Here is a 71,404-nt window from a genome sequence, read left to right on the forward strand (position 1 = left end):
GGTCAAGAGGAAGCACGACAAGCACCCAGGGGCTGAGGCCCAAGGGCCCTGGTGGTAGGGGAGGGCAGAGGCTCCAAGAAACAAAGGGAACCACTGCTCCATGGAAAAATACCTGTGGGGTAAGTGTAGTTCACTTTTAAGGGCAGGCAGGCCTCACAGGAAGGATGGAGCCATATGTTTATTGCTTGTTAGTCTTCTCTTTGTGGCTAGAATGTGCTCTTGCTGCTCCATTTCCTTGCAAAGAGACAACACATCAACTTGCATTTCCCCCAAGAAACTCAGGGCCCATCCAGCCTCTCTTCCTTCTGCTTGGGGTGGACCTTTGGGGGATTTGAATGGAAGCAGTTTTAGTATCAGAAAGCTTTATTAGAAAATTCTCACCCTGAACTGGGTAGCATAGCATGTGATGTGGTACTGTCATTCATTAAAACTGGAGGAAAAAAAAAAAAGAAAGGAAGAAAGAAAGAAAGAAAAAGAAAACATATTAGATATACAAAACACAGGCCAACCATTTCACACTTGGATATTACCACAAGGTGGAATCGTTATAAAAGTTTCTAAATGCTTACTCTCAGTTTCTGGCCGAATCTCATTTTGCACAGGTAACAAGCAGTTCATGACTCACTTCTAGCTGCATGCTTTAGTAGCATTGGTCTAAGGCAGCCGTGGGCAAACTACGGCCCGCGGGCCAGATCCGGCTGTTCTATCTGGTTCTCTTGCTCTCCCCTCTGCTCCTTTAATTTGAATTTATATTAGTTCACACAAACACTCCATCCATGCTTTTGTTCCGGCCCTCCGGTCCAGTTTAAGAACCCATTGTGGCCCTCGAGTCATAAAGTTTGCCCACCCCTGGAAGGCAATTCCCCTCATTCTGAAGTCTGGCTGTAGAGGTCAGACACATGGCTAACTCTGTCCAACCAGGAGCTCCTGAAGGGCCCTGCCAGCCACTCCTCCAGTGATGGGGCCCTGCAGAAGTGGCCAGTGGGAAGCCCTTCTCAGTAGTAAGGAGATGGGAAGTGGGCATCCTTCCTCCCAGGAGAGTGAGGGTTGAAGAGGCAGAAGAAAGAGGAGCATCCAGATGATCAGAAGAGGAAAATCCTCGTCCAACCACAGCAGCCACCTTAGATCTGAGGGCAGGATCTTAGGTGGGTTTCCCATCTAAGCCACCTAGCTCGCCAAGACTGCAGACTGTAGCTTGCAAAGAGGCAACACATAGTAGATGAGGAAGGTGATCACGGAGATCACCCTACAGCAATTTCTTTCCAGGGGATTTTCTATTCCTCTGCAAGTAGGAATAGTTTGAATCCAGTGGGCAAAGAGCCCAGCTCCTATTGTCTGATCAGCAGTCTGTTGAGACAGTGACTTGGGGAAATTGATGACAGTTCATAGTGGCTACAGTGAGGACTGGGCCTGATCGGGGCCTGGTGGAAGCATTGGGGAGTCGCACTGGAGGCTCAGTGAATGTTGAGACCATGAATTTGAAGAAACTTGAATCCACAGGAATGAGTGAAATCCTCCAGGTGCTTCCAGGCCCTGAAGGTGGAAAAGAGGAAAGAGGTGGCTGGATGAATCAACAAGAGATTGACTGAAGCCATGTCCCATCGGTTTGTCTCAGTGGATAGAGCATCAGATGGCAGACTGAAGGGTCCTGGGTTTGATTCTGGTCAAGGGCACATACCTCGGTTGCAGTCTTGATCCCAGGTCGGGGCACGTGCAGGAGGCGACCAATTGATGTGTCTCTCTCACATTGATATTTCTCTCTCTATGTCTCTCCCTCTCCCTTCCTCTCTCTAAAAATCAATGGAAAAATATCCTTGGGTGAGGATTAACAAACAAAAACCAAAACCAAAAACAAAAACAACAAAACCAAAAAACAAAAAAAAAAGAAGGAAGGCTGTGCCCTGGGACTGATCTCGTAGAGTGGAGGTTCCTAGAGCCAATCATGTTTGGGCAGCAAGGCCTGGGGAATGGACAGGGGAGTGAGTTGGGGAGGAGGGTGTAGACAAAGGGTCTTAAGAGAATCTGAGGCCAGGTTGTGGTCTGGGTGCCACACATAGTTGATGTTAGCTTCTCTCATATTTCTTTGCATTTTTAATAGTGGCTAAGGAGGCACTGGAATATAGTAGGTATATTAAAAACATTGAGTTGTGAATCTCTTATTGATTGATACGAAGGCCTCTGTGGGTCAGGCACAAAAGCTCTAGTTACCCTTTTAGAGCTCTGAGTAATTTAAATAGGTTTTCTGGAGGACAAAGTCTACTTGACCACACAACTCATTCAATCATAGACATTTACACATGGTCCTTCTCAAGGGTAGGGTAGTCCCAGGTCCAGATTGCATGGGACAGTCTCGGTTTACTCCTATTGTCACTTCCTAAAATATCTTGGTTTGGCTGATGAAATAAACTGTCTCTCCACTTAGAGGTCACTGGGTTCACTCATTCCATTTCACAAATGTGGGCATCAAACAGATTTATTTTTCCCTTTACTTGCAATGGTTTCCATGTTGAATATCCGGAAAATAAAATAGCTAGTGAAAGACTTGAGTGTCCTTATGTGCTTACTCATAGGTTCAGATGAAGTGGCATTTATTAAACACCAATGAACGCTGTACCCTTTGCAGGTGCACATGATGGGAACCAACACATACCGTCTGAAATTTCTTTGTGTTGCCCGTATTCTGCACTTTGCATGAATAATCTGGATTTCAGCCATGACTATTGTGTTTGACAATGTTTGTTCTAACTTATTAAAATTACTTGGGCAAGCCCAGTGTGATGGTTAATTTTATGTGTCACTTTGGGCTAAGGATGCCTAGATAGCTGGTGAAACATTATTTACAGTGTGACTGTAAAGGTTTTTCTGAAAGAGACGAGCATTCAAATTGGTAGACTGAGGGGCACTCTCCCTCCCACGAACACACCTTCACCTTTCCCTTTTCTTCTCCCACAGGTGTGCATCTCCTAAACTCTAAGGGACCCCAGGAGACTTGCAACCAGGGGAGCAATGGGCAGCAGCAGCTTCTCCCAGGCTAAACCTCTGAATTTGTCTCCAAGGCCCCCTTTTCTCTGACTCTCCAGTGAGCTAACAGGAACCCCACCTAGATTCACTTCTTTGCTATATGTTTCTAGAGAGGCAACACAGCCCCACCTGGGCTCTCTCCTGTTGCTTATTCTAGCTGAGCCACTTCTTTTTTTTTAAAAATATATTTTATTGATATTTCACAGAGAGGAAGGGAGAGGGATAGAGAGCCAGAAACATTGATGAGAGAGAAACACCGATCAGCTGCCTCCTGCACACTCCCTACTGGGGATGTGCCCGCAACCAAGGTACATGCCCTTGACCGGAACCGAACCCGGGACCCTTCAGTCCGCAGGCCGACGCTCTATCCACTGAGCCAAACCGGTTTCGGCTGATCCACTTCTTTATTTTACTGTCCCCAGCTTTTGACTGTTAGCAGTGGATCACTCAGCTTGTGTTTCAATGAAGAATGCAGCTAGCTGCGAGATTTAATGTGCATTGCGGGACACATTGATCATCGACACTTTGAACACACTTGCAGCCCTGAGGGTCGCTAAAAAAATTTTTTTTTTTTTAATTGACAGTCTGAGTAAAGCAGATCTCTCTCCAATATGGGTGGGCATCATCCAATCTGTTGAGGACCCCAGTAGAACACAAAGGCAGAGGAAAGGTGAATTTGCTCTCTCTGTTTGAGCTGAGACCTTCACCTTCTCCTGCCCTTGGACATAAACACTTCTGGTTCTCAGGCTTTTGGACTCAGACCATAACTTACATCATCAGCCTCACCGATTCTCAGGACTTGGGGCTGGGCCTTGAACTACACCCTGGCTTCTCCTGGGCCTTCTCTTGCGGATGGCAGATTGTGGGACTTCTCAGCCTCCATACTCAGCAAGAACTAATCCCTCATAATCAATTTCTCTCTATATACCTGTATATATATATCCTATTGGTTCTGTTTCTTTGGAGAACCCTGACTAACACAGCCAGTTTTCACACACGAGTGAGTGCCGCACTGTAGCTCATATCCATGCACATCTGATCATTTGGACCGAATGTCTGTGACTGACAGCCAGCTGCAAGCCTTGAGTGATTTTGTTGGCAGAATGGATCAGTCATATTGATGTGGATCGTACATTGGCTCAGTTTTTACCTCTTGATGACAATGCAGTCTCAGTCCCAATTGTGTCCACAGGTGGCTCTTTAACCTAATTAATTCCCAGGGAGGAAACCACCCGCTTCAGTTCACATAGTTCATCCCTGCCCCCAGGCAACCCTGCACATAAACAAGGATATTATAAGAAAGAATCGTTTTCTGCCCTCAGAGAGAGTGGACTCGATCATCCCAGGCTTCAATAGTTCCCCCAAAGTGCTGCCAACATAAAGCCCAATGATTAATTTAGTCTAAAGTCAGGAAGGAGGGTCCTGTGAGGAGGAACCGGCTCTTTGGCGTTGGTGGAGAAAACAGCTGACTGACGGGTTTCCTGGTCAGATGGTTTTCTCAGGCCTCCATATACCTAATTCCTGTCTCATGGGACGCTATTGTGTTTTGTTTTCTGCTTTATTTGGGGAGATAGCTACCAGTGAGCCACCATTTTCCCTCTGTCCCCAACGCAGGACTCAAGTTTCTGTGGGACACTCCCTGTGGAACTACACTCCCGTGGGCACAGACTCCCTGTGGTGCACCCAGGTGGCAGGAACTGGGTGGGAGTTCCAGGGCTGGGAGGGCTCTCTGCAAACCCATGGGACTGTGTTTAACAGTCTTGAAGGAAAGAGTGTACCCTTGGGCAGAGGGCCAGGAACAATCTGTGTAACCCACTAGGCTAATTATTCTCTCTGCAGATGGTGTCCCCCACTAATCCTCTTTGGGTTTGTAATAATCCAGCCCTGTTCTGGGAGCACTACAGCGTGGCTGGCCTCAGTGCAAATGGGCTGTCTGCTTGGGCTGAGGAGGCAGGGCGGGCTGGGGTTCTGGGCTCTTGAGCCGAGGAGAGTGGCTGTGAGGACTGTCCGGAGGAGAACCACCAGCCCTGAGGTTTCTGGAGGTCGAACCAGCTATGGGGAGAGAGGTGACATTCAGAGTGGCCTGACTTTCCCCTGGGCCTCACGGGGCTCAGGGAGCCGAGCATGTCCTTGTTCTCCCCGGAGGATGGTGAGTTGGGGTCTTGTGGGTCACCCACCTAGGGCAGAGTGTCTTGGCGCTGGGAAGTCACCACCAATGAGGAGGCGTTTCAGGCTGAGACTCTGGGAGGGACGTCTGAGCAGGTTGCTTGTGGTGATGCAAGATTGGGGCTCTTCCCTCAGCCTGCCGGGCTCTTTGGTGTTGTCATGTTTCAACACGGCACGGCTGAGATTCAGGCTCCTGCTCGTTGGTTTATGGGATGTTAATAGTATAGTCTGTCTGGTTCTCCCACCTGGATGTGGGGAGTGAACAGTGCAGTCACTGGAGCCAGAGAGGGAGGAGTCCCTCCCAAAGACCCTTCTCCGGTTGTTGGTGTGGTGGGGATAGTGGTGGGGGGGGGGACTTAATTCATGCAGGGTAAGACGAGCTGTATGAAGGGTTTGGGGGGAACACATTTGCTTCTGAGATCAAGACTTCAAGAGAAAGCTATGAAGGGCAAAGGAGAATATAGACTTTGGAATGGGGCTGGGGGTCCCTAGGAATGACCTCACTGAATTTTCTCTACTGGCCTGAAGGTTGGCATCACTAGGCCCATCTCTCCAAAAGAAGAAAGTGAGGCACCCAGAGATGAAGTTGTGGATGGTCCACAAAGTGAAACTTGGGTCTGCCTCAGACCTCTTTCTTCCTCAATGCTCTTTTTATGGTCATTCCTGGACAAGGCAAGCGTCATTCTCCTGTTCAGGAGGATGGGGGTAGGTGACTTTCAGAGGGCACAGAGCCAGTGAGGGCAGGCCCTCAGCCAAGTCAGGTGTGATTGCCACGCACTGTCCCCATGCCTCACAAGGTTCTATACCTTCCGTAGCCCACTGCTGACTCCCCTCACACTGAAGGCTCCCTCCACAGAACAGAAAATTCACCAAAGATGAAGAAGGGAGCAAAAGCTACTGCCTCCCAGATGTGTAAGGTGGAGGTGGCCCTGGGAGGGCTTTTGGTCCCCTCCCACAGCCCAGAGTGCACCTCAGATAGGGAGAACATCCCCTGCTCGGGGCAACCTCCAGAGAAGTATAGCCCATATCCTTCTGTATTTACCCTCTTAGATATATAGACACCATCCAGAAATCCTCTTATCAACTGTGGTGACCTCAGATGGACCTGCTCTTCTAGTCTAACCTTGGTGAGAGAGAAGAGCAGGGCTCCATTTTCAGCAGCTTAGTGTTAAATGTATGTTTGTGTGTGTGTGTGTGCGCGCGCGCACGTGCGCATGTCTGCAGGTGCGTGTAGGTGCGTGGGTGCTTGTATGTGTGTGTGTGTGTTTATGCACATGCTGGCTGGAAAGACCTGGTGCTGTAGAGAGACCACTGGACCAGCCGTCACAAAGCAGAGCCCTGCTCTGTTTGTGCTCTTGGCCTTGGTTTCCCAGGTTGGATGCAAGCAGGTTGGACTAAACAAGCCATAGCTTCTTTCCAGCGCCATAGTCTATGCAACTTTCTCTGCTCCACGTTAAATAACCCCAGTCCCTGGAACCTTCCCCTGTAAAGCACATTTTCCAACCCTTTGATCACCTTGGTTATTTTCCTCTGAACTCCCTCCAAGATGCCTATGTCATTGGGTAAGTATGTCTTATAAATTAGTCAGTAAATCAATCTGTCAGCAATCTCTCTTGAGCAACCACCCTGTGCCTTGCAGGAGGTGCTGGGCTGATATAGTCTAACCCCACAGGAACAAAAAGAGTTTTCACTCTGGCTCAGACCAAGGGTTCATTTGTCCAGCAGTGGTCCGAGGCACTGGGGTCATGCTGGGAGAACATGGTTCCTTTTAATGCCATCATCCCCCAAAGATCAGGGCTCTTCCCCAACATCAGTGTCTGAATTGTCTTAAGCAAACATCTACGGGTACCTGCTCCATTCGGAGCCCTGTGCTAGGCTCCTCGAGGGTTAAAAAAATGAGTGCCATGCAGACCCTGGCCCTCAGGAGGAGAGGCAGGGACATGAGGTGGAAAGTGGAGGTACAGAGGCAAAGAGGATCCTAAGTGGGGAACTAGCCAATCTCAAGGCTGCAGAGGGCTTTTGGTGTTAGATGTGGGTTGCTTTGAAAGGTTTTCTTCCAGATGCAACATGATCAATAATAAAGTGAAGTAGCCAAAAGAATTCAGAATTTGGAGAAAACTATTTCTTTATTTGAATAGTGGTTTCACCACTCATTATTCAAGCTTTCTGAACCCCAGATTCTTTAAGGACAACGTGATAGGATTACACCCTTACCGGGAAGGATTGCTCGAGCTTTGATGACGTCGTATTTGTAAGTGTCTGGTGCATAGTAAGTGATCCATATGTATAATCCCTCTTCTCAAAAAAAATCATGGTCAGTTTCAGAAGAGTCTTCAGCTCTTCTGGATGGATATGTGGTGTTGGCCATCCACTAGTTGGGTGTTAGGCGACTCTGTGTTGTATACAACAGTATATATTGTCTCTGCTTATTGATCCCAACGTAAGTTTTTTCAAGGTTGAAGGACAATCTTTTATTTATAGTATAGCATATGCTTCACCCTTTTATAGTCTTAGATCAACAGCTATGATCTTGTCTCTTGACTTTTATCTTTATGGTTGGGGAGGCTCGGCCCATATTCATTTTTTTTTTTTTTTTTAGTTTAGCTTCTGATTTTTGTATTAGAGAGAGCACTTAGCCCTTGATGAACACCTCTGGCTAACCTGGCAGGGTAACTTGGACAAATAACTGAGGAGCCACCTTGGTGCAAAGCAATCACTTCTCAAACATGTGTGTGGGTCAGAATCATCTAGAAGTCTCAGTGAAGTACAGACTACTGGGATCCGCCCCAGAGTTTCTGATTCAGTGAGTCTGGGTGGAGGCTGATAATTTACATTTCTAAGAAGCTCCCAGGGATGCTGAGGCTGTGGGTCCAGGGCCTGTATCGTGAGAACAGCTGGTGTAGGAAGAACAGCCCTGGAGCTTGGCCAAGTGAATAGACCCTTCTGAGCCTGCTTCTTCATTTATAAACTTCTACCTTACAGGTCAGAGTTAAAGGTTATAATTAAACAAATTATGATGTGGAAAGCACTTTATATACTATAAAACACAGTATACCTATTAATAGCTTAATATTCTCCATCAATTTTAACTTACCTATAAAATGGGGATAATGATAGTAATTTTTATAAAGATTAAGTGAGATGATCTATGTAAAAGCAATTTGTGAAATATAAAGAACTATAGATTCTTGCTCTTATAACTTCCCTAAGCCTCAATTTCCTCATCCAAAATATGACAGCATGGCCAATGGGTTCATCTTGGGTGCCAGTCTTAGTCATGTGGCAGGTCATGATTGCAAATGTGAATGCAAGTTAGTGTTCAATACACTGCTGATGTTGCTCTGTGTCCTGTTGGCCCCTTTGGTCAAAGCTGCCTGTTGGGCCACTGTTCTGTTCAATTGCTTCTGGCTGAAAGAAACAGAATTCCAAGCTAAAAGTCGCTTTAAGATATGGGTTTTGTTGTCTCGTCTAACAAGTGCAGAGGCAGGGTGGTTTCAGGGTTGTTTAACTCACTGGCTTGACCACATTAAGACTCTGGAGTTCTCTTAGCTCTCCACTCATGGTCACAAGGTGTCTGCAGCAGTGCCAAATGTCCCATCCACACGCAACAACAATCAAAAGCAGAAAGAGATGAATCCCTAACTTGAATTCCTTTTAAAGGATACAAATACTTCCTTAGAAGCCATATATTGGCCAGCGTTGTATCACATGCCCTATGACAAGGGAAATGGAATTACATGACTGAATTAGACGAGTCAGTATTCAACCTCTATGGCCTCTATGGGAAGAGGCCCAAGAAACACATGGTTACCCAATCATGCCTCTGCCAGCTAGTGAGAAAGTGGTGTGGGAATGGCTGAGGGAGGAGACCAACAGTGTCTGCTGCACTCCAGTGTCTCTTTCCAGTTGGAATCAGATCCTTAAGGGCTTTACTAACACATCTACTAACAACATGGTGAGATCTTCCCATAGCTGGGAGCACAGCTAGAAGGGGCCCCCAGCAGAATCTTGAAAGGCTGTTTAAGTTGGTATTTGTGAACCTTTGCAAGGGAGCTCTCTAGAACAATCCAGCCCCCTGTCCTGGCGAGGCAGGGTCTAGAAAGACAGGGGAGACCACAGCCTCTGGATTCAGAGGCCACATGGTTTTTCCCAGGCAAAGTGCCTGACCTGAGGACTCATAATTCAACACCACAGCATTACTCTGGTGTGTGGTGTATACTCCTGAATCTAGCATAAGGCCAGTGCCACAGGTGCCTGACCAATACCTACGTTTTTCTTAAGAAGGAAGCTCTAACTGCCATTACTTAAGTTGTTTGGTCAGCAAGTGTGGATGGGGAGAGAAGGAGAAGAAGAAGAAGAAGAAGAAGAAGAAGAAGAAGAAGAAGAAGAAGGAGGAGGAGGAGGAGGAGGAGGAGGAGGAGGAGGAGGAGGAGGAGGAGGAGGAGGAGGAGGAGGAGGAGGAGGGAGCTTTTGTAGTGGAATAGGTTATGGGGCATTCTAAGAAAGTCATGACTGTCTGTGGGTTGTTCCAATCTCATTCTTCTTTCTCTGTAAGAGCTTTGGTGAGTCCCTTAGAGTGGCAGATCCAAGGGATTTCTAAGGGAAGGGAAGACTCCCACCAGGTTTTGTTTGTTTATTCTAAGGAGCAGGCTTTTGTCTGGTCTCAGGGATGGCCACCAGCTCTGAAAGGAAGCAGGGCCAGGAGGAGAGGGAATGGCTGCAGCCTCTCATGCTGCGAGTGGATGTCCTTGGCCCTGAAGACTCATCCTTGCTCGTGTTAAGTGTTGTGGGAAAGCTGTGAGGTTGATACCCTGGCAGGTGTCCCTACGGAAGGTACCTGCGGGATTGGGAAGGATAAACACTGAGAAAGTGGAAGATTGTGACCAATCCCCTGTGTGTGTGTCCATGCTCAGTAAAAGTGATTTCCTTACATGAGTTCCCCATTGAGTCTCTTATCCAGCACAAGCGTCAGAGAACAGCAAGGCCAAAGGGACCTTTCTGCTCTTTTGGTTCAAAGCTCTTGTTTTATTGGCAAAGACGTGGAGGCCACTTGGAAACGGAGAACCCAGGGCTTTGGGCGTCATTGGATGCCATTCCTTGTGATGATCATTTTAAGAGCTTGGAAATACAGATCAGATCCGTGCAGGAGAGAGATGCTGTAACTACAGGATTTCAGAGCTGAGGTTCTCAAAACAATTTCTGTGTCAAACTTGCCTGGGACTCATAAGAAGCACAGCACCTCTAGGAGGGAACTGGGGACCTACATTGAAAAACAACAGGAGCCATGAAGTCGGCCACTATTAAAAGAACATGGGTTAGTGAAAATGTGGAGAAATTGAGACCCTTGTGTACTGTTGGTGGAAATGCAAAATGGTGCAGCCACTATGGAAAACAGTATGGAAATTCCTCAAAAAATTAAACATAGGATCTGGCAACTTCACTTCTGGGTATTGTACACGAAAGAATTGAAAGCAGGATCTCAAACAGACATTTGAACCCATATTCATAGCAGCTTTATTCCCAATAGTCAAAGGTGGAAGCAACTCAAGTGTCTACTGATGGGTGGATTGATGAACAAAATGTAATATATAGCCCCACCGGTGTGGCTCAGTGGTTGAGCGTTGACCTATGAACCAGGAGGTCAAAGTTCAATTCCTGATCAGAACACATGCCTGGGTTGTGGGCTTGATCCCCAGTGGGGGGTGGGCAGGAGGCAGCCAATCAATGATTCTCTCTCATCATTGATATTTCTATCTCTCTCTCCCTTTCCCTTCCTCTCTAAAATAAAAATATATAAGTAAATATAAATATCTTTAAAAATGTGATATCTATCTATCTATCTATCTATCTATCTTAAGGCTGTTATGCTAAGTGAAAAAAGCTAGTAATAAAAAAAGACAAATACTGTGTGATTCCACTTAGGTGAGGTTTCTAGAGGAGTCAAATTCATAGAGACAGAAAGTGGAAGGGTGGCTGCTGGGGCCTGGGAGGAAGGGGGCATGGAGAGTCAGTGTTTAAGGGGGACATAATTTCCGTTTTGCAAGATGAAACATTCTGGATAGTGATGGCTGCACAACAGTGTGAGTGTACTCAATGCCACTGAACTGTACACTAAAAATAATTAAGACGGTAAATTTTATGTTATGTGGACTTCCCCGCAATTAAAAAACACATACAATAGCAACAGCAATAAAAGCTCACTGTCAGCTGTCACAGATTTGATTCCCTAGAAAGCAGACTAGGCAAGGGAGGTTAGCGTACCAATGTTTATTAGGGGGTGCCCTTGGGACCAATCCCTGTGGAGGGAAGAGAGAGAAGCAGGCCCAGCAGAAGGAGAAGCCAGGCCACTATGTCATCTCAGTGGGAACTCAGCCATTTTCACAGGGAGCTCTGACGGTAGGACAGCTCTTTTTTTTTTAATTTCTTTATTGATTAAGGTATCACATATTTGTCCTCATCCCCCCATTCCCATCCCAAACCCCTCCCCACGCATGCCCCCACACCCCTGTTGTGTGTGACCACTGGTTAGGCTTATATGCATGCATACAAGTCCTTTGGTTGATCTCTCTCCCTTACCCCCACCCTCCCTTACCTTCCCTCTGAGGCTTGACAGTCTGATCGATGCTTCCCTGTCTCCGGGACTGTTTCTGTTCATCAGTTTATGTTGTTCATTATTTCCCCTAGATGAGTGAGATCATGTGATACTAGAAATACACTTATAAGAACCGAAAATGAGACAAGCAATATTGGTTATGCTGAGAGACAAATGAATCAGTCTGTAGTGAGTTTCTTTCTGGGCCAACAGCTCTTTTGAGTCCCAATTTCAATGTCAAACAGTTCCTTATGTGTACATGTCAACAATGATATTTCAGTTCTGGATGGTGGACAAATGGTGGTAATGCAGGTCCGACCCTCTCTGGTTTTGTCCTGGGCAACCTGCAGCAACGCACAGCTGCTGACTGTTAGTATGGCAAGGCGTCGTCAGTGTCTTCCATCTCTGGACTGTTTCTCTTCTGTCTTCATGGCTGGAGCAGTCCTGTCAATTCCTCTCTGTTGCAGGAATCCACATGGTCTTGGAGTTGTTTTCTGAAAATATACAAACATATTCTCAACCAAAAGTTAATGAAGGAATCTTTTCTATAAATTTGACTTGGGATCCTTTTTTCATTTTTTGCCCAAACGATTTTCCTTTGGCTTGTTTTGATACCATGTGTGTTTTTCATGGGTGTCTTGCTGTTAGCATTACAAATGAAAGTTAATTTTCTAAAGTAAAAATTTTCTAGATGTAATTTACTTACAGGATACTTTTCCTTACATGATATTCTTCTACTATCCCCCCTTTTTTGATTTAAATATTAGGAGGCTTTTGGAAATTTTATAATGTAGTCTTGATAGCTTTTAAATTTTATTTTATTTTTTTACTAAAATATGACTATTTTAGGTTCATTACATGTTACCCAATTTTACCATGAGATGAACTACCAATAAAAATTTTAGTTAACACTTTAGGAACAGCTTTTTGTCCAGTACCATTATTTTTTCTAGAATATTCGCTTATTTCAATTAGCCGATTTAAATTAGTTTGAGAACTTGACTACTATTTTACTGTCAAATTTAATACTCTAACAACAATCTTATTTTACCCTGTAAATATTAGTGGAAAGGATTATTTGCCTTCTTGAGTAGGCCCTGAGCATTCCTGGTGCTAGGCTGGATTTAGATATCAAAAACCCACTTCCCCATACCATGGGTACAAGACAACTCAAACAAGTCTTGTTGCAGTGAGAGGGCAGCTGCTGTCGGCCAAGTCTCTGTCTGTTACCTGGGTCCCGATTTGAGCTGGGCATGGGAAGCGAAGCAGCCATAGGGGCAGGAGACCTCCTTCAGAAGGGGTGAGGGTTCAGGCCCCTGCAAATGATTCTCTCTCATCATTGATATTTCTATCTCTCTCTCCCTTTCCCTTCCTCTCTAAAATAAAAATATATAAGTAAATATAAATATCTTTAAAAATGTGATATCTATCTATCTATCTATCTATCTATCTATCTATCTATCTTAAGGCTGTTATGCTAAGTGAAAATTTTATTTAAAAAATACAAAAAATCTCCAAACCTCCACTTCCTCCATCATGAAGTGGAGATGATGATGGTGGGTCCTGTGTATGTGTGTGGCGGGGGGAAATGGGGGGGTCAGGCTGCCAGGGAGAGTGACCCCTAAACAATGCTGCTGTTATGAGATCCTCATCACCGCAGCCTCTCAGCAATATCCCTGGCTCTGATGATGCAATGCTGTCTGCATGGCACCTTCTGCTTTTCCTCACACAGTTTGGTCCTCACCTGTCTCCCAGACCAGACTCTCACCTGTCTCTAAGCTCTGAGCTGCAGGGGTGGCTCTATCATGTTCTCAAGAATGAAGACGGGGCAGGGCAGGCACAGGGCTTTGAAGGAATCAGGCTTCCTGAGCAAGACAAAGGGCACGCAGGTTGGGAGGAAAAAGCCAACGTCAAATAATGTGTCCTCCACCTGACCTGGCTGTAACAGAGGGACTGCACTCCCTGGCCTGATGGGAAATAGCCTTTGGGGTATGTCTCCAAGGATCACCACAACCCATCATTTACAGGTGTCCCATTTCACAGTTGGGAGCATGGAGGCCCAGGAAGTGGAAGCCGAAGGCTCAAGGCCACACGACTTCCCTTCCCAGACGCCTTCCTTTTGGGCAGGTTGTGCCCATCTGGGTTAAGTTAGCTGTGATTCTCCAACCTGGCTGGGTGTCAGAATCACCTGGAGCCATAGCTCCTCCCCATTCCCCACCCGCAGAGGTTTGGATTCAGTCCTATGGTGTTTGGAAAATCTGTGACTTCAACCAAAATCTCATGGTTGGCGTTGAAGACTGATGTTAGGGAACCACTGGTTTGGAGGATATCTTTACAGAAATGAATGGAAGATCTCTTATTTATGTATTTATTTTCTCATTCCCACAAGAACCTGACTCATTATAAAAATCCAAGAGAACACTGTATGGGCTCACTCAGTGGAATGCCAAACATTAAAATAAATGGTCATTAGTACAAAAATCACTCAAACCAGTTGTTAGTGTTTATAAACCAGATAATTGGCTGAATTTTTTATCTTTAGCGCAATAACAGCAGAGTGCCAATCCAGTAGGGCTCTGGGTGGGTCCTACCAGGCAGCTGCGTTTCAGAATTGCTCTCCCTAGTCACCAGCGTCATGGCATCCTTAGGGCAAGCTAGTGGATAGGCAGGGATTTTGGTTTTTATTTTATTGATGAAAAACGGTGAAAAGGCTGAGGCCCAGAGAGGTGAACAGACCAGCCAAAAGCTAGGGAGGGAAGGGCTGCTTCCGTGTCTCTGTTCAAGATGCTGTAGCCTGCTCTGGACCCAGTCCACGCTCAGTTGTCACCGAGCTGCGTATAGTTGAGAAGAGGGCTGAACCAGGCCATGTGGTCTCTGTGCACCTTCCAAGGGCAGGGGTGCGGCAGGGGTGGGAGGCAGTGAGGCAGGTGGCCCCACTCTAAAGCTGCAATTCGGAAGTCACTGGCTTCCTACAGAAACACAGACCTGCAAGGTGGGCAGACTCTTTAGGGGCCACCACGTCTGGCTTCTTCCATTTTTGGAGAAGAAATCAGAGTCCAGAGAAGTCCCTGAGTCCTCCCTGCCCCATTGAGGCAGCATCCCATCACCTGGCCCCAGTCCCGAGCACTCCCTGTGATGCCGGTTGTCTGGCCCTTGAATGGAGCCTGGGACCTCCTGGAGAAGAGGGCCAGGGAGCTACAAGCTTTCCCAGAGGCAGAACTGCGCTGGCTGCTCTCAGGACACGCAGGGCCTCCTCACATCCCAAACCTGGCAACATACCTCCTTGCTGACAGATGCTGGAAGGCTCTGCTGTCCTCCTTCACCACCACCCATTCCCTTTCTGCCCACCCCTGGCCATGTTTGCCAGGATGACACAGACTGCACCCAGTTTTATTGCTCTGGTCTTGTAAATCAGTTCCTTGTAACATTCAGTTGCTTCCATTCTCTGAATTGCATAGATCTATCCGCATGTTTCTGGAACTGGATGCTTTGCCGCACACCACCACCTGCCCAGGTGAGAGGTAGCTGGCAAGCCCCCAGGGGAAGAAGGAGTGTTTTTCCAGCTCCCACATTAGGTTGTTGGCAGAACCGGGATCTCCTCTTTCCTGGTGCTGGGACCGGCTTTCCTCTCCCAGGCAGGAAACACCACATTCCAGCTCTTTCCAGGCTCTTTGTCATCTGGAAAAAAGAGACAGATGGGAAGACATTGTTGATGTTTTTCTAGGGCATTAATATACATGCTCTCTTCTCCTTTCTGAGAAGCTAAGAATGTGTCTCCCATCACTGACCCCCAGTCTTGCAGTGACCTCCCAGTGGATTGGTCATCCTCTGGAAGAAGTCAGATTCGGAGCCATCAGAAAGGAAAGATCGAACATGAGCACCTGCTGTGTGCCAAGTGTTTTCAAACACATGCTCTCGTGTAAAACTTGGGGTCATTTTAATTTTCTTTTTCAGACGAGCAAACGGAGGCTTAGGAGCCTAGTTAATTCCCGAATTATGTAATAGTAAGGGGGGAGAAAACCCAAAATTTGACTTCACCTGGGTAGCTCTCAGCTTCATTGTGCCTTGATTAAAGCTCTGCATTAAAAAAAGAAAGAAAAAGAACCTCCCCGACTTTCCTCTTTAAAACTATTTTTTTTTTTTTTAGAAATTGGTCAGTTTTGCTAGAGCATATGTCCTCTGGCTTATGCTGCCCAAAATCACTCTGCTTGCTTTTTAGCTTTCCCTTCAGCTAGCTGGCTCAGGAGGCCCAGGTGCAGACAATTCTGAGTGACCCAAATGCACCGGCGCTGCCTGGCGGTACTTCTCAGCCTGCTGTCAGAATAAAAAACACACCATTCTGACATTAAAAGAATTGATTGAGTGATTGGTTTTAGAGAGAAAAAGGAAGGGGGAGAGAGAGAAACTTCTATTCTTTGTTCTATCCACCCATGCATTCATTTTGAGTTAATTTTTGTGTAAGATTGTATAAGTTGAGGTTGAGGTTAATTTTTTTTTTTTTTTTTTTACTATGGAGCTCTGATTGTTTCAGCACCATTTGTTGAGAAAGCTAGCCTTTCTCATTTTGCATCTTTGTCAAAAATCAGTTGAACATATTTCTGTGGGTCTATTTTTGGGTTTTCTATTCTATTTCATTCATCTATGGGTCTATGCCTGCAACAATAACTTTTGGGGCTTTTAAAAGAAAATTATTTTTACCACTTAAAGTAATATTACATGATAGAATATTGAATATACACCCAAAAGTTGTTTTTTTTTTAATTATCTCATAGGTGTCATCATCTAAAAACAGAAATATAAACATTTTGGAGTGTTTTTTCCATGCATGTTTTAAAAAATGTGTATTTTTATTGTGTTGTTCTCATGTTTATAATATGTATTAGTGTGGATAGGCTAGGTAATGCTGCAGAGACAATCTCAGTGGCTTAACTCAACAGAAACCTATTTCTCTATTACATAGGATCATTGTCAATCCAGGCATCTCTCTGGGGCTATTGTCCTATACGTGGTGACTCAGGGACCCAAACTGCTTTAATTGGCTCTGCTGTCCCAACTCGAGGTCTCCACATTCACTGCCTCAGCATAGTAATGGCACGTGTCATGTCTGTTCACATTTCATTGGCAAAAGCTGGCCACCAGGGTGCCCTGTCTGCAGGGGACAGGAAGTGTGCTCATACACTGGGAATGAGGAATATAATAACACAGGATTTGGCGAGCCAGGGCATTGCATATTGAATGTAAAAGATTGTATTTTATTTTATAGGTTAATGTTATAACAATCTCTTTCCTACTTACAAAACATGTTTAGAATGATTTATGGCCTAGAAAAAAAAATCTTGGTATTTGATGAAATATATCCTTTATTACCTGGGAAGCTGACTTATGTTAATGGCTCATTCTCCAACTATCTGAGCTATATGAGGCCTCACTGGTACCTTGACACACTGGTACTCTTGAGTATAGTTCATCCGAGCCTTCCTTGGGGTCATGAAACAGAAATGCTCATGATAAGATGCTCAAATAGCAAAGCTTATTAAATAAATTGAAAATATCAGTGGGAAGCAAAGGGAAAGAGGTGGGACAGGTTAACAGGGTTGGGCAAACTTTTTGACTCGAGGGCCACAATGAGTTCTTAAACTGGACCGGAGGGCCGGAACAAAAGCATGGATGGAGTGTTTGTGTGAACTAATATAAATTCAAAGTAAAGGAGCGGAGGGGAGAGCAAGAGAACTGGATAGAACAGCCGGATCCTGCCCGCGGGCCGTAGTTTGCCTAAGGCTGGGTTAACACAATGCATTACCTGAATCTTAGGTTACACAATGTCCATGTTCTCTCTCTCTCTCTCCCTCCCTTCCTCTCTCTCTCCTTCCCTCCCGCCCCTTCCCTCCCTCTTCCTTGTATTATCTTTCCTGCTGATGATGGGGTTGCAAAGACTAGAGCTGAGGGTGAGCAAATATAACACTCAGCAGACATAATGTGTGCTTTCTCTGTGAGCACAGGTGAGAACAGCTGGCCCCAGCTGCCCAGCTGTAGCTCCTCCCATTAATCCATTGAGCAGCTGATGGATTTATCTGTGTCCTTCTATCTGATGAGCCCCCTTATTTGTTTTTAGCTCTGGTCCCAATAATTCCAACCCTCAATCTGAGTAGGAATTTTAATCTAATTTTGTAAGAAAAAAATTCAAAGGAATGGATTATTGCAATTCTTTCTTTAACTTTTTTTCCTGTTTGATTCACTCAAATTTCTGTTTATGTCTACAACATCCATGGAAAGTTCCTACTTCATCCTTCCCAAGTGCCTGTGGATAAATGAAAGTGTGTTTGCATGTGTGTTTAATTTGCATAGGCAAGGTTATCCCATACTTTTGTGTTCACATATTAAACACACATAAGCCATACCTGAAACTAACAAAATATTACAAAGCAGATGTTCGCCAATTGTTTTTTCCTGTCATGGATTTAGGACATGTTCCCTGGGTCTGTGTTTGTACCTCTTAAGCTGCTCTGGCCTCGCAGGCCATCAGCTCCAGGAGTGGGTGCCATTGCCACTCTGCAGAGGGCACCGGCATGGGGCTGCAGACAAGAGGGTGGGGCCATCCCAAGAACTACTTCCTTATCAGGAGGATACAGAGTCTTGAAAATCCCCCCACCCCCGGAGCTTGTGTTTCCTTTTGGATCTCTGAGCATCTTTTGATCTTGAAACTAATCCATTTTTCCTCTCTCTCTTCCTATTTCCCCCCTCTTTTTCCCCTCCTGTCTCAACAAATTTAGGGAAATAGAGCCTATGTGGGAGATAAGTTCCCACAAGTTCCAGCCACATTAACTCTTTCCTGCAGGAAATCTCAGCGGAGAGGTGATTAACCAGAGCATCTAGCATGTATCAAGTAGGTTGCCTAACTACAGAGGACTGTCTTTTGACTCTACTTTTTATTGATATGTTTATTCCTCTATATATTGCCAAAAAAAAAAAAAAAACAAAAAAACCTAGAAGAGTCTTCTGGTCCTCACATAACACCTCACACTATAAATGCTCATTAAATTTATCATTTAATTGCCTTGATGATTAATTGTATTAGATAAATAGTGTTTTAGATAAATAGCCCTACTCGGGGGGCAAGAGGACCTGTCACTCAGCAGGTTCTGTGACAAGCTGGAGGGCTGGGGAATATGAATCTGATGCCTCTGAGTGTGCAAGTCTTGAGTTTGGGTCTAGATACCTGACCCAGAAGGTTCTACTCTGTGGGCCCTAAACTGGCCTTTCTCCTCTCTGGTCTCATGATCTTGTGCACTAAAATGCTCTACCTGTCTGTCTCCTTTACAAGGTTGCTGTGGGATCAGCTGAGTGGGTGCAAAGAGCTTCCCCAAACAGGGCCTTTGTCATGGCCTCAGGTCCTGCGGCTGGGCCAGCTGGGGAGCTGTCTCAGGCTGACAGGCTGACCTTTGCCCTATTCGCTCTCATTCTTCTGGGCACCTGGCAGCTTCCCAAGGGGCATTTGTGCCCAGCCAGCCTCAGTGACAGCAAGGATGGGTTGGTTCCGACAGGCTATGGCATCAGGCCCCCCTCTGAATTACCTAATCCCAGCTAAGAGCATTTCTGATTGCTTGACCGCTGACCTCCCGCAGCTGGATTATCAGATGTGGCTTTGGGGAATAGGCTTGTTTATAATGCCAGAGACAAAGGGAGGAAACCAGAGCAGTTAAAGCAACAGTCCTTCCTGTTGCCCTAGCGCCTTTCATCCAAGGAGGTCATTATGAAGCAGACTCCAGGGGCTGGCGGGGCCCTGAGATGCCTCAAGGGGGAAGGGGAAGAGGAAGGCACTGATGGCAGGAAGGCGCAGGTAATACCACCACAACTCTGCAGGGCAGGTGGTGATGTCTCTACTCTGTGCAGGAGTGGTGACTGGGCTTAGACAGGGACATTCATGACTTCAATTCATTGAAGCTGCTAAAGAGTAGCACTGGGGCTTTGAGGGAGACTGGCTTGAATTCTCTTTGCCTCATGTTGCCATCTTCATGCTGGGCGAAGCAAGGGTTAACCCACCCCATATGCCCCCAGTACCTCTCTCCAATGCCTAGATATGAGGGTCCCTGGAGTCTTTGTTACCGACTCAGAAAGGATGAACATTGGAAGGACTCATAAGCATCACTGAGTTAAATAACTCACTTTACAGATGAGGAAATTGAGGCCCAGAGAGGTAAAGCAACTCATCCACACTCACACAGCACTCCACACCTCACCGGGCAGAGGCAGGTCATCCACAGAGAGCTGCTGAATAAACAATGGGGTTAGTGGCAGAGCTGGACGTAAGCCCAGGTCACTATCTCCCAGTCTAGTCTTTCGGCGTGTGTCAGCCTCTTCGGTAGGGATGGTTTTGTCCACAGGTCAATGGGGACTCTTCTGGTGCCTGCTGCCTTTAAGCATTCCACCTACTGTCCTCTAGCAAATCTTGAGTCCCCACTATTCATGTTTTTTAAAGTAACTAACATTTATTTTTAAGTACAGTAGTTGCAAACCTACTGAAAAGTTGTAAGAACAGGGCAAAGAAGGTCCACCCCCTCCATCATTTCTGCACACCCCTCCCCCCTCATCACCCTCAGCACTGCTTCCTTGACCAGCAGCTCTGTGCAACGAGGGGAAGGGGAGGGAAGTGGAGGGGATAGGCTGCCATAGAGTTGTTTAAATCAAAGGGTTTTCCCTTTCTCTGTTTCATAGTTGCCAGGAGAATAAAACATTAGAGAACTCTGTCCTGAGTAGGTATTCAGTAGGTAATTGTGGCCTCATACAATAACACAAGTTTATTAGTTATGGTTCCTTAAGATGCCTAAGAGGGAACAGAAGGTATAAGAAGCATTGGGTCTCTAGGGCTGGGTTGGGATGGCAAGGCACAGGAGGGTGAAAAAGCCCAGAGGTTAACTTGGGAGGTGGCTGGATATGTAGAAGATAATCCTCTTGGAGGAGGTGATGGGATCATAGGCACTGAAGCTCAAAGGTTACTTGGAAAGCACCTGGGCCTTCATCTCCTCCCCCAGCTTCCCCAGTGAGATGAATTGACTTCCTCATGGCAGAATCAGGATGAAGAGCTAGTCTTCTGACTCCCAAGCTTTTGCTTGTCCTCCCTCACCCCTAGTTCAAGCGTTCTGTGCATTTATTATTATTGGCCAGGTAAATGTAGCAAAGAGGAGACAAAAGTTCACAAACAGTGCACATTTCACCTAAGTATGACAAGAAAAAAGTGGTCAAGAAGGTTTAACACTACCTAGGGCCTGGGTAGATGCATTCCTGAGGGAGGTGGGCCCCTAATTCCAGGTGAGGAGGGTCCCAAGGAGACTGGAGAGGCCATGCTTATTGGTGTCTCTTGGGGAGGGGAAATCCAAGTTGGGGTTAGTGGGCTCATTCCAAGTGGAAGAACCATAATGCCTAGAGGTGGGTTTGCTCTGCCCACAGATGGGGGTGGGGCTGCAGTAATGCTGGAGCAACTATGCCTATAGGTCCGTTCCTGTTGGATATCCACCAAACCCTTGGATGGCCTCCTAATCCAGCAAGAGCCCAGGGACTTGGTACTATTCTGCCAACTGCCCTGCCAAACCTAGGGCTTCCTTCAGCTCCAGCAAGTGGTATTTGAGCAATGCCAGTAACTTTGGGGTGGCCCTGGACAGTCATGGAAACCAAGAAACAACACCATACCCACACCCACTTTCTATACTCTGACAGTCTTGCTTTCTTTGATTTGATCATCTTCAACTGGTCACTATCACAGAGAATCAGTTCATATGCTTGTAAGAGCCTCAAAGATGCCAGGCTGTCCTGTAGGATGCATCTTGTCCTGTGGACCATATGGTGAGCATCTTGCTGCTCTTGCCCACAGCCATGGATCCTGGGAGAGCATCTATTCTGAACTGTTTGCAGAGGAGAGGGGGTAGACATGTGGTTGGGGTTAGGTAGGAGGTAAGTGAATGGGCTTGTGTCAGAGAGGAGCCAAGGGTACCCACCTTCTCCCCTTAGCAGGTGCCTTCATCACTTTTTTTTTTTTGCTCAGACATCTGTGGTGTGGTCCAGCTTGACCCTCTGAGCTCTGTCTGCTCTGCTTTAGGAGCCCCAAGCCTGTATTTGGGAAGCAGGGTGAATTTAGGAGCCTGGTGAGGCCTTCAGCCACCCTTCTCAGCCACAGGCAAAGAGAAAGGGTAGGGTTTTCAGTCATGATACTTGGGTTATTCTCAGCCCTGTTAATCAGTTTTTTTCACCTGAAAAAATGTAGAGGGGGTGGAGAGGAATATTAGTTATTATATCTCTCATGGGACTATGTTGGGATTCCATAAAATAATATGAAAATGTCTCATAGCAATGACCCACCATGAATTACTGGTTACTACATGACTTGACATAGGTCTGGAGAATTTTGGGGGCAACTTGGGTCACAGACTGCAGGTTTGGGGCCCCACCTTGTGTTCTGGGGTTGCCATCAGATTCAAGAAGGATAAAAAATAATTTGTACTTCTCTTCCAGGACTGTGGGCAATGCTGGTTAGGCTTTTGACTCTCAATGCCTCCTCAGGGCCTGGCACACAGTAGGGTCATGGAGAGTGTTTATGGAGCTGGCATGCACTTAATGTTTCACGGCTGTTACTGGTGCCCCTGCTCAGGGTTTCCTTTGGCTGGAAGCATATCTCATTTGGGGCATTTGGCTTGTTAAATCTCTGTCGGCCTCTCCAGATCTATTCTTAGTCCTTTGACTTAGGAGTTTAACTGCTATGGATTGCCTCATGGTCTCCCTTGCCCTCTGGCTTCTCAATGGGCAGCACCAGCTGGAGGTCAGAGGACAAGAGGATAGAGAGGTCGGAGTATGTATTTGTTTCTCCATTCCTTGCCCGGCCATAACTTTGGAAATGTCTGCATTCCTCTACTCAAGGTCATTGGATGGCTGTTCTGTAGCTTCGGCTTTCACTGGTCCAGCAATGCTGTTTCCTCTCCTGCCCCTTCAGGCCCAGGGGCAGTAGCAGCTTCCCACTGCTGCTGTCTTCTAGGCACATCACCGTTCCTTGTTGGACACAGAATGTTGAACATTATACCCATGTTTCTTCTCTAAACTCTCTTCAATTAACCTTTTGGCTATGTCCTCTGTTTCCCACGAGCACCCTGATTGACAGAGGTGGATGCCATCAGATGCTGACCCTCACTCTCAGAGTGACTTCTGGGGTTCAGTGGCTCCAGGCCCTGAGCTTCTGTGGGGGTGGGACAGCCCAGCATAATAGATAAGTGAGGGCAGTGGCTGAGGTATCACTCATTATACACCGCAGTCTCAGTCTAAGGAGGGGGGAGATGATTGATAGATGGGCTGAGCCATCTTAAAGGACAGGTAGGTCATGTTTGGCTCCAAATAGTGTTAAATCATCAAAGGGTCCTCAAATGCTTTTAAATCCTAATATTGACCTCATTGATTAGGTCAATTTCAGACTAAGAATCATATGGCCGTTATTTCCAATGCATGTTCATTCATTTACTCATTTAGGCATTCAACAAACATTTCCTGAGCACCTACTATGTGCTGTGCACTGTGCTATGTCCTGAGGACTCCAAAATAAATAGCCTAACTCTATCCTAGTACAGTAGGAGAAATAAGCTGTGTACGCCCATAACAATTATATAGTCAGCATAAGAATGAGAGAAAGAGATAAAGTACTACAAGAGTTCAGGGGAGAAAGGAAATCAGGATCAGGTAGAGATTCCCCTCCCCTGAATTTTGGATAGACATAACCACATAAATCAATAAATTGTATTGTATAGCCAAGAGCTGATTGTTTACCTATTAATTAAACCAAAAGGGAGACCTAATCTTTATTGCTATCTTACTATGTCCCAGGCACTTCATAGCTGTCATCTCAAACCTCCTGGTAAACACTATTCTCCCCACTGTGCCCAGCAAGCTCCAGATTGCAGGTATGTCTCTCTCCAGTCTATTCTATATCCACATATTACAAATTGCTTCCACCCATTTCCCAGGGGAGAAAAGACTGAACAGAATGTACTGTCTCCATCCCAATGAAGGGTCATAGAGTAGAGTACTAGCCAGTTGTAACTAAACCTAAACAGGGAAAACAGGGCTTTCCTGCCATGGTTGCACCCTGTGGTTGCCCCAGGTTATTTTACAGCATCAGTCAGAACCAGGGTGTGATGGTTAATGTCATGTGTCAACTGGACTGGGCTAAAGGATGCCCAGGTAGCTAGTGATACATTATTTCTGGTGTGTCTGTGAGAGCCTTTTCTGAGATTGGCATTTGAATCAGTTAACTGAGTAAATAAAGAAGATTGCTTTCACCAATGCAGGTTGGCATCAGCCAGTCCATTGAGGGCCCTGATAGAACAAAAAGATAGAGGATGGGAAATTCTCCATCTTCTTCTGTCCTGGTTCTTGGGCTTTCAGAATCAAGTAGGACCTACATCTTGGTTCTCAGACTTTTGGACTTTGGACTGAATTAAACCCCTGCTCCCTTGGGCCATCAGCTTACAGATGGCAGATCTTGGACTTCTCAGCCTCCATAATCACATGATTCAGTTCCTCATAATAAATATCTATCTATCTATCTATCTATCTATCTATCTATCTATCTATCTACCTAATTATATTAGTTTTGTTTTTCTGGATAACCCTGACTAACACACAGTGATAGTCTGTGAAAACAGGACCCACCCAGCCTGCCCTTCTGCCTCCTCTTGGGGAAGGTCTGGTCCCATCTTTGCTCCCTTTCCTTCCACAACAGGACCTGGCCTCTGGTGGCCCATCCCCATCACCACCTCCCACTGTGTGAAGCATGATGACAAAATGACAAAAACATTCTCAAGGAAACGAGCTACCCCGCTCACAGAGGCCACTGCAAGTGTCAGAGAAAGCAGGGTTTGGAATTATTCATTCTACTTCCATGGAATGAGTCCAAATCTGTGCTGGCTGGTTCCCCCTTCCTGTTTTTGAATCCAGACACTTGCTGTCATTGTATGGTCCCCGTGGCAGTGCAGAATCTTTGCGGGCCACTCATCCTTGGTTTTTATTTCAGCAAGAGTGGGCTGTTTCTCTTTTGCCTTCAACCAGCCCTCATTAGCAGATCAAGGCAACCTCACTGGGGGAGAGAGCATGGCATTTGCAGTCTGAAGGGCCACTAAGGCTTGAGGCATTCATAACCCTGAGGCCAGGAGACAAATACCCTTTGGACCCATGCCCAGCTTCAGACTTCTCCTTTGTTCAGGGGGTTTCCCGGCCTTGCCTCTCCTTGCAGGGTAGCCGTCCTCAAGCATGCTCCCAATCCTGTGAATAGTCCTTCCTCCTGTGAATAGAACCATTGTCCTCTCCTGTAACAGCATAGATTCATTAGGTCTGTTCAGAACTATACAAAAGATTACATATGGTATGATTTTTTTTATATATAGTTAAGGATTCTTTAGGCTTTGTGAACTTTTGCTGAGCCGTGGTTGTAGATGCATTATGTAGTGTGAAGAAATGCCCTTTCCCTATTGTGTGTGTATTTTAGGTACTGTTGTCATGACAATATCCCCACTTGGGTGTTACTCTCCTTAGACCCTCCAATCCATCCTGCTGGTTGATCTTGGGTGGTCGCCACTTTCACGACATCATGCCCCTGCTCAGAAGTCTACCAGGCTCCTGCCTGCGGTGACTGCTTTATTTATAAATCCATCTCCCCAAAACAGGCAATGCCATCACTCCTGAGATTTAGGTGTTCATTCCATCAAGCAATGCTCTGCTCCCAAAGTTGTTGCAGGCCTCGCCCTGCTCCGTCTATCAATGCACATCTTCCCATCCCCCAAAATCCCACCTGGAAGTTTTGGTCAAATTCTCCAGATGCCATGACCAGTCTCTCCTTTTAGGAACCTGTGCTGGATTTAGACTTAACATCACATGGGTTGGAATGCAATTGGCATCCAATTGAGTCCGGGTTTTCAACACCGGCTGAGAATCAGCTGGGGAGCCTTTAAAAGAAACTGAAAACCTTTTTAAATACTAAAAGTTGTTTGGGCCTCAGGCCAAACCAAAGGCTCCGAATTTCTGAAGGTGAAGTCTGGGTGTCAGTACTTTCAAAAGCTTTCCGGGGGTTAAGGGCTGAATTGTGTCCCTGTGCCCCCACTCCATCCTGCCACATTCATACATTGAAATCCTCCTCTCCAGTCCCCAGTGCCTCAGAATGTGACTGTATTTGGACATGGGACCTTTAAAGAGGTAATTAAGTTAAATAAGGTGATTTATTAAGGTGAGTCCTTATCCAATACAACTGTATCTGGATAAGAAGGAAAGATCAGGACACAAACACACACCTCTAACCATGTGAAGACACAGGGAGAAGACGGTCATCTACAAGCCAAGAAGGGAGTCCTCAGAGAAACCAACCCACTGATACCTTGATCTTGGACTTCCAGCTCCCAGAATTATGAGAAAAATTCCAGTCGGTGGTATTTTTTTATGGCAGCCCTAGCCAACTAATATATCAGATGATTCCCCTGCACATCCAGGGAGCAAGCCTTCTTCTAGCACCCTGATCTCCCCACCCCACCTCCCAGCTGGATCATAATCTTCCTGAAGGCAGGGGAGGAGCTGTACCTTTTGATTCCCTCTGTCCATAGCTGGCTGTTGACCCATCGGTAACTAATGGCTTGTTATGCCATAGGACATGGCCTCCATGCCCTTCTCTTCATGGTCCTTTACTCCTAATGCCCCATTATACTTGGAGATGTTTTGGACTCCCCCACCCCAAAGTTTTTCATGCTTATCATCTTGGCCAATTTTATATCATAAACAACTTGTATCATTTTCTGTTAAAGGCCTTTTTTGTTCCAGGGATCCTAACCTTAATTGGCATGTTTAATATTTTCTCTTATTTTGGGTAAACATCTGACTCTTTGGACCCTCTTTATGTGGTAAACTTGGCCCACATGCCACTTCCACCAATGATTTGCCATCTGATAGGATTTTAAATATTATTCAGTGATACCCCTGACCTCACTTACCTCCCATCTCTCTGGGGTCACCAAAGTTTCTGTGCATTCAGGAGAGAACCTTGCCAAGGGCTGTGCATTCAGGAGAGAACCTTGCCAAGGGCTCGCCCACGTCCATGTGCCTTTAAGACCATCATGCCTAGGAGACCCCCTCTTTTCAGAAACTGGATGGTCTTGCAAACCACTGAAATTGGGGTTTGGAACTGAACCTGGAGGTCATTTTACTTATGGGAAACTGGGGCCCAGGCAGAGGTGCAAAGTGATTGGCCCATGGTCATAGTGCTAGGCAGTGGCCAGGCCCGTGTTGGAGGCTGTCTGTCTGATAATGCAGAGATCTTTTCTCTGACCCACACTGCTGTCCTGCAGATGGGGATTTCCTCTCTTGGGAAACAATGTGGGCATAAAGCAAAAGCAAAAGCAAAAGCAAAACCCTCCATTCTCCAGGAATTTTTTTTCCAAGCCAAACTGTATCCAGCTTTATTAAGGATACATTTTATAAACAATCATGGTATTTCAGGCAGGACATGGGCAGACAATCGCTAACAGTATACAACAACTTTCAAGCTCCCTTCTTTAATGAACTACCCAAGATCAGAAAGCCACTATAAAATTCAATGAAATCTTCATCTGACGCTCTGAACAGGGAAAGTTTAGAATGAGGGTTAACATTTCGCATTAAGCATGCTGTTTAACAACTTTTCACAAGCCGACCCTGACTTTCAGGAAATGAAATGAAAATGGCAGAATATCAATCTGTAGATCCACAATCTAAAAAAGGAACTGCTGCTCTTTTGAGGGATGCCATCTTAATGGCGACATCAGAAAGTCTAGATTGCCCATTATACTAGTAATCAATTTTTTGGGGTCAGGTTCCAATAGGTCTCTGGGCTTATGGGAGACAACATCTATGCTTAAAGTGGAGAGGGAGAAAGGGACATAATAATGAATTTTAGTTTCCCCACACCACAAGGAGTTTGTGCTAAAGTGCCTAATGTGTGTCAGACTCAAGGGATTCCTCCTAGTAACTAAGAGGAACTCTCTCAAAATTAGAAGGGAAAGGTGTTTTTTCCCCCATGTCAATCCAGCTTTGGAGACAATATACTAGTACTATATGTTCTCCCCCAAAAAAACAACAATGAAGTGTTCTGTGTGCTAACAACATAGCTAAAAAAAAAAAAAAAAAAAAAAAGTAAAACAAAATTCTGAATTTTTATAAAACTTGATAAAAAAAATAGTATTTCAAACTGAACAGATACCAGCGATACACAGTTATCAAAAACGCACACTTCATTTGGTATCTCCAGCCCCTTCAGCGTTCCGTGCCTGGTCTGTGTTGGCATCTCCGTTTTCTGCAGGGTCATTCCCATCCTTGCCAGCATCAGCTTTCCCCTTTTTCCCTTTGGGTACCTTCTCTCCCTTCTTTGCAGGGGCCTCTTTAGGCTTGGGCTCTGGCTTTGGAGGAGCGGGTTTAGCTGATAACCTGGCAGATCTTCTCTGTGGTTCGTCCTTCACCTTGGCTTTATCTCCTTTAGCATCCCCTTCAGCCTTTCTCCTGGGCATGATGGCCATGGTGGTGGGACGCCCAGGCTGGATGCGGGAATACAGCAGTGTGTAGGCTTTAGCGGGTCCAGGGGGTGGGTCTCACCTCTTCCTGTTCTCTAGAATTTGCCTTGAAGTTTTCTCTCCATCTGTCCTTTATCGCCCTCAAACTTTATATCACTTTCTCCGCTTGAATGCCAGTGATGGCCCAGATTGGTCATCGCTGATATGCTTCATCTCCCGCCCTTGCTGTGGTCATGCCCAGCTCCCCGTGCAAGCAGCGATGGCCATGTACGCTCTGCAGGGGGACAGGGCAGAAGTTGTTAGAAAAAATGTCAGGTCAACTTTCCAAGGGGCTAACTCAGTAAGTGCTTCTGCTTTTCTTCCTTCCTCTTACTGGAATGAGGTGAGTGGGAAAAAGAAGGGCACAAAGCTGGAAGAAAGCAAGACAGGGTTCTGGCTCCCAGCTCTCCACACTCTATTCCCATCTTGGGCTCAAGTGAAGGAGTACCAGCAGTGGGGGAGGAATATCTAGATAAGGTGAGAGATACTCCACAGCAAAGGGCTTTTGTCCAGCCAAGATGCATGACTGAGATCTAAAGGAGACCTCCTTTTGGACTCCCCTGACCCCACTCCTACTCAGGACAGGGCCTCATCAAGGCATGTTTGGATAAATCCATCAGAGGAGGTTCTGATGCTCAGCTTTCCTGAGCCACTTGGGTGCCATGGGATGTGGTCAGGACCCTGCAGGAGCTCAGGGGATGGCTGGAAGCTGTGATCTTGGTGACTGGGGAAGCAGACCATTAGTTTCAGGCTAAGTGAATCCCAGTCAAACTGCAGGACCCACAGTAGCTATCTTGTGATGATGAGAAAATTGTAGGAAAATTAGCAGTAAGGCCAACTGGGTAGAAATATGGAAGGTGCCAGAAACATTAATGGCATCATGGAGCTTCTGTACCAGCTCAGAGTGTCTATCTCCAGCTTTCTTTTATGTGAGAGATAAATAAACTTTTACCTGGATTACATTATTTTGGGAGGAGGGTCTCTGTTACTTATAGTTAAGGCAATTTCTGATACAGCAGTCATCTTGGGATCACTCTAGTTGTTTAAAAGTTGTTTTCTAAGTTGAGCTGAGATCAGGCTCAGTGTCCTAGGAAAGCCCTGGCCATTAATAACTCCCAGTTCTGCCCTCTAGGGTCACCCCAAAGAAATCTAGTCCCTTCCTTCTCTCCAGCATTGACTTATTCATCTTTGTTCCAATGCTTTCACTTGCAATTATATGTTTGTTGGACCACAGACCCCCTTGGTTGTTTTCTCAGCTGCTCAGGCCCATGGGCAGCCTGAGAGTGTGTGTCCTGTCTGTGCACTTCACAGAGTCTCCCAGCTATCTCCAGCCTATGGCAATTGTTGGATTCCCATTTCCCTTGCCTGTTCCCTCCATGCACTAGCCCATGGTTGGGCAAGAAGAGCTTTCCTCCCTGGGGTTATCCTGTCCCCATTTTATTACTATCTTACTCTTTGTGGACTGTACTCCTCACCTTATTCTTACCACTGCATTATCTCACGAGCATCATTCATTCAGCAGTAGGGACAGACCCAGAAGCACTTACTGCATACAAGGAGCTCAGACATCCCACTTAGGACATTCCACATTGCATTTTAAGCCCTGTAAATCTAGGCCATCTCATTAGCCTACTTCCCTTGTTGATAAGCTATCTAGAGAATATTAGCAAAGTGTGTGTGTGTATTTAGTGGGGGGTATTGTGGGGGGGGGGGATACAGGAAGATTATCTAATGCTGGTTTTGTGTTTGTTTTTTTTAAACAGGGTTTCCAATGATTTTAGTTCCTGTGTCAGTCTCAGGGTTCTTTCAGTCTTAAGTCTCTTTTCCTGAGTTGTCATGGATGTGCCCTTCCTTTATCACCACAACGAAAGGGAACCATTTTTTTTAAAACTTTTCCCAGTAGTTATAGGTTGAACTAGAGAGAGAGAGAGAGAGTCTATATTCACAAACAGGATCTCTTTTCTTCTTCCTAAGCCACACCATCAGCATTACTGGTCAGCTCAGAGCTCCACGGTCTTTTTCTCTGTTGTCCCTCCTCTTAGTTTCTTAATCTCCAAGGACTACATCAAAGGTTCTTTTATGTGTTGTTGAAAGTTCTACTCTCTTACCAAATTTCTATTACACAACACAGTGTTATCAACTATCATCCCCATGTTTTACATTAGATCCTCAGACTTAGATAAAAGGTTCTTAACCTGGGCCTTGTGGATCTCTGGGGTAGGGGGCTCCTATGGGTGGGTTTCAGAGGCCCATGAAATTGTATGCAATACTTTGTGCATTTGGGAATGTGCTCATTTTTCTGGATGGGGGCGTCCTTCATGGTTTTCACAATTGTGAAAAAGGAGGGTTTTACCTGGAAAATTTTAGGAACGAATGCCTTTGATCTTTTCTCAAGAGGTCTTCCAGATTCAAAGGTAATCATTTATAGCACAGCATCATGTGCTATCTTTTCCTACAAACTCCTAGTGTAACCTCAGCAGCCCTTTAGTTTAGCACCTTTATTTTATGATTAAAGTAACTGAAATGCAGAGAAGTCAAGTAGATTTCCCAGAGTCATCAGCTAGTTGCTGGCAGAGCCAAGGTGGCTGAGCCAGGGACAGTCATGTACCAAAGGGTGATAGTTCTGCTTTCTCCCCTGGATTATAAATTCCGTGGAGCATGAACCCATCTCTCCACATTGTGCCTCCTTCTCTGTGTCTCACTAAATGTCCGTCACATAATAGGAATCAAAGTTTGTGACTAGGTTGCTTTATACCAATTAATCAAAAGCCTTACTCTCATTAGACCCTCCTTCCTTTCCCTCTGTTCACACTGTTCCTGATTCCACCACTCAGAACCTTGAGCCCAGGGTGTGCCCGGTCTGCCATGTGGAGCCAGCGTGGTGTTTCCCTCACCCCCCACCACTTCTGCATCCAGCTTTGGGAAGTCTTCATCCACCAAATTGCCTTTCTTAAAGGACAATTCATTCCACTGGCTCATTTTTTATTTTTCAATTATTTTACTTTACATTTTTATTGTGGTAAGATATACAAAGCATAAAATTAACCATTTTAACAATTTTAAGCACACAGCTCAGTGGCATTAAGTATATTCACACTGCTGTGCAACCATCACTACCATCCATCTTCAGCGCTTTATCTTCCCAAAGTGAAACTCCATACCCATTAAACACTAACTCCCCATTCTTCCAACCCTTGGCCTTCACCATTCTACTTTTTGCCTCTATGAATTTGACTGCTGAGGTACCTCACATAAGTAGACTCATACGGTATTTGTCCCTTTGTGTATGGCTTATTTCACTGTGCATAATGTCTTTAAGACTTGTCTATTGTAGCATGTGTCAGAATTCCCTTCCTTTCAGAATTTCCCAGGTTGAATAATTTCATCATATGAATGTACCACATTTGGTGTCTCCATTCATCAATGGATACCAGGGTTGCTCCTACCCTTTGGCTATTTTAAGTAATGCTTCTATGAACATAGGGGTGCAAATATCTGTTCAAGATCCTGCTTTCAATTCTTCTGGGTATGTACCCAGAAGTGGAATTGCTGGATCACATGGTAATTCTACTAGTATATCTAATTTTTGAGGAATTGTTATACTATTCTCCATAGCACTGCACCATTTTATATTCCCACAGGCAAAATTTCCGCATCCTTGTCAATATTTATTGCTTTCTGTTTGTTTTTGTTCTTAAAATACTCACCCGAGGATATGTTTTTATTGATTTTAGGGAGAGAGAGGCCTGGAGAGAGAGAGAGAGTAAAATCATTGACCGGTTGCCTGCCATACATGCCCTGACTGAGGATCAAACCTGCAACTTAGGTATGTGCCCTGGAAATCAAACCCACAATGTTTTGGTGTACAGGACAACATTCCAACCACCTGAGCCACCTGGCCAGAGCTGGGTTTTTTTTCTTTTTCTTTCTAACAATAGCTATCCTGATGGGTGTAAAGTGGTATCTCATGATCCCCTCCTCTTTCCTAGGAGTCACACTTACTGTTTGATCATCATGACATGACTATCAGATTGCAAACTTGCTGCAGCGCTGTGGCTTTATCATGGATATGTTTACAGCCTGTGCTTGGCTCTTTGTCATACTGCATTTCACTGACTTTAATACACATGTTTTCACCCCATGTTTTAATATCTCTGAAGTCAGGATGCACCTAGCTATAAATAACATGTCCTTATCTTAGTTTGCCACCATTTTTTTCTTTCTTCTTGGCTCATAAAATAGTGCTGCGCCTTGGCAAACTGGAGACACTAAAAGATGGTGCTGGAAATGGTCTAGACCTCATACTGCCTGTGTAGACCCGTGTGGCAGTGGAGGACCCTGTGAAGGGCCCAGCTGCTGCTAAGCACAGCGGTCCTGGTGCTCTCTGAAGGCTGCATGTCATAAGCATTTTCTTCTGGGGACATGTACTATTCACGTCATGGTAGCTGTACACGTGTAATATCAATCACCATTTACAGCTTCGGCCACAACACTCCCCCCTCCTTCCGGCTCACTCTCTCTTAGGTTTAGCCTTAGTGTCATTGCCTTAAAGTTTTCTTCTTGCCCCCCGCCCTGTGCCCCCCGCCCTGTGCCCCCTCCCAGCCTCCACCCCGCCTGCAGACTTCTCTCACTGTATTTCTTCTCTTCCCGCAGCTCTTGCTGCCTCCTCCTGCCTCCAGCCCCTCACCCTGGCCTCACTCACTTCCAGGGCTGGTGTCAAAGCTATTTCCTCCCCTGCAGGCCCACCCTGCTCAATTCCTCCCACTGCCCCTGTCACCTTTCGGAGCATTTCCTGTGACTTCTATTTTTTCCTCCTTTTGCCCCTTAGTCTGTTTTTCTCTGCCTCCCTCCCCCACCCACAAACAGCTGGGATGCCTTCTCGGTTTTCTCGCCCTGCTTCCTCCTGAAATCCCCTGGCAGCCCTCTCTCATCCTTTGCTGACCTACATCAGTCCCATGATGCTCTGACGGTGCTGTGGACCCTGGAGTTTGCTGGGACCCCTTCAGCATCAATGATTCATCTCCCAGTCCTCACCCCCAGTTTAGTGCTCACCTATTCCCTGAGGTCCTGCGTGGTCCATTCCATACCTCCTGACACCCAGGTAACTAGGGAAAGCTGAACATAGAGCCTCCTCTAACCCACTCTGCCCAGCACACCTGGATGAGGCCCTATCCCAAGTGGGAGTGGGAGTCCAAAAGGAGGTCTCCTTTAGAGCTCGGTCATGGGGGTGGCTGAACAAAAGCCTTCTGCTGTGGGAGTATCTCCCACCTTATCTGGTGGTGGGACTTTTCCCACCACCATGGGCACTCCCCCACTAGACCCCAAGCTGGGAGTGGAGAGTGGAGAGCTGGGACCAGACCCTCCTTCCTGTCCTCCAGCTCCTACCCCTTCTTCTCGTTGCCCCTTCTCCCTGACTCCTTGCACTCAGGAGCCAGGCTTCTCGCCTTCATAGACTTCTCTTATTGTCCTCATTCCCACTGAGTGTTAATGGGGGAAGGGCTATCTCCCATCTACAGTGAGTGGGGGTCTTGACCCTGTGGCCCACCTGGTTCATGATATGGCAAAGAGGACTCAGGTCACCCTCTCTCTGGGCCAGGCCTGCTATCTAGCCTACGTAGCTTGTCTTGTTAAAGAGGCCAAGTCCTTTCTTGCTCCTGCTTAGGGAGAGGAACCTCATGATTTTATTTTGTTGTTAATCCTCATCTGAAAATATTTTTTTCATTGATTTTTTTTAGAGAGAGTGGAAGGGGAAGGGATGGAGGGAGGGAGAGAGAGAGAAACATTGATGTGTAAGAGACACCTTTATTGGTTGCCTCCTGCATGCGCCCCAGACAGGTCCAGGGATCGAACTTGCAACCCAGATACATGCCCTTGACCAGGAATCGAATTGGTGACCCTTCCATGTGAGGGCTGACGTTCTAACCACTGAGAAACACTGGCCAGGGTTGAACCTCATGCTTTTGAAAGGAGAAAAAGCACTGAGGGAAAAACCGATCCATGAGGCTTCATATATCAGCTGACCCGAGGGCCTGTGCTATGTTCTCTCCTCCCCCTACCCTCACTGGCATGTAGGAATGGGACAGTTATCCCCTATGGGAACACAGTGGGAGGATTTGTCAGGGGTTTCAGAGCTGCATCCTCTCTTCCCTCTTCTGCCCCCAGGGGCCTTCCTGACTCAGAAATGCAGCTTCAGAATCTGGGAAAGGCAGGGCACTCACTGGGGCTGCTCCCTCGCCTTGTGTTCACCTCTGTTTCTACTCAAATCCATTAAGCTAAGGAGAGAGTTGTTGGCTCCCATAACCGAAGAGCCCAGCTTTCTAGTTCGGGTTCTGCTTTCCAGCCTCACTGCACCCAGGCACTTAGCCAGGTCACTAGGACTCGGTTTCCTATCCCTCATGGTGGCATCTTTTTCTGGGTCCATGAAGGGGGGGGGGTTGATCCTGTGGCCCACCTGGAGGTCCAAAAAAAGGTCACTTTTAGAGTTCAGTCATGTGGGTGGCTGAACAAAGCCTGCCTGCAGGGCCAGTACCCAAAAGAGGCCACCTGATCCTAGGAACTGCCCAGGGCATGCAGACAGTTAGTTGGGGCAGGAGGTGGGGGGACATTGGGGTCTTGGCTGGCAGGCTTTCAGTGCTAACACTGGAGCAGTCCTGGGTACACTGGGACAGTTGTCAGCTTGACCTGTAATGACACCTGCCTCTTACTTCTCCTTTGTTTCGCCTTCCTCTGTTATCAGCCTCCTCCTTTAGTGACCTGTTCTTGGGTCAAATGTAGGGACCTCCTGAGTTTGCTTTTGTCAGTCATTAGCCTTGCAGATGTCAGGGGATCAGGGTTTTGGGTTCTGCTGTTGAGGCACCTGGAGCCAGAGCTGACCTTGTAGTGTCTGTGCTGCTTCATCCTCCCTGGGGCACTCATCACACCCTAACAACTCGGAGGGGGATGCACTCACCTGCAGTGTGCCTGCTCCTACAGAGAGTGGCCCTTCCCATCACTCCCTCACCCCTGCCTCCCAAACTGCTCTTCACTCCACTCTTCTGCTGGGATGACACTGAAGGACACAGTGGCATTGAGAGACACAATGATGTTGGGAATACAGTGATTATGGGGGACATGGTTCCCCAATGTTACTGTGTCCCCCAATGTCATGTCCCCCAATGTTACTGTGTCCCCCAATGGCATGTCCCCCAATGTTACTGTGTCCCCCAATGTCACTGTGCCCCCACACCATCATGTTCCCCCCAGCATCCCTGTATCCCCCAGTGTCCCTTTTTAAAAATATATATTTTATTGATTTTTTACAGAGAGGAAGGGAGAGGGAGGGGGCTAGAGAGGTAGAAACATTGATGAGAGAGAAACATCGATTCAGCTGCCTCCTGCACACTCCCTACTGGGGATGTGCCCGCAACCAAGGTATATGCCTTTGGCTGGAATTGAACCTGGGACCCTTCAGTCTGCAGGCATACTATCCACTGAGACAAACCGGTTAGGGCCCCAGTGTCCCTTCTTTTTCTTCTTGGTCCCTCAGGGAGGGCCAAGAAGGATGCTCACTGTCATGAGTGAAAATAAAAATCCAGTGAGGAGAACAGTTAGTCCTTCGGGAAGGCATGTGGAGTAGCAGCACAGGCAGCTGCAGGGCTGTGAGCGGGAGGTCTGAGACAGCGGCTTAAAGGGATTAGTGGGGAGGGAGGAGGCTGGAGGAGCTAATTATAAAGTTGGTGCCAGAGATGACAGAGGATTACAAGGTCTCTTTGTGCACCAAGGTTTTGAAAATGAGAGAAGAATCCTTCCCCCTCAGAGGAATGGGGTAAATAGGGAAGCAGGTAAGGAAGGGAGATGTGGGTGCTGGAGGAACTGTAAGCAGGGACCATGGCTGCAGCAGGCACATAGTGAGGGTCTGGCATGGTCTGAATCACATGGAAGCAGGGACGACGCCTCACCGGATCATAATTACTCAACTATCAGCTTATTGGCAGGCCTGGGCTCTGTATGAGGCTCTGGGAAACACCTGCCTTATTAATCAGTATTAATTTCCTGGGTCCCTGCTATGTGCCAAGTTTGGGGCTGGGTGCCCCGGGGAGCAATGGTTTTGCCTCCCAGGCCTTGGGGTAGATGGCCAGGAAAGATACAGCCCAGGATGTGGAAAATATCGGGGAACCATGCTGAACATAGGAGTTGCCCCTGACTTGGGAGCTGGGGAAAGTTCCACAAAGGAGGAGAGCCAAGGCAGGGTGCAGAAGGGTGTGGGTGGCCTGACACAGGCAGTTGGATTGGAGTTGGGACTTCCTGTAGGAAAGAGCAGGAGCTGAGAGGCTTGAGGAGCAGACCTGAGAGGCCTCGAATTGTGGGATAAAGGGTATGAGCTTTTTCTGCAGATACTGCAAACCTCTTGAAGAGCTTGGAGCACAGGAAATATCTAGGTAAAACCTGGGTTTCAGGACAACTTGGCCAGCCGGTACATAGAACAGAGCATGGTGTGGTGACCTGGAGAGAAAGAGTCAGGCTTCTGCAGGAGTTCCAGGTGAGGCAGTGAGCTCCACACAGTGGGAATAGAAATGAGTAGTTGGACAAATGGCCTTGACCCAACCATGAAAGGCCTGAGCCCCCAGTGTCCATGCAGCAGGCTGGGGTACTCACCCCCATGTTCATCAGGCATATTCCAAAGACTTTGGAGGGATGGGAAGGGGAGCATTCTTTTCATAGGAAAGCAAACATCACCATATAACAGAAAGCACACAACGTGGAGTGGTGACATCTCTTTGTGTTACAAGTCTCCTTGTCTGCACTCTGGTCCCTGAAGGGTTTGGGACCCTCTCACCTGGTAGTTGAAGGATGAAAGTCCAGCTCTCCGGGCATCCTCCAGGGCCACACATGAGACTTGGCACTGAGAGAGTGGGCAAGGTGCCCAGGCCTCCTGACTTCTTGCCCTGTGTTTTTGCATCTGTATTCTATGGTCTTCTTATTTACCCACCTCTTTAGGAGATAAAGCCTAAGGTATTCAAAGGAGCTCAGATGATAGAGTCAAGTAATAGAAATAGCAAGAGGAAGGAAAGGAATCAAGATGTATTGGTGCTTGCTCTGTTCCTGGTGCTCTATGTGCATAAACTCATTTGCTCATTGTAACCACTCTGCAGAGTGAATGTGGCTGCATTGGACAAGGAGGTCCACCGAACACGGAACATGTCATTCACCTCCTGGGTCACATGGAGTAAGGGGGGCGGGGGTGGAATTTGAACTCACATCTATCCAATGCCAAACCTTTGGCCTTCCTTCTATTCCATCAACATGGATTAACTTGCCCGGCTGGCTTGGTTAAGTGGTGGACCTTTGGCCTATGAACCAGGAGATCACCGTTCTATTCCCTGTCAGGGCCCATGCCTGGATCACGGGGGGTCAATCCCCAGTGGGGGGTGTGCAGGAGGCAGACAATCAATGATTCTCTCATCATTGATGTTTCTACCTCTCTATCCCTCTCCTTCCCTCTCTGAAATCAATAAAATTATTTCTAAAAATGGATTAACCTGCTCATACTGAGCAGAGCGGAACAAATTTGGAGTGGGTAGGAAGCACCTTTGTCTCCAACAAGAGAGAGGAAATGACGAATCTCTGGGCCTCTCTCTGACTCTCTTCCTTGATCAATTGCAGCCGCCTGGGCCTCCATGCCATGAACAGCACCCCAAGGGATGCCCAGGCCCCAAGCTACCGAGAGTGCCTCCTGCCTTCCGTGGCCCGGACCCCCTCTGTCACCCAGGTCACGCCAGCTAAGAAGATAACTTTCCTCAAGCGAGGGGATCCTCGGTTTTCTGGGATTCGCCTGGCTGTCCACCAACGCACCTTCAAGAGCTTGGGCACACTGATGGATGAGCTCTCCCAGCGCGTGCCCCTCTCCTTTGGGGTGCGCTCTGTCACCACGCCTCGGGGCCTGCATGACCTCAGCGCCCTGGAGCAGCTGGAAGATGGTGTTTGTTACCTCTGCTCTGATAGGAAGCCACCCAAGACCTCCAGTGGGCCAGGCCGGCCGCGGAAGAGAAGTCCCTCTGCTCAGCAGTCCCAGGATGTTGAAGACCAGTGTGAGGAGCCAGGAACATCCTCTTCCCGGAAAAATCCTAAAACCCCAAGGAGGATAATGTTGGTTAAGAATGGGGACCCTCGATTCCAGCAGACAGTGGTCCTTAGTCACAGAGACACCAGGAGCCTGTCGGCCTTTCTCAGCAGAGCTGCGGGCCTTCTGCACTTCCCTGTGAAGCAGGTGTACACGCCAAGTGGGGAAAAGGTAGGCTGTCAGGCATGATGTTTTCTTTAAAAAGTTCTCTGGACCTCAGAGCAAAATTCTTAGATGGGATGGGGAGGTCATCCTTAAAAAGAGGGGCTGCTGCCTGGCTGGTGTAGCTCAGTGGTTGAGGGTCTATCTATGAACCAGGAGGTCACTAGTTCGATTACATGCCCAGGTTGTTGGCTCGATCCCCAGTGAGGGGCGTGCAGGAAGTAGTAGCCAGTCAAGATTTTTTTTCTCTCATCATTGATGGTTCACTCTCTCTCCCCTTCCTCTCTGAAATAAATGGGGGAAATATATATATATATATATATATATATATATATATATATATATATATATATATTGAATGGCCAGATTATTATGATCTCTGAACACATAATAATATGGCCACTCAGTGTATATAGTATATATATATATATATATATATATATATATATATATATATATATATATATATCTGTTGCCCTGCAACTAATTAAAAGTAGATAGGGTGGAGGCATGCATCAGTTAATCAAACAATTGTTATTCATATTGTTAGCTATCATTTAGCGAGCACTTAGTGAGCCCCAGACACTGCTTTGCACACTTTCATGATTTTCTTATCCAATTCTCCTATTATCCAATCTATTGCACGAGAGTTCAGTGTAGGAACTACTCAATGTACCTTAAGCAGAAAGCGGTTTATACAAGGCATCTGGGGGCTTCCAAATCTTCGGACATCTGCAGGGATGAAGTCTGGGTTACAGGAATGGATCCCGAAACTCTGCAGGGAGCTGCTACCTCTGCCTGGAGCTGCCATGATCACTGAGCTCAGCTGGCATCTCGGCTGTGGCATCCAGGCTTCTGAAACTGAGATCTGGAAGCTGCCGCATGTGCACCTTGGTGCATGGGGACACTGGAACGCCGGGTCTGACCAGTGCTGTGGAGCTGCCATGTCTCCTGATAATGCGTTTAGAGCTTTCTAAGTCCTGCAGGACTGGGACACACAACAGAAAGAGAGTGGGTTAGACATTGATGAATCTAGGGCATAGCCTCCACCACAGACTCACGAAGCAGTCAATATTATCCCATCTGTGGAGATAAGACAATGGAGGCACAGAGGTTAAGCAATTTGCTCACAGCTGTATGGCTGGGAATGATAGGGCCCACCTTCATGATTCAGAGTTGTGCTGTAAGAACACTTCTGAATTGTGGTGCATTGGCTGTGCACTAGCATGTGCTCCATGCAGATGTTGCCGACAAATAAGACTGGGTCCCTACCATCAATTGGCCACAGTTGTGAGAGGAAGAGAGCAGGTGCAAAATAAATTAATTGGAGGGAAAATTAGCATATTTCCATCTAGACTTACTACAGAGCTATTAGTGTTTCTGTAAACAAAGTGACTTCGTTGCTCCTGGGACAGGCTTTGTCACGATTATTTGATTATTCATTTGCGGACTCTCAACTGGATGGACACTCTCAATAATGTTATTTTTTTCCTCATGAGTCCTAGACCTCTACCTCTTTCTAAAAAGGGAGCATCATTTAGCCTTGAATTCTGCTTTCGGCCTTGGGAAAGTCTGACTTTCTAGAAGCATGGCTACATCTATAATTGGTAGAGTTGGGTCACCCACATATGCATTTGTGTGATGGACCAGAGATCTGAACCAAAAGGGAAACATACCTGGTAGTTTGACACCAACTTTTGATGAACTGGGTGGAGAGAGCTGGTGGACAGCACACTGAATGTCATGGTGGGAGGAGAAGGTGCAAGCGTTCTCTCTTTTGTTTCCATTTACTTGTTAATGAACACACCTTTCTAATTTGAGAGAATGAAAAAGAGCGGATTCAGCACTTTAAAGATGGAACCAAATTCCCCAACACTGCTCATTACAATGTAATGCTATAAATAGTGCAAACCCTCAAATATGCAGCGGCCTCCGGGGCCAGGTGAGGTTTTTCTAAAAGCAGGGACCTGTTTCCTGGAATGCAACCCAGCACTGATGTTGCCCACTCAACTCCCAGCCCAGGACATCCTGCTGGTGGGGCTGTAGTTGGGCGGGAAGGGGATGGCAGGAGCGTCTGGGCAGGATCCTAGAGAACCCTCCCTTGGAGGAGACTGGGATGGAAGGGCTCCCTGTGCAGAGAACAGTGCCTTCCCTTCACTCCACGAGGGGCAGAAGCAGAAGCGACGGGCTCAGATTATACTGGACAACACAGATCAAACCCAAGAGAAGGCTCTGCCTGGGAAAAGGGTAGAATAGTGAATCAGGTCTCCATATGGAAGCTGGTTGCTTTAAAAAATGCCTATTCTGGGGGGTACGAGTGTGGGCAGGTAAGCAGACCAAAGCTTCGTGAAGTCTTTTCCAGCTGAGGCATCCAGCATAACCTCTAAACCACAGCCTCTTACAGGAGGGTGTAGTTGAGAGGAAGATCATGGTAGTAGGACCTCAGTCCCACACTGGTTATGGCAAATGGATGGGGATCCTTCCCTTGGGTCCGAAATCTGGTGTGAAATGGGCCAACATCAGGAAAGGGCCAGAGAGCAGGATTCTTTTTCTACCTTTGTCTCTCTGAGTAGCAGGGAGGTTCTGCAGACCAGGCCTCCTGACTCAACACTCTCCTTCTTCAGGTAGGTTCTCTGAAGGCTCTGCTGAGCAGCCCCTCGGTGCTGGTGTGTGCCGGCCATGAGCCCTTCAGACCTCTGGAAGGTGCCAAAAGAAGTGGGACTGGAACTTTATCAGGGCAGACTTCAAGGAACAAAAATGGTGAGTGGTGTTGGAGTTTCCCCAGTGTGGTTTGCACTGGATGGTTGATTGGGAGAGCTGGGCAGATATTCCTTCTAGATAATTTAGGGATCCTGCCTTTGGCACCAATTCTTGGACAGCCAGTTGTTTGGGGTCTCTCTTGCTTCTTTTTCCTCATCACATCACCATCAACCTTGACCGGGTTGAGCATTTGACTAGGGTATGAGAGAGGGAAGTCTGGTATTTAGAGATTAGGGATTAGGAAGAGATCTTGAACTCTAAGTTTCCAGGATCTAAAATAAGCTTTATTAAGGACCATGGTGGGCACGAGATTACAGAGGCCGTGGGCTCTAGGTATGTGGCATTTGGATCTTTTAAGAGCCATGACTCTCTTAGACAACAGTGAGGGCTAAATGGGCTAAAATGAATGATACCCATCAATCATCTATCCAACCCATCCGTCTAAATATTCCACCATATCCATCCAAAGGCCTACTATGTGCCAGAGTTTAGGCTTTGTTAAAAAAAACAACAACAAAAAACACACACACACACACACACATTCTTTTGAAAGCACAATTAGCAATTGTAGAAGAAGAGTTTCAGCAGTTATTGGAATGGCAATAGGCACATTTTGGCAAGTCAACAAATAATATCCTTTGTGAAAAGCTGTTGAGAATGACAACAATGGTGTCGGTGATTGCCACATGCCTGGCATGGGAGCTACAGAGACCCCTTAGTCACGGCCCCTCCCTGGAGGAGCCCCCATTCTCATTCGGTGCTTATGAAAGCAGAGTTTTATGAAACCTCCTCCTGCTCAGACGCACTCATGGTGGTCTGCTCTTTTGCTGGCCCACAGGCCCACCCTCCACTAGCCCCTTCCTCTTGTCACATGTTAGCTCAGGAGATGAAATGAGAAAGTGCTAGGGCTGCATTCTTTCTTGAGGTTCATTTCTTTCTGTCTGCAGTAGCCCCTTCTCCTCCTTTTTCATGGGGCAGGGTGTAGGCTTGACTATCAGAACCTGCTATTGTGTGTCCAGGTCCTCCTTGCAATCATTTATCAACTCTAAAGCTTGATGAGTGTCAGGATGATAAATCACCACTAATAATTGCAAAGCATTTTACAGTTTGCAATCAGATGTGTATGCAGCAGCTTATTGATTTTACTTCTGGGGGTGGGTGGGCATGAGCAGGGCTAGGAGTTAGCGCTGGGCACTGCTACTCGGCCGGCCTCCCGTGCTGTCTATTCAGAACCCACTTTGTGCTAGTAATTCTGCAGGAAGTTTTTTGTTTGTTTGTTTGTTTTTAGTAAGTTTTATATGCATTGCCTTGCAGTGTCCAAACACACTTCCAAATACATACCATTATTCCTATTTTACAGCTCAGAAAAGAGGCTCTGCCAAAAGCTACACAGCTAGGAAGTGGCAGGGTTGAGACTGAATTCAGGCTTCAAGTTCATCTCACTTTGCTATGCAGGTTCACAAACAGCACACTGGGTATTTGCTCTAGAATGGTTTCTGCCCTGCTGTGTGGTTTGGAGGCGGCAGGGTGTTTAGGTGTGAGAAGCTCCTGTCCAGCCTTTTTGTTCCTGCCCTAAAGCTCCCCCAGCCACTCACTATCTTTTCCTCTTTCTCTTCCTCTGCATTGTGTGCCAGGGAGCTGCGGCCCCAAGGCCAAGCCGAGCATGACCCACTCGAGGTCCAGGCTGGGCAGCAGGCCACAGCGGTCTTCCTTGCTGTCAGAGAGGGCCGATCTCGGCGACCCCTTGGTGTCCCCGCATCACACCAGGGTGGGCCCTGCTCCAGACAGCCACCCTCAGGACATGCCTGCCCAGCTGGGTCCATTGGTGGCCGGTGATGGCGTGGAGAAGAAGGTGCACTTGAACGAGGACGGCAGCCTGTCTGTGGAGATGAAAGTTCGCTTCCACCTACTTGGCAACAACATGCTCCTGTGGTCCAGGAGGGCCGGGAGGGCCAGTGGGCAGGGCACCGTTCCCAGGGAGGCAGACCCCCTCCACTGTGTGTGGGAGGGCCACCCTGGGGGCTCCTCGGAGCCTGGGACACAGGGGCTAGGGACCCGAGAGGCAGGATGCACAGAAGCCTTTGAGCGAGGCCAGTGGCAGCCAGGGTCCGGATATGAGATCTGGACGAACCCCCTGTACACTGCCCAGAGAGAGGGAACCACCTCCTGGGGGAGGTCCCGGAGGGCCCAGCACTCCCCCTGCAGGGGCCCCTGGAGCCCAGGGATGGCCGGCAGGAAAAGAAGCAGCAAGGACAGCGGCAGCCCTGCCTCCAGTGACAGAGCCCCCGAGGTCTCTGAGCCAAACTCCGCAGCGGGCAGCATGGGTAGCCGTGCCCTGCACCTGGCCTCCGGGGCTGCCCCTCAGAGAGGATCAGGGTGGGAAGCTGGTGGCACACCCCAGGCTGCTGAGGGCCCAGGTCCAGAGGGAGCAGGGCCGGGCAGCAGGGGCCACTGCTGCCTGGAACCCAGGACCCAAGGTGTAGCAGGTGCTTTTTCTGATGCCTCAGGGAGTGCCGGGGCTCAGGAGGAGTCCAGTGAAAGGGGTGAGCGGCACCAGGGCCATGCCAGCAAGACCAGGCTGGTGACTTCCCCACGGAAGGCCACCCCTGGGGCAGGACCCTGTTCCTCTACTGCGAATCCCTCGTCTTTGAGGAACGAGGACCCACGGGCAGAGGGGAGTGAACAGGACACTGGACCCCCCCAGCCCAGGGATGGGTCTGGGAGGAGACCGCCCCTGGCTTCGGGCCGCTTGGGCTCTGGGGACACTGCAGAAGGCTGCTCCCCGGCCTCCACCTGTGCCTCAGCCACAGGCAGGAGAAGAAAGCAGGAGAGCAGAGCCAGTGCCATGTCCTCACCCAGCATTTCTGGCCTTGGCCGAGGGGCCCAGGGAGGCCGCCCCAGGCAGCACCACAGCCAGAGGCACACCCACTGCCGGCTCGACTCACCTGTGTCCAGGCCAATGCTGGGGCCCCCCAGCACAGGCAGGCTCTGCCCAGCCCACCCAGCACCACGCTTTTCTGGAAGCTCCTCTAGCGCCAGGAACCCGGCCTCCTGGGACCCAGGGCCACCCTCCTTGGCCTCTCCTAACTCCCAGGATGCACGAGGGGTCAGCAGTGTCCCCGTTACTCCTGTGAGCAGTTCAGACTGTGCTTCCAATTTCTACCCCCCATTCTCTCCCTCTGCCGAGACCCAGTTCAGGTCACACTCACTCTCTACCACATCTGACCCTCTCAGCTCCCCAGGAGGTGGCCTGGGAGGAAAGGCAGAGGGCGTCCCCAAGGCTTCCCGGCCCTTGAGCCTGCCAGTTGGACAGCATGAGGAGGGCAAGCCAGGAGCCCATCAAGGGGGCTGCGGCTCACAGATGGGCACATCCCGGGCCTGCAGGGCCCCCGGTGGTGAGACGCAGGCCTTGCTGGCCCCCCAGCCTCAGGGCAGCCAGGGGCTCCTCTCTGAGGCCTGCTTGGTCTGCAGCGGGTACTGTCCCACTCCGCCCATGGCACGGCCCCCTGTCAGGAAACACTCTTCGTGCAGCAGCAACGGAGACCACGGTGCTCACTGGGGTCCAGGGGGTGCCAAGCAGGGGGAGGAACCGTTAAACGTGCAGCGCCCAGGCCCCCCCAGATCTCAGTCAGGGGCCACCAGGACAACAGTCAGAGCAGCGAGAGGGGGCAGCCCCAGCCTAGGTCCCTGGCCTGGGAGAAGATTTCAGGCGCAGGTTGCTGGTGGAGGGGAAGACCTGGAAGAGCAAGAGGACAGTGGTCGCGTGACGCCGGGTGCTCTGCCCCGGGCCTCGCCAGAAGCCGTGGTCCGTGGATGGCTGAGCAACATCCCGGAGGAGCCCGTGCCCTTGAGCTATGAGATGGTAGATGACAGCATGGAGGTTGCTGGGGAGGGCCCTGTTGACACGCATCCCCCAGAAGGCCTGGAGGAGCCCATTCAGGCTAGACGACTGTCCCTGGAAGGGGCTGCCAGCAAGAAGGCAGACCCAGAGGGAGCCCTCCCGGTGACTGGTGAGGCTGATCCCCAGCCAGGAGAGGGTCTTCCTCCCAGCAGTGCTGCGGAAGCCCCTGAGGAGGCTGGAGCAGGTGAAGGGGCCACTGGGGATCGTGGTGGGGGCCAGAGTGTGCTTCCCCACAGGGTCTCTGTCTCCATACAGATCATGAAGGCGCTGATGGGCTCCAAGCAGGGCCGGCCCAGCAGCCTGCCCGAAGTGTCCAGCCCGGAGGGCAGGAGGCTCAGCCACTCTGCCCGGGCCCTCATCACCTGCCTCTCCAGGCTCCACTTCTTCAATGAAGACCGTGGGTCTCCCGTCAGCAAGGCAAGGTTCACAGACTCCTCTTGGTACCAGGAGCTCCTAAGCACCTTGCAGGCCTCGTGGCCGGGGTGTGGCCTTGGGCGGGGCGAGCCGGACTTGGGCTCTGGGGGGTGTGGCAGGAGCCAGGCTCTGTCAGGCCTCAGGCCCCACGTTGTGACTGAGGACTTCACACCAACATCCTCATCCGGCGTGGATGTCGGAAGTGGTTCTGGAGGTTCGGGGGAGGGCAGCGGACCCTGTGCCGTGGACTGTGCCCTGGTCTCTGAAAGGGGAGAGCTGCCCTCGGAAGTCCCCTACCACAGGCCTGATTCCAGAACCTCAGAGAACCCAGAGGAACTGGGAAATCATGAGTCAGTTGGTTCCGTGGCCTCTTCAAGTTCCCAAGCAAGGGCTGGTGCCACCAGGAGGGACGAGGCAGGAGGAAGCAGCGGGGAGCAGGCGCAGGGCAGGGACCTGGACCAAGTAGTTGAAAACAGGATGCAAGGAGAGGCGGTGCAGTTAGAGAAAACGCAAGAAGAAAAAGAAAGAGCAGAACCGCACGGAGAGGGTGTCCGTGGATTTCCAGAAGAGAAAAGAACCACCGGGCAAGGCTTACCAGGGGCTGGCTCTCGGGATGGGGCAGGTGCCCGGGAAGATAAGAGCGTGCAGGAAGAGGAAGCAGGAGGGGAGCCTGCCTCCGCCACGCTGCACCCTGCAGGGAGGGGAGAGAGGACCCTTGGCAGCCTCACCGAGAGACACTCAAATGCCAGCAGGAGTCCAAGCAGTCCCAGTGCTGAGCCTGGTTTGGAGATGCTGCCCAGAGCAGCTGACTCAGACCATGAGCAAACCCAGGCCAAGTTCACACAGGGAGCTGCGGAGAAGGGCACTTCTGTGGCTCACAGAGTGTCTCCGGACCCTGACCCCCTCTGGGTGTCCAGGCTGCTGAGGAAGATGGAGAAGGCCTTCTTGGCCCACCTGGCCAGCGCCACGGCTGAGCTCCGAGCCCGCTGGAGCCTGCAGAACAACGACCTGCTGGACCAGATGGTGGCTGAGCTGCAGCAGGACGTGAGCCATCGGCTCCAAAGCAGCACCACAAAGGAGCTCCGAAAGATCCAGAGCCGGGCGGGGAGGAAGGCGCCGGGGCCTCCCAGGATAGCCCTCACGTGGGAGAAGTCCCTGCAGACAGAGCAGCGCAGGAGTCGCCTCCAGGGTCTGCGCAACCTCTCCGCCTTCTCTGAGCAGACTTGGACCCTGGGCGCCCCCTCCCTCTCCCTGGACCATGTGCCAAACCTCAGTGGAGCCCTGGGGACCCGGCTGGGTGGGGAGGCCAGTGGGGAGGAGTTCTGTCCCTGCGAGGCCTGTGTGAGGAAGAAAGTGACCCCTGTGTCCCTGAAGGACACAATGGGCATAGCCAGGGCACCCATCAAAGAGGCCTTTGACCTGCAGCTAATTCTGCAGAAGAAAGAAGCAGGAAGTGTTAATGGGAAGACCAGGATGGAGTCGCTTCAGAGAGACCCCTCGGGGACAGGGACTGTCCAGGGAACTGATAGAGGCCCGGAGCTGGAGTTAGACTGGGGCCACCCCTCGGAAGCAGTGGGGTGGGAGGGGCAGGGAGCGGGTGACCAGGGAGAGAACAGAGAGGGGGGCTCTGGGGCTGAGGTCAGTGTGCAGAGCGAAGCATGGGGAGGAGCTGACCGAAGTCCAGGAGGACAGAATGACACCAGAGAGGTCCAGGATGCGGAAGGAGAAGGTCAGCCTGAGTCAGGAAGAGGAAATCTAGGCGAGAAGGAAGGGGGTCCACAGGCTGGCCCCAGGCAAGGCCAGTTGGGCAAGGCTGCTGGACACAGCAGCCCAGACCAAGATGGGGGGCCCACACCACCCCCTGTCTCAGGTGGAGACACCCCAGGCCACAGGTCAGGTCAGAAAACAGGCCTCTCCTCATCCAGAACATCATCTCTGGGAAACTGCTCTCAGCTCTCCGAGAAGGGCTCTGAGGAGGGGCCTTCAAATGGAGACATGAGCACGTTTGGAGATGAGCACAAGGGAGTCCCCAGCTCCGAGAGAAATGGCACAGGCATGTCTCCAGAAAGCTCCACTTCTGCCCGAGAAGGGCCCTCCTCGGGCCCTGGGACTCCAGAGCGAGGGATAGATGAGGGTCTGACTCCAGAGCTCAGAGCAGCCCAAGGTTCCTACTTAGGAGCTGAGACGAGAGTTAAAAGTCTCTCTGGGACAGAAATTAGGTCTGGCAACCTCGCCATGGGCGGGACCCATGGCTTTGGCCACGACGACTTAGATTTCTAGAGATCCAGCGGTGAGGTGCCCGTTCTGCAGCTCTGCTTTTATTCTTGTATTGTCCACAAACCTGAGTGTGGCTCAGCCCCCTGGCAATGCACAAGGAGCGTGGGGGAAAGATCAAGGACATGCCAAGGGCACAGCCACACCATGCTGAACTGGGTTCTAAATTCTGGAGCTTCAGAGGGCCTGCTGGCCCTCCCAGGCATGGTATGAAGGTTGAGCCTGGCGGGCCCGGGGTGGGGGGGGGGGTGGGGGGGGGGCGCGGTGCGATGGGACTGCTTGGCAGAGCTCCAGGAGAGTTTTTGTTTGTGTGTTTGTTTTTTGCGAGCAAGTGTTACTCTCATTCTTTTGTCTATTGATCTCCTGTTATTTTTCTCCTTGGCCTCTCTTGGCACTCACCTCGTTTGACTTTGAGGTGCTTTTCTCTAAGTCTTGAATATATTTGGTGACTCTGCAGATGTGCAAAAATTCAGGGAGAAGCAGATAAATTCAGGGTCATTGGACAAAGTTTGTTCTGCATTTCCTTTTTAAAAAATATTTAAATTGATTTGGAGGATAGATAGCGAGAGAGAGGGAGAGAGAGAGAGAGAGAGAGAGAGAGATATTGATTTGTTGTCCCACTTACTTATTCATTCAGTGGTTGATTCTTGTATGTGCCCTGACTGGAGATCCAACCCTCAATCTTGGTGTATCGGGATGGGATAATGCTCTAATCAACTGAGCTACTTGACCATGGTTCTTAATTTATGTATATATTTTTGGGTAATGGAAAATGTGAAAAAGGGGAAAGAAGGAAAAGCAGTCACCTATGATCCCACCACTCAGAGATAACTTGTGTTAGAGGTTTGATTTTTTTCCTATCAAACGGTTTTTCTAACCATTTGATGGTGGATGTCATCCTTATACACTTCCTTTTTTTTTTTTAACCTTAACAATGTAAGCATGTTCCCTCTTTATCTCCAGATCTTTATAAACCTATTTTAAATACCTGAATAGTACATTATCTATAGGGGTAAAATGCTAATTAGACTGGATAGACCAGACGTCTTCCGGACGTCCTTCCGGACAAAGCCACAGTGGCGGGGGCCAAGGCAGAGGCGGTTAGGGGTGATGAGGCCAGCAGGGGAGCAGTTAGGGGGCGATCAGGCTGGCAGGGGAGAGCAGTTAGGGATGGTCAGGCCAGAAGGGGAGAGTGGTTAGGGGAGATCAGGCTGGCAGGCAGTTGAGTGGTTAGGAGTCAGCGGTCCCGGACTGTGAGAGGGATGTCCGACTGCCAGCAATTGGACATTCCCCGAGGGGTCCCGGATTGGAGAGGGTGCAGGCCGGGCTGAGGGACCCTCCCCCATGCATGAATTTCATGCTCTGGGCCTCTTGTGAAAATATAAAATACTTTACTGCATCATTTCACTCTTGTCAACCATTCAGATGGTTTCCATAATTTTTTAAAAACCTTTTCCCCCCTGAACTGCAGATTATTTCTTTAGGATAGACACCCAGGCATGGAATTACTGGGTCTAAGAATATTGACTTTTTTTGAAGGCTCTGGATATCCTGCCACTAAACTGTTTTTCTGAAGGCCTGTACTAACTGACATCACTTGGCCTGACACCCTCTCATCAGTGTTTGGTCTAGTCATTAAAACAAGAAATCTTTTGCTAACTTCATGGGCAAGAAGAGTATCTTATTTTAATGGGGTGTTATTTTAGTTATATTTGATTATTACTGAGATTACAGAGTTTTCTAGGTTTTTACAAAAGCTATTTGCATGTAAGTTATATATATATACTTTTTGCCCATTTTTAAAACTGGAATCCTACCTTTTTTTAATGAATTGATTTCTATGTGCCCCTTGTAATACTTTTGACATTCTATTTATCATTTTTGAGATTTAGAAAATGCCCTTTCTCCGTACCCTTCTATAGCCAGCGTTGGCCTTGGTCCCGTCTGGGTAGGGAACTTCGTGATGGGGCTGAATTTCTTTGACTCATACGTGACCATTTTGTGTATTGAGACTGATGAAAATGGGAGTCTGTGCTACAAGAATAGCTGTTGTTCACTGGTTATTTAAATGTAAACATTAATAATAAAAATAAATAAGTAATCTATAATAATAAAAGGGTAATATGCCAATTAGACCAGATGACCTTCCGGACGAAGCCGGGGCTGCAGCCACGGGATCGAGGAAGCCACTGCGGCTGCGAGGGATCCAGGCAGCCACCAGGACTGCAAGGGAGGGATCCAGACAGCCGCCGCAGCTGTGAAGGCCTACTCTTGCACAAGTTTCGTGCATCAGGCTTCTAGTAATAAATAAAGCAAATGTTGGGCCTGGGCCGTGTCCTCATGCCTGCAGCCTTTGTTCCTCTCTGTTTCTGAGTGCTGGAGATGTTCTTAATAAAACTTGACATGTTTTTAAAATTTCTGTGCAGGTGATTCTTTAAAGCTTTTACATTAAAATTACATCTCTCTCTACAGGAACCGGTACCTTAGCCAGAAGCTCCCAGTGGAGCAGATTGCACTGTGGGCTTGGGTTAGATGAGGTGATAGGCAGGGATGTCCAGCACTTAGTGGACATGGAGCTCCCACCTCTTCTGTGACCTAAGTCCCCAGGAAACCCCTAAGAGATGCTCCAACCATAATCTTCTATCTCCCCAAATGACAGAGGCAGCCATCCCTGGCACTTACTGATCTGGCAGTAAGTGGTGGAGAGAATGCAATGGAGAGGCCACTGCTTGTTCCTGTCACCTCAGCCTGCCCCTGATGCAAAACTCAATTCATTCAACACTTCAAGTGTTGCTGAAATATTTACAGTATCAGTAGTTATGCAAACATTTTTAGACAGAGTTCTCCTCAAACTACGTGGAGCAGGGGAGTAAGTGGTGGTGGAAAGAAACCAAGCTCTTCAAGGGGTGGGGATCAGAGATTCCAGCTCCAAAGCACCATCTTTCTGTGGCTGAGGACTAAAGAGCAGGGCCAGATCCCAGGCCCAGAGATTCTGACCTTATGGGTCTGAATTAGGGTCCTAGCCCAGCTACTTTGTCAAACTCCCAGATGTGTATAATGTTCCGTCAAGGTGGCCCACCCCTGATTTAGTCCAGCTTCCTTTTTTCAGGTAAGAAGACAGACAGTGCCATGGTATGGTGAGGGGAGAGATGAGTCTGAGTGCCCTTTGCTGGAGCATCTACTTTGTGCTTGAAGGTGCAACTTCCTCCTATTCACAAGGAAACCAACAATCTTTCACTGCATTCCTAAGGCATATCTGGAAGACGCTTTTATGCACATTGTCACCTTTAGATGAAAATGCTGTCACCTTTCATCTAGATCCCCCTCCATCTCAACTTGCTGCTCCCGCCACCCTCTTGACCAGAATGATTCTCTCTCATCATTGATGGTTCTATCTCTCTCTCCCTTCCTCTCTGAAATGAATAAAAATATTAAAAAACAAAAACCACCTACTCCTTTGTAATCCAGACCTGTGCTCCCCTCACCTGCACCCCCACCTGCCCTAGTCTTTGCCCCAGTTCCCTGCGTCCACGTCTATACCTGTGGCCCAGGCTCTGTCTCCAGAAGGGCCCTGCTAAGGTGCCCAGCGGAGAAGTCGCCTGCCTTTAGTCTGTGAAGCCCTCAGTGCGGTGCAGCTTGCAAGGGGTCACGTCCTGAGAGGTTTCCAAGCTAAGCATGGGCCAGGTTTCCCACTTCACTTTAATGAACATGCAAACCACCCGAGAGCTTCACTAACATGGACAGCTCCACGCAGGAAGCTCTGGCTCAGTGTGTCTGACGATGGGCCCAGGGATACATGTTTCAATGAGCAACTGGAGGAAAACCCACGTAACCCCCTACCCAGTTGCCTGCCAGACCATTGGCTTTGCTGTTCTCCCTCATTATGTAGTCTCCCCAAGGGACAGTGCAGGTCAGTCACAGTCAACCTCTCTCTCTGCCTCCCTCTCCTGAGAGGCAATTAGGGTGGGTAAAGCGAAATCTCTCTCTGCCGGCCCCCTACCCATCCCCAGTGTCCACAGGCACAGCTGGCAGCCCCGGGCCCTGGTTGTCCATAGGACTTACCTGGGGCAGACATGGACCTGGGCCACCAAAGTCCTTGAGTTTATGCCCTTACTTACCAGCTACCCGGCAGAGTGACCTAAACCTGTTTCATGACTTCCATTGAAATGAGTCAGGCATAGCCTCCTGGGGTAACTGGCCCACGATTTCAATCCTCCATCCATTGATACTTCCCAGCATCCAAGCTGAGCCCCAGGATCCAAGCTGAGCCCCAGCATCCAGGGTAGAAGGTGACTGTCTCATGATGCTCTTCCCCTGGGCCATGTCTTCACCCTCCCATTGCTTCTGCTCCCTTACCCCAGACAGCCAGAGTGCCTTCGTTCCTCTAGGATTATAGAGACCTACCTATGTTCTCCTGGGTTCTAAATGTTTAGACCTGGTTGGGGTGTTCACAGCCCAAGGCATCCAGTTTGTCAATGAGAAGACCCCCATTGAAGCTCAACAGGTCAGGAAAATGTGTCACCTCCCACTGCTGCTGCCGTCCCTCCCCCATTTTCATCTAGATCCCCCTCCATTTCAACTCACTGCTCCCTCCACTCTCTTGACCCAGAAATCACTGCTGGTTGATTATTTTCCAAACTCGGGGACTTTGTTCATTCATCATCTCCCTGGATGAGGTGGCCCACACCCCTAATGACACCCCTCTGACTCTGAGACTATGTCTCCTCCACATGTCCCTCACTATCCCAGCTCTGGCTCCTATTCTCTGCCTGCACTTTGAACCTGAAACACTGGCATCTCCCCACCCTCAGCTCATTGCTCTCTCTCCCCTTCATCTCCCTGGATGATTGCTGTTTCTGCTCCTATGTTTTGGCTCGTGACTCCCAAATCCAGGGCTTCAGCTTCCAGCCCAGAGCAGAACTCTTCCCTCTTCCTCAGCCCATTCCTCTCCCACATGCTCACCTGACACCGCCAGCATCCATCCTAGACTCATCTCTCCCATCACCACATCATGGCACTGCCAGCATCCATCCTAGGCTCATCTTTCCCTTCACCATTCTATGGCACCACCACCATCCATCCTAGATTCATCTCTCCCCCACCATGAGAGCATGATGTGGATAAACTATCATGGACACTTGAATGGGCAAGACTCCCTTCAGTTTGACTGTCTAGGAAAGCGCCAGGTGGACAGTGACACTGGGTCTGGGTCTTGCCTAATAAGTTTTGGTGAGAGATGAGGGGAAAGGCATTCCAGGTGGAGGTGATGGACATAGGAGCAAAGGAACAGAGAGGTCAAGCATGAGCTTGGATGGTGAATAGTGATAGTCAGGGTCTCTGAAGTCAAGGGTATGTGAACAGAGAGAGTGTGGACATATACAGGGCCCCACAGCACTTGAACCCTTGGGCTCCAGGATAGCCCCGGCCTTTGGCCAGAGGCATCAAAACAGTCCTGGGATTAATTTGGGCTGTTGCCTTTCCACTGGGATCGAGCCCTTGCTGTGGGAATTCAGCTCGGTTTGAGTGCCCTTCAATGGAGGTCTACTTTGTGCTTGAAGGTGCAACTTCCTCCTATCCACAAGGAAACCAGCAATCTTTCACTGAGTTCCTAAGGCGTATCTGGAAGAGGCTTTTATGTACATTGTCACCTTTAATACTTGCCACAACCCTACAAATTTTTCTGATCACCAGTTTATGGATGAAGAAATGGGTTCAGAGGTGAGTTGCCCAAAGAGGTACGGCTGGTAGATGCTAAAGCCTTGATTTGAACCCAAATTTGACTCTACTCAGTCTGGGTTTCTTCTTCCATGCAACCTGGCACCAAGCCCCACATTCTGAGGGTCCCCTTGCCTTGCACCCTTGAGCTGGGCTTTGAGCCCCACCAAATCCCCTTGGAGCCCCATTGCCAAATGCCGGTCGGTGTAGCTGTGCTCTACTGGGCTGCACCTCTGGCCACATTCCAGTGCTGCCCTTATCTGCTGGGCTGAGTCTTCCAGATTCTTACATCTTGTTCCGGCTGGTGTCTCCTTACCCCAGGACCCACCTCCTAGGGAGCATCCCTGATTCCTCCCCAGCCTCTCCCTGATAAGGAACAGGGAACCTGTGGTTTTCCAACTCTGGGCAGCCTTGGGAAAGCACTGAACGTGTTTGCCAGTCCCTCACAGGATGGGCAGTCCCACCCCAAATGCCACAGGTATTTTTTATTGTTGCATTTTATAACTGGGGAGACTGAAATTCAGGAGCAGACTGGCTCCCCCATAGGCACAGGGCTGGGAGTGAATCTGCATCCTTCTCCTGATTTCTGTCTCTCCTACTATCCCCCAGAAAGACTGAGGCTGTTTCCTAACATTCCAGGCTGCTTGAGAACACCCTGCCTCAAGGCAAAGGGATGAGCTGGGAAACCTATCAAAGCTTCATCAATCACAGTAGTTCCAGGAAAGGACAGACCCTGCAAACAGATACTCCCTGGGTGCAATGGATGGAAGGGTGGAAAGGGTGAGAGTTGGAAAGTGATTCATTTCTTGGAAAAGACTGAACCCCACATCCTATTTTGTTCTGTCCCAGCATGAGGAGCTTTTCCTGGGCCGGGAGACAGGCCCCAGCAGGACAGGCAGCTCTAGAAAATGTTGGGGACCAGGGGTAAAGAGAACAACTCTTCTGTTTTGCCTTTAGGAAGCAATGATCTCTCTTTCCCAATGACCGCAGCCTTCCACGCACACCTGGCCTTCCCAAATACATATCAGAATCAAACCCTCAAAAATTTCTGAATTTGAGGGGTGGGGTGAGGAGATAGAATGCCTACATGATAAGCTGAGTCTAGTCCAGCCGTGGGCAAACTACGGCCCGCGGGCCGGATCCGGCTGTTCTATCCGGTTCTCTTGCTCTCCCCTCGGCTCCTTTACTTTGAATTTATATTAGTTCACACAAACACTCCATCCATGCTTTTGTTCCGGCCCTCCAGTCCAGTTTAAGAACCCATTGTGGCCCTCGAGTCAAAAAGTTTGCCCACCCCTGCTAGTCTCTCTTTGTAAACCCTTCTATGACACCAGACAGTGCCCAGTTCATCCCAGCCTTGAAGATGGAGAGTATGATTTCTGCCAATGGGTTCATTGCGATCGGACGTCACAACAGCACCACGAGGCTGATTGCGAGAGGGTTCCCTGCATTCCTTGGGCCCGCGTTTCAGGGCGCACCGCTCACCAGAAAGACTGACATTTGTTAGGACTCTCATCCAGCTCACATTGAGCAGCTGTTTGGTGCTAGGCCATGTGCCAGCTGCTGAAGACGCAGAGATGAAACCACATGCCCTGATGTGCCCATTTCCCATACCTGCCTGTGTGGCCCTCCCTGGGGTTCATTGGTCAGCATGTTACCCTCCTGACCTATAAGTGAAATAGCAGAGCAGTGTTCCTGCTCCATGTGGCCATGTGACAGCGGAAACCCCAGACAGTGGCTGAGAAACTGGGACATGCTGTGGAAGTGGCCTCAGCAGCAACCGCAGCAGCAGGCCAGGCTGTGTGCCTGGTGGCATGGTGGGCCGGGTGTTCTCCAGGCAGGAAAGACTGGCTCAGGACGGGGTGAATTCATCATGAACTGAGACTGAAGGTCAGGGGGCCGTAGGGTGGGGGTGACAGCAATTAGGAGAAACCATGGAAAGTCATGTAGTGTGTGGGGTGGTAGTCTGTGGGTAGAGGGTGTATGGCAGAGAGGGGGCTAAGAACCACAGAAATGGAGGTGCTCTGAGGATTCCCACAGGCCAGTTACCAAGAGGTACCCAATCTGGAAGGCAAAAGAGTTTGGTTAGAATGAAGGGGATGGAGCTTTGGCCAATGTGAGGGCAGGCCTCTTCCCGTGCCTCCAGGAGGACCAGGCTTCAGCCAGCACAGCTGGCAGCTAAGGTGGCCCCTGGTTCAAAGACCCAACAGCCATCAGGTCCCAAAAACACAGACCCAGAAAGGATTGATGTGCAGGGGCCAGGATGCTGAATGCCCTGCAGCACGTGGGCCAGACCCTCACAAGGGTGGGTAGTCCCACCCTAAAGGCCAATCTAACAGAGGTGATGGCAGCTGTCAGGCTGGGGAGCAGCCACCTGAGGCAGAGAGGAGCCAGGACCATCGGGACCCCTGGATCCCGGGGGAAGGGCCAGGCCTCACGAGGGGTGTGATCTTAGATCCAGGTGTTTCTGCCTGAGGCCTTGCACTCGGCGGGTCAAGATGGCCTTCCTCGCTATATTTGGCTTCTAGTCCTGGCTCTGTCCCTAACCCACGTCCTTAGATGGTCCAGCCATTCCTCCTTAACTCAGGCGGCAGGATTCACCAGGCCCTCCCTGTGGTTAGCAGCCACAGCAGAGGACCCAGAACAAGACTGACTTCCCAACTGACCCAGAAATGCTTGGCTTCCAGGGCTGGCGACAGGGAAGTGTTGGAAAAGTACTGCCGTGTTTCAATTCTCTTTGTCACGGAAGCCGGAGACTTTCAGACCCTATGCCTGCTGCATGTTGGCTCTGCCGTGTAAATATTTCTGTGTCACTGGAACCTAGTGCCTTGCTGGACAGATAAGAGCACAGAGGTCCAGAGAGGTCACGCCCTGGCCCAAGGTCACAGAGCAAGTCAATGTAGAGTCAGGCCTAGAAACTGGGTTCCCTGATTTGCAGGCCATGCTGGCTCCCCAGCCCCGAGCTGAGACCTCAGAGCCCAGGCCGCCTCCTCTGCTCCTGTGGGTGAGAGCGCCGGCAGGGAGGGCAGTGTCCCAGCCTAATTAGACGCTGTAGAGGAGCAGGGACATGGGGGGCCGTGCTCGCAGATTAGTGCCCCCTCCATAGATCATAGGCATGCCAAGGACATAATAAATAATCTGCCCAAAGGTTTTAAAGGTAAAAATCAGCAAACCATTAATAACGTTCCCAGCACCATACATCACGCTGAAATCTTCCCATTACCGCTCCCTGAGCCGATTCGCATTTTCTAGGCTGTTTCTCCCCCCTTCTCTTTCCAGTGTATCCTGCAGCAGGCTTGAAGCCCCTCCCCGCAGCCCGCCTGAGCCTGGAAGGATGGGAGTGTGGAACCTTTTCGGACTTACTATGGAGGTTCTGTTCAGGTGTGTGGAGGGATGGACAAAGGAGAGACGTCCCATTCCCTTTCCAGTTACCCTTCTGCTTCCACTTTTCCTTTCAGTGGGTGGGATGGAGCTTGCCTACCTCTCCCTCTGGCTTTAAGTAGGAATAACTCTGTGGCCTCCCTCTCTGAGAGGCCAAGGAGGTTTAATTAATGAATGCAACGGGGTCACTTTAAATCGGAAAAGTGCTGATGGCTGCACTTTCCAATTCCTGGTGTCCTGAGCTCTGCAGAGGCAGCGGGCTGGGGCCCAGGCTCTGAGATGGGGTTCACGGGGCACTGTATATAATTTGAGGGCAACATGTGGTATGAAGCGAATCAAGAGCTGGGATGAGGGAAACTAGGAGGGGAGAAGCTGGGGCAGCAGACTGGTGGCCTGTGACCTGGGGTGGCACCAGGATAGGTGACAACGCAAGGTGGCGGAAAGCCGGGGCGTTACGCCTGAGTCCCCTCTGCAGCACGAGGGAGAAACTTGGCCTCGTCACACTCTTTGGGTTCAGCTTCCTCAGTTAGAAAGACGGTCCTTTGCAGCGGCCACGTGACATCCTCCGTGAGTTCTTTGAAGGGCACATGGCTGAGTGGCTCCTGCAACTGTCACAATTAAGTGGTTTCTTGGATGCAGAGTCTACACCGAAGACAGAAGAAGAATTCCATGCTAGCTAGTGTTCCCTCCTATGAAGGTCCCCTTATGGGACCACCGTAGGGGGCCTCTCTTGAAAGTGTGCAGAAGGGGGTCCCATCTCAGCTCTTTTGTCATGACCTGGGTGACCTCAGATAAGCCCTTTCACTCCTCTGGGCCTGTTTCCTCACCCACCACACTCCTCGAGTCCCTTCCCCGCTCTGCCTGCTGGGCTGAGCCACCACCCTGAATTGCATCCAAGAGCAGAGCTATGTGCTTGTGGCTCCGCAGACCTCTGGCGTGGTCCTAGCTGGGGGCCTGCCAGCCTCAGCCTTTTTTGACCTAGACTAAGATATGCACCTCTCTGTGGCTCAGGGTTCTGTTCCAGCCCCCCCCCACCCCACCCCCCAATCCAGCTGACCGCACCTCCCATGGGAGTGGCACTGCACTTTCTACAAAGCCCAGCCCGGTTTCTGCAGTCCCTCAGCAGACCCAGTGAAGAAGCAAGGTAAAACCTGCCCTGACGTGGAAGCGTATATAAGAGGGTTAGAGAAACCCTCCAGTAAAAGGCCTCTTGGGCAGATCCCTCAGGTGGTGACAGCCAGTGGCTTCTCAGAGAACTGGAGGAGACCGATGCCTGCTGGACAAGGACAGTCCCTCTCCAGGGATTTAGGACCTGTCCTCAAGCATTTTGGGGTTTGAAGCAAAGCATACACCCTGTGAGCCAGGACTCAACTGGGAATCACGTTTCACAAGAAAGACTCAAACCCTCAGGACTGTGAGTCCCATCCTACATGGACTGTGCAGGGTGAGCTGAAGCAGAACCGCACTCAGAGAGGAGATTGGGCCCCAGACACCAAATGTCCTCTCAAGCTGGTGCGATGTCGCAGGACCAGATCATCTCAGCCGCCTGTGTCCTGAGGGAAGCCTCCTTCTAGTGGAGGAGCCCCAGGGGTATGTGGGCAGATCCCGATGTCCCCTTTCACAGACCCCTGCTGTCGTGCCTTCTTTATACCTATGTTTACCCATCTATCACACACTACTTGTAACTTAGGGCGAGTCAGCAATGCCCACGAGCCTCAGTTTACCCACCTATGACAATGGGCCTAAAACCCATCTGACTAAGGGGTTGTAAGAATGAGATGGTGTAATAAATGTGAACACGTGCTATAGTAAATATTTAATAAGTTATGACTGTGACAGGTTATAAATACCTGCTTAAGAGGTAGAGCGTGCTCCTGGCGTACAGCAGGGGAAAGCACATTCAAACCGGAGGGGAGTGAATTGGGGAAAGTTTCACAAAAGAGATAGCCTCTGATTGGTACTTTGAAGAAAGAGCAGGGTTTTGACCTGGAGGAGTTGGGAGCTGGGGTGGGAGATTCCAGGGGAGGAGACAGAAGCATCAAAAGCTCAGAAGTTTAGGGAGGGTCTAGCTTGGCCAGACACAGGCATATGTGTGTGTGTGTGTGTGTGTGTGTGTGTGTGTGTGTGTGTGTGTGTAGGGGGAGAAGGGTGATGGTTTTTGACCTAGATGCCTGGCTCCAAAAGTCCTCCTCCTCGCACTGGGCTGCATGCCAAGGCCCAGGCGTCAATTCTGATGATAGAATGCACTTTGCCACCAGCTGTCCTGGGAGATTCAACTTCCTGTCACAGTGACAGACCCTCGGCCCGTCTCAGGCCTTGATGGATGGCCCCCACACTGGATGTCATACATCTCCGTCTTCCCCAGAAGCTGTGACACAAGTAATTGGTGTCATCTCTGTTGCTTGCATGCCAAATGCTGACAAAACAGTCCGTAACAGGGAACTATGTGCACTGCCCTTGATCGTGTGGGTGAGGACACTGACCCAGCGTGGCCCCCCAGCTCTCTGAGGGTACCCCAGGGAGAGGCAGCGGGCCCAGCTGGACCAGTTAGGAACAAATGCAAAGGTATCCTGGCCCCAACCTGGAGAATGTGCTAGAATCTTTCTAAATGGATGCAGTTCAGTGTTCAGTGGCCAGGATTTGCTCCCAGGGCTGCAGCTGGTATCTGACACATACCTCTCTGGTCAGTGCGGCCCATGGCTGCTCTGCATCCTGGGACGTGGAGGTGGAGGCCTTTGAAGGTGCCCTGGCTCCTGCCAGCAAAGCTGCTACCTTTCCCCTATACCAGAGGTCGGCAAACTGCAGCTCGCGAGCTGTGGTTTGCCACTCTGTTGACTAATGAGTTTGCTGACCACTCACCTAGACTCTCGATTCCAATAATTACAGGCTGTTGTTGTTCCTTGTGATTAAGCCCCTATCCCAGTGGTCAGCAAACTGATTAGTCAACAGAGCGGCAAACCGCGGCTTGCGAGCCGCAGTTTGCCGACCACTGCCCTATACAGATGATGCCGCTAAGGTTGAATGAGTTTTACCTACAAATACAGATTGAGGGGCGGTGCTTGGGGGTCGGGTGGGAGTACTTAGGAGGGTAAAAGCCAGGTTACCAGGTAGACCTTGCGCTGGGCCAGGCCCAGTCTGGCTTGGCTGGGTCCTTGACCTGGCTGACCTCCGGTGGAGACGGGTGGAGTAGCCTCTCAAACCTCCAATCTTTCACAAGAGGATGGTGGCCCCACCCACAGCACGCAGCTCAGCAGAGGCCTGCGCTGAACCAGGAGCCCACACAAGGGCCCTCCCAGGTGTTGTAGACAGAAACACCTCCTACTCCTTACACCCGATTCCCAGCCAGAGAGCAACAGAATCAGGGTTGGCAGAGGATTGCCTGGGGGCTGTGTGAAATGTCTAATTCTTCGGATAACTAGAATCTGCTCCTTAAAATTTTGCCTTAAAATGAAGCCAAAACAGCAGACAGCTGGGCCTATGGGTCATATCCCAGAGCCTCTTTCTAGGCCTTTCATCCTGGCCCTGTCTGACCTGGGACAAGCTCTGATAAGCAGGGCCCCCTCGCTGGGGAAGGTGGCATTGCCTCACTCTGAATTCTCTCCATGAGGACTTTGGGCAAGAATTGGTCTTTGGTTTTAGTATCAAAAATAACATTTTGGTATTTGGGTTCTTCTTCTGATTATTATTTTTTGCTCCTCCCAAGCATCAGCTGGTGATCAGATTTCTCTCTCAAGGGGCCTGCTGCCTCGGTGTCCCTCGCCTGCGTGCTGGCCTCCAGGACAGGCCCTGCTGTGGACACCCCTCTCCCGGCTCGTTTTACCTCCCGGCCCTTGTTTTCTTTTCCCCTGGACTTCCTTCCTTGTTTTATTTCATCTCCTGATATTTTCCACATCCTATTGGTAGCTTGAAGTCCTTTTCAGTATAAGGTGGGTTAAGCAATGGATAAACAGTCTCAGTACCTGTGGTCTGGGCTTTGTACAGGAAACAGGCAACTATTCCTCAAGACTCATCACTGACCACTTGGACCACTCCTCCTGCGGTCTCCTGTGGTCTCCAATTCTGGCCTGGGGCGGGGCGGGGCGGGGTTGAGTGTACAGGGCTGGGCAAAAGTTGTTCACATGGAAAATAATACAATAATTAATAAATAATAATACAAGAATAAATTCTGTGTTTCGTGTACTTACAACTATAAACCTACTTTTGCCCCACCCTGTATTCTACACTCATTTGCTTCATACCTACCACATGCTGTGTACCATAGACAACCTGGGGCACCTTAGCAGACACCCCTGGCTGAGAGTAGAGGACTCAGCCAGCAAGACAACTGGGTCTAATGTTTGGCCAGACCCCGAGATATTTGTCTACTCGCTGCCCCCAATAGCCAGTCCCCCTGAGTGATTCTCAGGCCTGTCTTTGTGTCATCCTGTGGGTACCCAGCTGCTCTGCACCTAAGGGGGTGGGGTGGGGGGTTGAAGAGCCCTCTTGCTTGGCATGGGACAGGCAGGGAGGCAGGAGAGTGAGTTTGAGGTTGAGGGGCTCCTGGGGTCAGCTCTGTGGTCATACTGGGAGCCATCGTCTCCTGTTCTAGCTGTGGACACTTGCCCTCCTGACCGGGGAGGCCCGGAAGGTCCCTCCTTGGGTTAATGATTCCCTGCGAGCACTGCCCCATCCACAGAGAGCGAGAGAGGAGTCTCTTGGGGATTGGAACAATGTGACGGCTGCCCTAAGGAGGGACAGCCAGCCGCCAGCCCTCCTTCCTGGGGCTCTGGACACCCCCCCAACCACCTCCAGACACAGAGCAGTCTCCGGCCTGGCCCTTGGGACCTGCAGCTCCTTCCTCGGTCCCGCCTGGCCTGGGAGAGTCCCCGCGGCCGGCTCATTGTCCCACTCCTGCACTTTTCCTCTGCCGCATTGTTCCCGTTATCAGCATCCTACAAGCTGCAGCGGCTGCACAGGAAAGTGTGGCTGCCGCCAGGGCTGCTGCTGAGGCGGCGATGGGCCCAGGTGTCCTGCTGGCGGGGCTGCCTGCACAATCAGGTCCCCCCACGCCTGTCTCAGAATCCTGGCCGCCTGCCAGGGCTGTGGGGTGCAGGGTACAAAGCCGTGCTCTCTTTGGGGTATTTTGTTTCTCGGTGCTTGGGGCTCTGGGCCCACGCCCCCTGCTTTCCAGCTATGATGTCGGGAGGCATGCACAGTTTCTGCAAGTCTCTCCACCAAGGTCCCTGGACGAGTCAGGATCCATGGTCTCAGTTTCCTGCTCCGTGAAGCACAGGCCTGTCTGCTTTACTAAAAGACCACACAAGGCTGAGGAAATGAAAGTGTGAAGGGCCCTCTTCACCCACAGTTCCGGGCCCTTTCCGAAGTGAAGGGTTTAGGTCAGAGCAAACCTAATAAAGCAGCTGCTTTACAGAGTTTTGGGGGCAAAGGGTCTGGGGGGAGGGAGAAGGAACCCTATTTTTGGTCTGCACTGGGCTAGAATATTTTAGCTGTCTTAGGAGAGCGGGGTGGTACAGAGTAGCAAATAAAAAGAAAGGACACCCAATTCAATTTGAATTTCAGAGAAACAAAAAATAATTTGTAAGTGTAAGTATTTCCCACACAATATTTGAATTGGGTGTCCTGTATTGTATCTGGCAACCCTCTGTAGGACCCCCTGTGTGGTCCAGAATGCTGCAGGGAGGTCTTGGGGATGTTCAGACAGGATTAGGGAGATGAGGCAGGGGGTCGCCTTCCTGGATATGTCTCATTCCCAGGAGCTTCTCTGGAGCACCTTTTCCAGGCTCTTTTAGAGACGACCTGCAGACTGGAGGCGGCTCTCCATCCAGGGCACTGGAGATGCTCCAAGTCCCCAGAGCAGCCCAGGCCAGAGGTCCCGGCTCAGTGCTCTTAGCAGCCTCCTGAGGTGGGGCCACCTTCTCCAGAGGGGCAGGAACATAATGGGAAATCTGCAGAGCTGGCCTTGCAATCTAGGTGGACCAAGGAAAGAACCCTGGCTCTGGAGTCAACTCTCTTCCTACCAGTGGGGGTGTCTCGCCCTCTGCTGGTAGATGCAGGTATGACAGGGCTTCTCCTTCAGGCATGGTCCCAGGAAGAACGGCCAGATAAACCTCATTGACCACCCATCTTTAATTCAACTCATCTTTATCTGCTCAGGGAGAATCTGCATGGTGCCTTTTCTGTGAAGAAAACATTTACCCTCATGAATATTTGCTGTCAAAAAACCAATTTCTTTGACTCTAACCAAGCAGGAACTCAGAGAAAACAAAATGTAAACTTCACCAATTTTGTCTCCCAGAAGGAGTGAACTCGAAATGTCTAGACATAGAAAAGTACACAACGGTCAGGGAAGCAGTGTGTCTCCATGTCATTAACAGTGATGGGAGCATCAGGATGGGATGACCACACAGAAGGACCTCTTAGCCCCTCTGGACCCTGCTCCCCAGGGCATGATGCCATTATCTTGTTTACTGCACCAGGAACTCAGTTCTGAAGCCACTGGCTTGGGTGGTTCACTATTTGAGGTTCCCTTCCATGACAGAAAATTAGATGCTTCCTGTGATCCCCTTCTGTTTTAGCACAAGACAACTCCAAGTGACCAGCAATCTCAGGACAAGGTCCTTTGCACTCTACTTCCAGCCAATGGAGTGCCATGAGAGGGTCTATCGCCTCCAGTCAAGGAATCGTTTTACTTTGTGGAATGAGTACAGGAAATAGTAGACACTTTTTCACCATCAAGGCATTTATAATCTGAATGGTAAAATGACATAGTTATGAGTTAATATAGCTGCAAAGATTTATTACATACAAACAGGTCAGATTTGCGTTTTGTGGGGACCTCCACAATCTGGGAACTTCTTAAAGAAAAACAATACAAGATTGTGAGTGCATAAGTAGGCTCAAAAGTGAATATTTATTTGGAATGAGTAAACAGATTGCAACAAATTGCTTATTTTTAAAAGACTATTTTTAGAGCAGTTTAAGATCCACAGCAAAATAGAGGTAGAGAGATTTCCTGTGTGCACCCTGCCCAGCACAGGCATAGGCCCCCAGCCCTATTATAAACATTTCCTACCAGAGTGGTACATTTTTTACAATTGATGAGCCTACATTGATACATCATTATCACCCAAAGTCCATAGCTTGCAATGGGATTACTCTTGATCTTATACATACTGTGGGTTTGGACAAATGTATAATGACATGTACCCACCAGTATAGGATCATACAGAATAGTTGCACTGCCCTAAAAATCCTGTGCTCCACCTTTTCACCCCTCCCTTCTCCTAATCCTAGCAATCAATGATTTTTTTTACTTTCTCCATAGTTTTGCCCAAATGACATATTTTTAAAAGATAAAAAACTCTATGACTCTTACAAAACCAGAAAAAAATCATTCACTCAAGCCCTGGCTATGTATATTTCAAATCTTGTGTCTCTGCATGGTATATACTTCCAGGATTGGGAGCCCTAATACATGTTCCACCCAGGCATGTTTCTAGTCTTGAACTTCCATCTCATAGCACCAGTAAGCCATTGGGGTGTGCCTGGAAGCCATTTCTACATCAGGACAGTGAGTCATGCTTAACTACACAAAGTGACTGAAGTGTGTATATGTATCATAAAAGTGATTGAGGGGAAGCCAGAGTGGAAACAAACAACAGTCTTAACCAATTTGTTATTAAAATATCTTACTTTTGCTGATTTCTCAAAAACATATACTGTTGGAACACATTGTTAGGGCACTTAGCCAGTGATGAGGGACCCTGAGGCTTAACCTTCATTGGCTTCATGGTAAACCTCCCATTAGGCCAAATTTGAACACTAATAAAGTTAACATCATCCAAAAAAAATGTGGCTAAATATTTAGAGAAGAACACTATGGATATCTTGTTATTTTCAGTGTTTTCAGTGTCTTGGGGGCATTTTCCCAAGAATCACAGCCTGTGAAAATGATTCTGATTTTTGCCTGTGTTTTACAGAAACCAAGCTTCTGACCTATAAGCCCAATAAATAATCAAATGCTCTTTATTTACTGTTTATAAGATCTAGCTTTATCCTGAACTCTCAGAAATGTTCAATTTAATCTGCTAATGTTCAGATTAGTACTGTCCCAACCCTCCCCTGGGCCCCACCCCAGGAGCATGAACATGGTAGGGAATGCTGGGTGAACAAGAATAATAGAGGGAAGGCATCTCGGGGAAGTAACTCGATCTGCTGCAATACGAACAGGAGGTTCAAAGTCAGTGGAACAGAACAGAGGAAACGTAACACAATGGGTGCAGGTCGGTCTAAGGGTTTCTTGGGAAGAAGGACTGCCGCAGCGGGACTGAGTTCCCGAGGAAGACCTGGGAGTGCTTGTGAACTTATGACCTTCTCATCCATGGGGCTGCTTTGGACATGTTTTGGAGGAGACAAGAGAACCAGTTAGATGGCCATTCCTAGGGCATCCAAATTCTTTCTCCTGTCCAAGGTTCATGCTTGGATTTTAGGTAAACAGTGCCCTCTACTGCTAAATAGCTCCCATCACAGCGCGCAGGGCTCCTTCCCCTGAGAACCCCTGAAGGGGAGTGGAACAAGGTGGAAATGATGGTTTGATCCATAGAACACCAAGAGTCTCCAACCAGCCTGGCCAGCAGGAGTGGCCCAGTGGTTGAACGCCCCTCTATGAACAAGGAAGTCATGGTTCGATTCCTGGTTGGTCAGGGCATATGCCAGGCACATTCCCAAGTCCCAGTGTGGGGTGTGCAGGAGGCAGCAGATCAATGATTCTCTCTCATCATTGATGTTTTACCTCTCTCTTCCTCTCCCTTCCTCTCCGAAATCAATGAAAATATATTGTTTAAAAAGCGTCTTCAACCAAAACAGAGGTTTCTGTGTCAGATTTAAAGATAATCAGGATACCCTACTCCCAAGGAATCCAGGCTGTTTTTCTATCTACAACTGCATCCCAAGGACTGCCAGCTCATAAGGGTCCTAAGAGTTCAGGTTGGCAGGCATTCACCGCCCCCCCCCCCCCATACTAGGCTGGGGAGGCCTATACCCTCCAGGAGCTCCTGGCCAAGCTCTAATTTCACCTGATTCTCTGATGCCCCAAGTGTCTGCTCTGAAGGAAGCAGCTCTCCTTGGAGACCTCAGACTTTCCAACCGCTCTCTGCTTGATTTCTTCTCTAAGCTCTTTGGCAGCTGAGGACGGGCAGGGAGATCCTGATACAATTAAAAAGGAGTCCATGTTATTTAACCAGTGCCCAGTGAGGTCCCCTGGGCATAGAAACCTCCTCAGAAGATAGTAAATAATAGTGACAGACAGAAACAGGATGGAATGCCTCCCCTTTGATCTACGATTTCCTCCAGAAGGGTCTTGGCACCTGGGTTCAATGTTGTTCTGTTTGGGCCCTGGTATGGAAACACGGACGCCAACTTCCATCTGAAGGCCAGGCAACCCGATGAGAACCAGGAGGAAACTCTCCCGGCACAGGGTCTTGTTTGTCCCCTGTCTCCACCTGCCTGACCTCCAGCTTTAGTAGGTCAGATTGATGTCTGGGGATTCTTGGCACCCCAATCTGTGCTGAGGTTCAGGTGGAAAACGTGGAAAGTGAAAAGCCAGGCATGATATCCTGTACACACACACACACACACACACACACACACACACACACACACAACCCCTGACTGTAAATACAGGATTCAGCCTATAAAAGAAACAATAAGAGCAGGATTCAATGAGGCTCCCCCGACAAACGGAGTGTTTAGGGTTTTCTTGGGATTCTATTGTGTAGACTGGAGTTTCTTAACACAGTAAGACAGCAAGTGGCTTCCTGTTATGGAAACAGCCAAACCCTGACATTCAGAAAGTCAATCTATACAGCAACTGGATAAACAACCAAGATAATGATCAGCCATAATCGGCACAATAGCCAAAATGGAATTGCTTGGAGAAAAGGGGCTGGCGCAGGCCCAAGCAGTGCAGATGAATACAAGCCATCTCCTGCGTAACAATCCCCATTCATTGTACCCCAGCCTTATGCACACGACCCTGTCCACGGCAGCCGGGAGTATGCGGGTACAGATCCCAGTGATATTTATAGGCAGCTCGCCTGGAGCCCTGTGTCTGGCTCCTGGGTGACCTTCCTAAGACCTCGGGCACTGTGCCAGGACAGGTGTCCCCTGTATTTGTCAGTGCTGGTGTCCCACTCCAGGTCCTGTAGCTCGTGGAGGGTGAGCTTATCCCAGGCAGTTTTTTAAAAAATATTTTTCATTGATTTCAGAGAGGAAGGAGAGGGAGAGAGAGATAGAAACATCAATGATGAGAGAGAATCATTGATTGACTGCTTCCTGCATGCCCCCCACTGGGGATTGAGCCAGCAACCCAGGCATATGCCCTGACCAGGAATTGAACCACAACCTCCTGGTTCATAGGTAGATGCTTAATCACTGAGCCACACTAGTGAGGCATCCCAGCCGGTTTTTGAATACGGCTCTTCATTTCCCCATATCTATAGGGCCATCCTAATATGTTCGGATCACTCTGCTATTTCCTCTGAGGGTGGCACAGGTGACAGTGTCTTTGGAATACAGAAAAAGGGACAGCAGAATGGCTTTGTTTTATAAGATGTCTGAGCACTGGGCTGGGCCCCTTGGCAACTGCAGGCCTGGGTGCAGTGAAACCCAGCCTGGCTCTCTGGACGCTCCCTCCAACCACTGCCTAAGAACAAGGCCTGACCTGGGTGAGGAGAAGGCCCTGGGACCTGCTACAGCACCCCATCCCCGCAGCTCCACCTTCCCCACACCCAGGGAGTGCAGGAGAGACAACAGTGAGGGCCAATGGATGACAACCTTGAGCAAGAAGAGAGTATTCAGGTCAAGAAAATCAATCCTAGAACTCAAAAAGCATGACACTCACTATTTCTACCGCAGTATATAAAGCTCTTTTGTGTCCATATCCCGTTCCACCTTGACAACTTCCCTGTGGGTCTCGTATCCCATTATCCCATTTACAGATGTGAAGAACTAATGTCCACAGGTCTAAGGAACTTCCCTAAATTCATGTGCCCGATAAGTCCTGGAATCAGAATTTCATTAGGCCCTTTGGCTCCAGGAGCAGTGTTCATTTCACTAACTTTCTCCAAACCTGAATCCTCCACTTCACCACTGATACCAGCATGAGTGTTTATTTCCACCCTGACTAAAGAGATTCCACTTGCTCACTCCTCATGACCATTCTTTGCATATTCCAGGGACTTGGTCTGCCTTTCTCTGCTTTCCTTGGCATTGACAATGTGATAGGAATAATGATGAGAAAAAGATCACAGCCAGCCAAGTTCATGCTCAAGCTGCACATACCTGTAGAGAGGCGTGAACAAACATGAGACAACCGGGCTCCTGACTCACTCTGCCAAGAATGGATCCCCCATTGCAGCTGCTACAGGTGGGATCTCTGTCTTCCCAGAAACTGTAGCATGACCTGCAGTATCATGAGATCACTCCCAACACAGGCCAAGAGGCTCAGTGCAGGTGGCCTCTCTCTTCCTCAAGCCTTCTGTGCTCTTCTTTTGCCTGCTAAGAAGTCCTGCCTGTCTGGCCGCCAAGGCTTCCATGATCTGGCTCCCCCATGCCTTCTGACCAGCCAGGCTGCTATTCCTCTCTCCCTCTTCCCACCTGCCTGCAGGCCTCCTCCTCTTCATTTCTCCAAATCTTACGCATCCTTCCAGGTTCAAGTCACACAATGGCTCTTTTGTGAAATCTTTCCTTATGACCTTGTTTTGCAAATGAGGAAATGGAGGATCAATGGGTTTAAATAACTTGCCAAAAGTTGCACAGCTAGCGAGTGGTAAAATACAGATTTCAAACCAGGTCTGTCAGATTCCAAAATCAAGGCGTTTTCTACTAAACCCTACCTCCCCACGAGGGGCAAATGGATGACATACTCAGTGCAATAGCAAGTATGAGGTGCCAGAGCGCTGTGAGTCCCCCTCCCCCACCTGCTTGAGGGCAGGAAGCACTGGATGTGAATAGGGCCATGCCCACCCTGGGTGCTCAGGTAGAGTCCCCTTCCATAGAGACCACAGAATTAACAACAGCTTCCACCTACTATCTTTATCAATGACAGTAACTGCCATTTATTAAGACCCAACTATGTATGGAAAATTATGCTAACTTCAAATACATCACCCCATTTAATCCTTACCCCCACATCACACATTAGGTATTATTTATTTCCATTTTCTGAAGAAGACTCTGTGCTTAGAAAGACCCGAGCTAGGCATTTTCCCAACTAGGTCTCCCAAAACCATGTGAATTATGAATGGTTATTTCTACGCTACAGTTGGCAATATTGGGACTCAATGAATTTCAGCCACTGGCCATTGTACGTGATGGAGCTGGGTGAGAGCTCACGAGGCCTCTCTGCCTGGGCTGATGGAGGATGAGATGAAGACACTCCAACCGGGAGTCCCACACCAGTAACTGTGTCCTTTGTGTGATCTGAGTGGGTTTCCACTGTTTAACTGAGTAGAGGAAACAAGAAGAAAGGTGAGGAAGGGCGCATGCCCATTTACAAGAGAACAGAGAGTATAAGGAAGATCCCATGAGGAGCAGCGGCTGAGAGGTGGCCGTGTGGGCCCAGGATATGGAGTAGTCTGGAGGGAGAGAGCCTGGTGGAGAAGGAGGCATTCCCTCATTTGAAACTTTCACCATAGTCTCTTCCCAGGCTTGACATGTAAAAGTCAGGGGCTCTCACTGGACCCCAGCAACCAATCTCCAGCCTCTACTCCCTGGAAAGAGAGACAATCTGGAGAAAGGAAGGCTCCTCTGTGTACCTCCCTTAAAGCAGGAGTTAGCTCTGCCTTGGGCCTGCAGAAAAGTGGGAACATTTTTCTTAAGGGAAACAAGCCCAGGACGGGACCAGCTGAGAACTCCCTGCAGAAGGAACCTACAAGGCAGGTGGGACACCAATAAAGGGAGCAGAAGATTAAATTCAATTCCACACAGGTACTGAATGGAGATGAGAGAGACACAGCCACTGCCCTCAAGTGCTAACTCTCAGGGCCGGTCAGGGAGCCAATCACAGCTGGGCCCAGGAAAATAGAATCTATCCAGTATGTGGACCTCAACAAATCTTTATGGAACTGAACTCCAAAATAGAGGAGAAAACAAGATGGCAAACCCCTAACTAAAATGCAGGTTGTTGGTGGTGCATGCTAAGCCACAAGGGTATTGCAACCTCCTTGACTCTTTTGGGCTCAGGAGAGCTAAGCAAGCTTCTAGGAGGAGGAGGAGGCATCTGATGTGGGCTTGAGACAATGAAGCAAGTCTCATGATGCATGAGACTGTTAATGGACTCGCGTTCCCTAGACCTGCAATGGGATCTTTCCTCTGTTACTAGCTGTTTGTCATTGGCAAGGAACTTGACCTCTCTGAGCCTCCATTTCCTTTACAGGAGGATAATGATAATAAGGGTTTATTCTTCATTCACCAAACCATCTACTGAGGGTCCTCTGCAAGAGAACAGAGTGTATAAGGAAGGTCGCATGAGGAGCAGCATGATGCCCGTCTGGGCCTGGAAACACAGCGGCAGATGTGACAAACAACGACCTGCTCCCGTGGTGCTTTCTTTCTAGTGAGAAGAAGCAGAAAGTGAGACAGTGGATAGAGTGTCGGCCTGTGGACTGAAGGGTCCCCAGGTTTGATTCCAGTCAGGGGCACATGCTGGGGTTGAAGAGGCAGCCGATCAATGATTCTTTCTCATCATTGATATTTCTATCTCTCTCTTCCCTCTCCCTTCCTCTCTGAAATCAATAAAAATATATTTAAAAAATAAGCAAGATCCTTTCCAGTGGTGATAACTTGATAACTGTGATGAAGAAGATGAACAGGGTGGGGTGGGGGGATAGACTACGGTGTGGATCTTTCCCTGCTGACTCCATCCTCTGCCTTGGCAGGAGCCAGGCCAGAACTCTTTCTCAACTGTGTCATTGGAATGAGTTATTTGCCTCTTTGTGTCTCCTACAAATTCATATGTTGAAATCCTTCTCCCCGCACCGCCCAGTGAGATGGTATGAGGAGGTGGGCCTTTGGGAAGTGATGAGGTCATGAGGATGGAGGCCTCAGGATGGGATGAGTGCCCTTAGAAAAAGAGGAAGAAGAGACACGAGGGAGCTTGCTTCCCCTTTCCGCTCTCCACCATGCAAGGACCAGCGAGAAGACCTCTGTGGAAGTGGGTTCTTACCAGCCATGATCAACCAAGCACTCCCGGCCCTAGGCTGCGAAGCCTCCAGATCTGTGAGAAATACATTTTGTTGTTTAAGCTGCCACGTCCAAGGTAACTT

The 71,404-nt window shown here is 49.0% G+C and overlaps 2 protein-coding genes across 2 annotated transcripts; one reads left to right on the plus strand and one right to left on the minus strand.

Moving 5' to 3' along the window:
• Positions 1–28,059: 28,059 nt before the first annotated feature.
• LOC308250975 (non-histone chromosomal protein HMG-17-like) lies at positions 28,060–28,362 on the minus strand (the record flags this gene model as incomplete). The annotated part of the gene is made up of 1 exon (XM_080673954.1): positions 28,060–28,362. Exon 1 carries the CDS (start codon positions 28,339–28,341, stop codon positions 28,060–28,062), a length of 282 nt encoding a protein of 93 aa, XP_080530080.1. The 5' UTR covers positions 28,342–28,362.
• A 9,673-nt stretch (positions 28,363–38,035) lies between these two features.
• On the plus strand, positions 38,036–56,999 carry RP1L1 (RP1 like 1; the record flags this gene model as incomplete). Its single annotated transcript, XM_080675412.1, has 5 exons — positions 38,036–38,644; positions 41,260–41,395; positions 43,030–43,719; positions 44,638–47,282; positions 56,979–56,999. The coding sequence occupies 5 exons, from the start codon at positions 38,036–38,038 to the stop codon at positions 56,997–56,999; spliced, it is 4,101 nt and encodes a 1,366-aa protein (XP_080531538.1).
• Positions 57,000–71,404: the final 14,405 nt, after the last annotated feature.

The sequence above is a fragment of the Plecotus auritus genome, assembly GCF_963455305.1.
Source record: "Plecotus auritus genome assembly, chromosome: 6".
Taxonomy (NCBI): Eukaryota; Metazoa; Chordata; class Mammalia; order Chiroptera; family Vespertilionidae; genus Plecotus; species Plecotus auritus.